Source organism: Martes martes (genome assembly GCF_963455335.1).
Source record: "Martes martes genome assembly, chromosome: X".
NCBI lineage: Eukaryota > Metazoa > Chordata > Mammalia > Carnivora > Mustelidae > Martes > Martes martes.
The window spans coordinates 11,168,869-11,240,957 of NC_137897.1; positions in this window are offsets into that span (position 1 = coordinate 11,168,869).

The following is a 72,089-nucleotide window of genomic DNA, read 5'->3' on the forward strand; positions in this document are numbered from 1 at the left end:
TAACTAGCAGCTGAATGTAGATCCTAACTTGGTTAAGGAGGGAACACTGTGTGATCGTTTGATGATGACTGATAAAAACAAAATTGATAACAAGACCCATCACTGAGATTAGTTTGCTCTGGTCCTGAGCCTTTATGTTTCCATAGTGGCTAAAATCTATTAAAACAAAATGATATCCAGTAAACTCATGTCACCTTTAAAAAAACAACAACACTCTGTGGGTTTGGCAGTGTGCTGTGCTCTGAAGCTTAAGAGACTTAAGAATGAGAGATGAGATAATGCAGTCCCTCTTTGCTAGCTCTAATGTGGTTGAAAATATGAGAAGGTGGGGGTCCCTGGGTGGCTCATCCGTTATGCGTCTCTTAATTTCAGCTCAGGTTGTGGTCTCGGGGTCCTTGGATGGAGCCCCACTTTGGGCTCCATGCTCAGCAGGGAGTCTGCTTCAGGAGTCTCTCCTCCTCTGCCCCTCCCCCTGCTCGCTCTCGCGCTCTCTCTCTCTCTCTCAAGTAAATAAATAAATCTTAAAAAAAGAAAATATGGGACATTGGAGAGAGGCTCTACCCCACACAGTGTTCAGAAAACAAGGCAGACCTATCTCAGCCATCGTCAACATGTGGGAGGAAAGAGGGTAGAGGATTATTTGGGAGGGCTTTGTAGGCTGGGCCTGGAAATGGGGTGATGATGACTTCCCGTCTATATTCCACTGGTCAGGAGGCTGGGAATGCAGTCTACTTGGGAGCCAAGGAGGAAATGCAAATGGTTTGGGGAACAATTAGCCAGTTCCTACCCCAGCCACATAGAAGAGGCAATCTAAGGAGTAATGGGGCCTCGGTTTTCTCAGAAAGGGGAGTTTCTTTTTACAGGGACGGTTCCATATAGTGCTTTTTCTTTACCAGTACTCTGGCTGCATCACTTCATTAGAAAGTATAAATTTTTAAGGGGATATAGAATATAATAAAATATTTTATGGTAGTTGAACTGTCTTAACACCACTTAATTTACTTGGAGATTTGTTATGCAATCAAGTATTCCCAGACTGTTTTGAACAGATTGCGAAAGCTGCCTGATCAAAATTCTCATTTCTTATTTATAGGCAGATTATAGTTCAGATCCAGATGTTGAATGGGGGAGCAGTTAGGAAATTTTATCTTGTGCTTCATAGGCGTGTCAAGCGAAAAGATGGATTGTATTTTCTTTTTAAATGCACAAATAGATGGTTATGAATTGGACCCTGAATGAAAATATATTTAGGATCTAATCGAATTTCTACGAATTTAAGTACAGTAAGGCTATTTTAGAAATTAAAAATAAAACTATTTCAGTATCATACTGTTCTGTATTAAACATCACTCAAAGATGGACATTCTAAAAAAAAAAAGAAAAAAAGATGGAAATTCTCTTTTTAACTGTGCATTAAATCAAATCAACCCTTTGCTCTGAATATTGCTGATTTGGGGGTGGGGTGAGGTGGGGGAAAGGAACATGTGTAAAATGCTCTCAGTAACATTTCATTTAACATTTGCCTAGAATGTCAGCCTATCTTGTAACAGTTGTAGGGTACCATTTTCTCCAGATTGCTAACTACCGCACGAGACCACACAAAGTCAGAATTAGATTAAAAAGAAAAAAAAAATTTGCAAAAGGATAGCAGAGTAACCAAAGCATCACTTTTTAGTTTGGTTTCACGATACCTGCAGTTATATTTGCCAGTAGCACCTTATGGATTCAGTGTTTTAAATTCAGAAAAGATCTTAAAGGTCAACTAGTCCAACCTTTTCATTTCACAGTTGAGAGAACTGAATCTCAAAAAAGCTGAAGGTTGCATACCTAATTAGTTACATGGCCAGGTTTCAAAGTCAAGTTCATCTATCCGTCCAACCAACTAATATTTATTGAGTTCCCACTGTTCAGACGCTTGATGTTGAGGATACAATGGTGAATAAAACCAGACATGGTTTCTGTTCTTGTGGAAGAGACAAACGCTGTGTATCGAGAGCGTATACCAGGGACTGACCTTGTCTGGTAGGTGGGGATGGCAAGGAGGTCTAACTTTAGGTCCTAAGATTTAAGCTAGCTGAGAGCTGAAGTTTGTGCATGAACCAGGCAAAGAGGAGGAAGACTACACCATGGAAATCCATGTGCTCTGATAGAAGTAAGATGGCATATTGGATGAGCTGGAAATAGACCAGTGGAAGTGGATTGCAGAGAGCAAGTGACAACACGATTCAGAACGGGGCTGAAAGATAGGCAGGGGCTAGAGAAAGAGAACAGCTGTCATCCTAGTGAGTTGGTGGGAAGATGTGAGGTTTGGGCTTGAGCTGTCCTTTTGCTTCAGTGAGGGGCTAGCCAGGGGATCAGCATGAAAGCCCTGAATGTGGAGCCAATGCCATGGAAGGCTGAGAAGAAACTAGAAGAAACCAGGTCCTTGGTGGCATTGCATGAGCTGTAGGGTCAAGTCTCACCTGAATGAAGAAATACTGTGGGACCACTTAGTTGTAGTTTTTATGATTTGAGTGAGTTTAAATTGGATTTTTTTTGGTCACTTGTAACCCAAAATATCTCCCTCAAGTGGGGAGTCGGCCAAATTAAAATGACACCATTGTGATGTGATGCTTGTGTTTTTTGTTTTTTTTAGTAATGAATATTTGCTGAATTGCATGCACCTTTCCAACACTGTATGGATGTGTGGAATGCTTTTTTTTTTTTTTGTGAAAATTTTATTTATTTATTTGACAGAGATCACAAGTAGGCAGAGAGGCAGGTGGGGTCGGCGGAGGGGGTGGGAAGCAGGCTCCCCGCTGAGCAGATAGCCCGTTGTGGGGCTCGATCCCAGGACCCTTAGATCATGACCTGAGCCGAAGGCAGAGGCTCTAACCCACTGAGCCCCCCAGGCGCCCATGCTTTCTGTGTCTATTTAAATCCGACTCATGCTCAAAGCCCAGGTTAACCTCCCTACCTTTCAGGAGGCTGAACAATCACTTTCATCCCCTTTTTGACTGCTTCTCCTCTTCCTCCTGGTCCATTAATACTGTGACTCAGTCTATGTGTTCATGTATTTTACTTATGTCTTTAACAACTATCCCCTCCCTCTAACCAATTTTTTTTTTAAGAATGCTCTTGTATTTTAATGTCAGGGCTTCACCTGTATCTTTTTCTCCTTTGTATCTTTTCAGTTATTACTTCTCACACATAACAATCACCTGTGGACTTGTTAACACAGCGGGTTCTCTCCTCTGTCGTAGGTGCACACATGCAGAAGCCCTGTACAGTAGGTATCGTATAATATAGGCGCTCAGTGCATAATTCATGAGTTGAGCTGAATTAGAAGTCCAGGAGGGATTTGCTTTGGGAATGATCAGAAAGCCTTCTTCTGTAAGCCTCTAAAATGGGTCACCTCCTTCAGCTTGTCCCCAGTGATCTCATAACGATGCTGCTACCAAGGTTGAGATACTGCATGCTTAAGAGGCAGCCAACATTTTTGATGACCTTAGCTAAAAGTTGTGAGAGAAACCATATCTCATCCCTCAAATTCTGCATGAATAAGGATCAGTGTCAGGATTTCTTGACAAATAATGGATTTTTCACCAGTTCCTCATTGATCTTTCCTTTCTGCCCAAGTGCCTGTACTTCCTTCACCGTTGAGCACTGGTCTCCTCCCACTGAATTTTAGTTTTTGTTCCAACAGGAAGCACCTTGGTGTAACAAGAAGTCGTGGTGCTTTGACCTGGGCTGCATCTTCGTCTCAGCTTCAAGTTGTTCATTTCTTCCTTTCTCCCTCTGGCCTGAGCCGAGCCCTGCCTCATCCACCCCCACCTCGCAAACGTGCAGAGCCTGCCTCTTCCCTGTGTCTGCTACAGAGACAGTCTCCCAACCTCTCTGACCCTCATCTTCTTTCTCTCTTTCTTACACACACACAGAGACACCGTTTTTCAATTTCATATATGAAAATATAAAATTCTCCGTCTGTCTAACAAAACAATGGCGAAGTTTAAAAAACTGTAAGAATTCTTACAAGCCCCGATAATAAGGGTCTGTTTTAAGTGCCTCCTTTTCACCCCACCGCTGAGGGAGGAATTTCCACTCTAGGGTTCTGCGGACGGCTGAACACGCAACTCCCAGCACTGGGTAGATGAGACGGACAACAGCTTATGGGTCACATATATTCAGTCCCGGGGAGGACAGTACCGCGTGCCGTGTAGGGTTACATGGGGACTGCATTCAGGAGCAGAGTCAGCAACCAGGGGCTGTGAGAGGCAGGCTTTTTGGTGTCAAGAGGGTGAGGTGACCCCTGGTTCCTGTGGGAGGATGTGATTGGCTCATTTGGATAGTTCTAAAGGCTGGCAGGGAAATGCAGCCCACCACTCGGGGATATGCAGGAGGATCGTTAGGCTCGAGGTCATTATCCCCCAGAGCAGACTCGGGAGAGGATCTCGTATGTTGGCCATTTCCTGATTTTACCAGATGTCAAGGCAGCATATAATACTAATTTTAGGCATTACACCACCGGGTCTCTAGTTAAAACAACAACAACAACAACAACAACAAAAACTAAGTGGGGCTAGTCTAGCTCTTTCTGGCTCCTGATTTATGTCCTCAGTGTCACATTGGGAGTAAACTCATTCACGTAATTTTCTTTCTTTTGGGACTTTATATCGCCACTCTGCTACGTAAGCCTTTGGGTTGGATGAGAGCATGTCAGAGGTCCTTGATTTTGTGCTTGCCCTAAATTTGAATGATCAGTTAATAACAGTGAAAAGGATCGACTCTTTATACACTTAACTTTGAAACTCTTTGCCTCCGCTCTTAGCTTGGGTTCCTTAGAAGTAGAGCCTGAGGTAGAAAGTCAGGTGTATGGGACGTACTGTGGGGGTGTCCCTCAGGAATAACCCGTGAGAAGGAGGAAAGCAAGACGGGAAAGGAGTGAGGGGAGCTGAACAAGGAAGTGATCTCCTTTCCTTAAAGAGAGGCTCTGAAATGCAAATCATACCTCTGAGTTATTCCTGCCTTGAGAGGAGAGGGTCCCTTTTGCATCCCATATTGCTTGGTTGTTGGCTGTGGGCCATGGGGTGGACGGTAACTTCAAGGAGGAGATGGCTACTCAACCCGGGCCAGTTCTGCAGAGAAGGGGGCGGCTGGGGTAGCCAACTTTCTTTTCAGCTGGGAATCCAGCTGAAAAGCTGGAGGGAACCCTGCAGGGAACCAAGCAGAAACCCCATCGCAGCTACTACGTATTACTGAACTTTGGTTGATCTCCTCAACATGCCCTGAGAGGCAGATATTACGATGGCTCGCTTTTTCAGGTGAGGAAATTGAAGCCTAGAAAAATCATGGCGAAGTGAATTCAGTTTTCCAACCCAGAGAGTCTGCTGCTCATTTTTAGAGCATTACAGAGGAAACAGGCCTGAGAATTCTGAAGTCTCTTCTTGTTCTTCATTTTAGCCTTTTAATTTGATTTGATTCATGAAATATGCGTTGATCACAATATTGTGTAGAGTTGTCTTACAGGCGTGTTTTGCTGAAGGGCCCGAGTTACACTGCATTCCCTCCACTGGAGGCTTTGATGTTGAAAGACCCTCGGGCCCATTTTGTCCAACACTTCAAATGATATAATTCACTACGTATACCTTGTTAGCTTCAGTCTCAAACCGTCTGATGAGTTTGTTCTAAAGTCATCCATGTGAATTATCTGCTCATAAGAGATGTCTTTAAATGAGAAAGTGTAACAATGGCTCTTCATTTAAGTCAGTAATTAAGGAATGTCATGGAGAGCAACATTATTTCAGCTGCCAGCATTTTACCTTTCTATCCTCAAGCAAATAGCTTGAAAGAGAGCGGCAGATGACTAAAGATATTTCTGGATAAGACTGGACAGCTACGGGCACCTTTGTGGCTCAGTCGGTGCATCGACTCTTAGTTTCGGCTCAGGTCATGAGGTCAGGGTCATGAGATCAAGCCCCATGTCGGGCTCTGCACTCAGCATGGAATCTGCTTGGGGATTTTCTCTCTCCCTCTCCCTTTAGCCCTCCCCCTGCTCATGCTCTCTCTCTCTCTCTCTCTCTCTTTCCTTCTCTCTCAGAAGACTGAACACTTAGCCTTCCTGTGTTTGTGGTACAAAAGGGAAATGGCATGAACCATGGGTTCTCTGTGAAAGAGGGAGATCCATCTTCTTAAGACTTTACCCTATTTTTTTTGAAAGATTTTATTTATCTATCTGACAGAGAGAGAGAGAGAGAGAGAGAGAGCACAAGCAGGGGGAGCAGCAGAGGGGCAGGGAGAAGCAGACCCCGTGCTGAGAAGAGAGCCTGATGCAGGGCTCAATCCCAGGACCCTGGAATCATGACCTGAGCTGAAAGCAGATGCCCAACCAACAGGTGCCCCAAGACTTTACCCTTTTGTTTAAAAAAAAAATGGAATGGGTTTTCATCAGCAGTGATCTATGGGGAGAAGAAGAAGATTGCTAGGTATGTCAAGTTTAAGTCATAAATTTTCCAAATTTTTATTTTGTTCTCTCTCTCTTTTTTAAAAGATTTATTTATTTATTTATTTGACAGAGATCACAAGTAGGCAGAGAGGCAGGCAGAGAGAGAGGAGGAAGCAGGCTCCCCGCTGAGCAGAGAGCCTGATGTGGGGCTCGATCCCAGGACCCTGCGATCATGACCTGAGCCGAAGGCAGAGGCTTTAACCCACCGAGCCACCCAGGCGCCCCTATTTTGTTCTCTTTTTAAAAAGATTTTATTTATTTATTTGAGAGAGAGAGAGAGAGTGGGTGAGAGAGAGAGAGAGAGAGAAAGAAAGAAAGACCAGGCCGCCCTTATTTTGTCCTTATAGTAGATACTATGTCACATGGTTTAAAATTCAGACGGGTTGGGGGGCGCCTGGGTGGCTCAGTCAGTTGAGCGGCTGCCTTCAGCTCGGGTCATGCTCCTGGAGTCCCAGGATCCGGCCCCATGTCGGGCTCCCTGCTCAGTGGGGAGTCTGCTTCTCCCTCTGCTTCTCACCCCACTTCCACCTCCTCTCTCCCTGTCTCTCTCTCTCAAAAAAAAAAAAAAAAAACTTTAAAATTCAGAAGGGTGGGGTGCCTGGATGGCTCAGTCAGTTAAGCATCTGACTCCTGATTTTGGCTCAGGTCATGATCTCAGGGTTGTGAGATCAAGCCCCGTGCGGAGCCCAAGCTCAGTGCATAGTCTGCTTGAGATTGTCTCAATTCCTCTCCCTTTGTCCCTGCCCCCGCTCTCTCTGTCTCAATAAATAAATGAATAAATAAATAAAATCTTTAAAATCCAAATAGTAAAAAGTCTTTCTGCCTTATCCTGCGGGCATCCAGTTCATTTCTCAAAGGCAACCAGTGTTGTCAGTTTCTTGGTTACCTTTTCAGAGATGTTTTATGAATATTCAAGCAGGTACACGTAAATATTTCGTAAGATCTTTGAAAAGTCAGTGCGGAGGGTAGAAGTAGGAAAAGCCATGTATTAATTACCTAGGACTGCCATAAAATATTACCAGAAACTGAGTGGTTTAAGACAATGGAAGCTGATTCTCTCACAGTGCTGGAGACTAGAAGTCCAGCACCAAGGTGTCCGCAGCGCCAGTTTTCCGGAGAGCGGGGCTCCGGGGAAGAATCTTTCTCTGCCACTTCTTAGCTTCTGGTTGTTGCCAGCAATCCTGGGCATTCTCTGCCTTGTAGACACATCACTCTAGTATCTGCTTCTGTCGTCCCCTGATGTTCCCCCTTTGTGTTTCTGTGTTCACGTTTCCCTCTTGTTACGTAAGGACACCAGTCACTGGGTTGAGGTCCACCCTGACCCATTATGACCCCATTTTAACTTGATTACATCTGCAGAGACTGTATCTCCAAATACAGTCACAGTTATAGGTACTGAGAGTTAAAACTAGAGCATATCGTTTTAGGGGACAAAATTCTACCCACTTTTACCCATAATGTTATAATTTCACAGTTTTAAGCAGCCTTTGTAGAGAAGTAGCGATCAGTTCACCTTTAGGACATGGAGTGGAGTTGAGAGTTGTGTCATTTTGGGAAAAATAAATACCCAAGTGGACCTTTCTCTGTCATAGACATGACACAAAAACCCACAAAAATAAATGGAGACTTCTATTATTTATTTATAAACGATTTTATTTATTTATTTGACAGAGAGACAGAGATCACAAGTAGGCAGAGAGGCAGGCAGAGAGAGAGGAGGCAGCAGGCTCCCGGCTGAGCAGAGAGCCCGATGCGGGGCTCGATCCCAGGACCCCGAGATCATGACCTGAACCAACGGCTGAAGCTTAACCCACTGAGCCACCCAGGTGCCCCTAAATGGAAACTTCTAAACCTCCAGTGACATCAGAAAGCCTGGATTAGAATGAGTGTTTAAATTGGTGAGGGTTTTTTTTCCCCTCAACTTTTTTTTTAGACTCATTTATTTTAGAGAGAGAGAGAGAGAGTGTGTGCACACAAGTAGGAGGGGCAGAGGGAGAGGGAGAGAGAATCTCAAACAGACTCCCTGCTGAGCACGGAGCCTGACTTGGGGCTCTGTCTCATGACCCCAAGATCATGACCCGAGCTGAAACCAAGAGTCAGACGTTCAACAGACTGTGCCACCCAGGTGCCCCCCAACTTTTTTTTGATTCCTGTCCATAGTAAGAAATGTGTCATGGCCCTGCACATCCAAATGTTGGAATATACATATATATATATATATATATATGAAGACATAACTGAAACAAAGACTTGCTCCATGAAACAATATGTGCATTTATTGTTTGAAATGAATTTTGCTCTTTTCTGATCTACCCTCTTCATTTGTCTTTTTCTCAGGACTGCTAATGGGTTGCCACCTAAAGTATGAATAACACTTCCTGGTGATTCGTTCTTCCTAAGAAGGGGCTTATAGATCTCAGTGCCTGCATGTTGATTCTTACTCTCATGGTGATGTTTGTGTATGGCTGGAATAAAGTGGAGGACTAATCTTCACCTCCCCAAGGAGGAGTGAAGGGCTGTAAAAGGGAAATGAACCCTGCTAATCACGTTGGCTGAACTTAGACTGGACTGTTGGTGCCCTACACGCATGTTACTCAATTTTATGTAAGTCAGACTTGGCCAAATGTACTAATGTTGAGCTTTTGTGTTCTAATATCCTCTTGGAGTGCTAGGATCAAGATTAGGGAATAGGGCTCTCACTCATCTTGGAAATCCTGGAATTGAAACAGGATTGGGTGATGTCTTTAAAAGAGAAAGAGGGGCGCCTGGGTGGCTCAGTGGGTTAAAGCCTCTGCCTTCGGCTCAGGTCATGATCCCAGGGTCCTGGGATCGAGCCCTGCATCGGGCTCTCTGCTCCACGGGGAGCCTGCTTCCCCCTCTCTTCTGCCTGCCTCTCTGCCTACTTGTGATCTCTGTCTGTCAAATAAAAAAAGAAAAAATAATCTTTAAGAGAGAAAGAAATGTCTCTGGGACCTCTGACTCCAGGGAGAAGAGCCAGATCAAAGACATTTGTGTTGGTGGAATGGAAAGGAGGTGGGAAAATGATGAGTAAGCTTAACTCAGTCTAGCCCTGGTGAGGCCAGTGAAATTGGCAGAGGTGCTTTTTGGACTGGTTGTGAGCTCTGGTTCAGTCATTGTAATGGATGCTCTTGGTGCCCATCCAGATTGGTGTCTGTTTAAGAGCCTGTGGCCATCCCAGAGCTGCTGTGACTGTTGTTTGCTAATGGTTCATAGGTGCCTCTTTCTCTGGAGAATTCTCCTCAATAGAACGGGAGTCTCCTCATCTGGGAAGTTATGTTACCTTATCCCCTGAGTGGCAATGGCCAGTGACTGATTGGCATAAAGGTACAAAAGGCGGGCTCCTTTGCCTTCAAAATACTGCTGTCCTCTAGGGCAGTTGTACTCCATGTTCCCCGTGGGGTCAGGTTGAAGCTAAACTCCCAGGGAGACCTCATGATTACTTCACTCCTTCCTCTGTCCTGTCCTGCTTCCTTCACTCCTCCTCTCTCTTTTCTAAGAAATCACATGCTCAAGAATTCTCATCTTAGGTTCTGCTTCTAGGGAACCCAGCCTAAGACAGTTACCTCGGTTTCATACCTTCCTCCACTCACAGTTTTATTATGACTTATTAGTATCTTCTGACGGCCACAAGCTGCAGCCTTGCATTCACTTTGGAAATTGACGAAGGGGACCAGGACCCTGCTTTGGGCAGAGCAGTGCAAGAGAGTGATGCGGGAGTGCAAAGTGAGTAAGTGAATCCTGGGAGAGGACACTGACCAGCAGCAGGGTCTTCAGTGGCCCCCAGCGTGGAGGGAAGGAGTGACTGAACCAGCAGGGAGCCAAGTCAGCAGGAAACAACCAGGGCAAACTCTGAGAAGGAGTAAGCCTTCCCTTTTCTTTGTGGTGGGAAGTCAAACAAAGCCTAGACTTCTACTGACAAATAAGATGGGACTTACGTTGTTGGACCTTGGGGACCAGGAGCAAATCGATTTCATCTTGTCTGCATAGGCTGTTGCGAATCAGTTTCCTATGGCTGCTGTAACACACTGCCACAAATTTGGTAACTTAAAACAACACGAATTTATTATCTTGTGGTTGTGGAGATCCGAAGTCCGAAGTGGGTTTGCAGGACTGTGTTCCTTCTGGCTCTTCTGGGGGTGAATTTGTTTCCTTGTCTTTTCCAGCTTCTAGAGGCCACCTGCATTCTTCGGCTTCTGGCTCCCTTCCTTATCTTCAAAGCCAGCCGTGCGGCATCTTCCAATTTCTCTCTGTTCCTCTGCTTCTGCTTTCACATCTCTTTCTCTCTGACTCCCTCTTCTTGTGTCCTTTTTACAAGGGATCCTTGGGAACAGGAAGGGCACATCCAGATAATGCAGGATAGTCTTCCCTTCTCAAGATTCTAAATTTCATAACATCTACAAAATCCCTTTTGTTATGCAGGGTAACATATGCACAGGTTGTCTGTATTAAGTCATGGACGTCTTGAGGAAGGGGCATTATTCAGCCCACCATGTGAGGGAGGCCCGGACACAAAAGTTATATTTGCTTTTCAACATTTGCTTCATGTTCAAGGCCTGGAGTCAGTTTTGCTGAGTTCATAATGTCTACTCCTATTCCTCACTTTTTGGTCATAGGAGTTAGTCTCTGTCAGAGCTTGGAGCTGGACCACTGTAGGCCCCGCCTGCAATACTGGGGCCATGGGGTCTGTGTCACGCAGGCCCGGAGGATACAGGACTATGTGGTACCGGTGTGCCTCGACATGGACAAGGCTTTCTCCTGGGACGATTTGACAAGGGCAGAACCATGAGTGGCATCTCCATATGGTCCATCCAAAACCAACTCTTTGACTAGCTCTTTTGGGAACTCACTAAAACCCAAAAGGAAAGAATGGGATGACTCTTCTCTCTCTGCTAAGAGTGTATATGGACGTTGGGGTGATAATTGAGAGCCACTAATGAAGCAAGGGGACTTGAAGAAGAAATCACCATGAGGCTCACCCCAGCCTCACTCTCAATCTTTCTCTTTTCCCTGATTTGTCCTGCAGTATACCTCTTTACGAAAGGCATCAAAATCAGGCTCAGGGCTCCAGACAGAGTCTGTAGTACATGCAAATGAATCCCAGAACTACTGTTTAGTAAAATGCTAACATAAGGTGGCATATGCCTTCTTTCTCCATTAAATAAAAATGCCTTTATGGACAGTAACTCATGATTAATGTCAGTCAAGGGAGGAATGGTGTCAGAAGGTGCTGTCGTTTGATATCCGTAATTTTTCTTCTACATTCTTCCAATTACTGTCAAAGACCGTTGAGAGTGAAGTTAGGCATTATTTTGCCTAGCCAAATGTATCTGACTGAAACGTTTCCTGTTTTCTGTCTTTGCATTACTGTCCTGATATGAAAGAAATGCTTCGATCCCTTAACAAGGAGTGCATGATGTCTTCTACCCCTCATACTTCGAGTTCATGCTTTTGAGTCTTCCTTTCATTAATCTCCCTGGCTTTCTCTCCCTCTCCTTCTATCCTGTTCAGATCTCTTTTCATCCACTGTATTATTTATGTTCTTCATTCTAGCATCTTCTTACCTGAGCAGGAGCCTGGTCAGCATATGGGTAGTCTGGTGAGAGCTAAAGTTGGAAAGCTAGGCCACTCTACTTTTAAGATACTTGCAGTATGCCCAGAAAATCATCTGAAGGTTTTGAGTTGCTTGCCATCGAATTTCTAAAGCCCACCAGCTATTTTCTCAGAATATTGGCTTGAGCCACATGCTCTTTATGACAACTCATTATTCCTAATATAATGCAGAAAAGAGATATTGACTAAAGGTCAAAATCACGCACGTTGCCTACTCACTTTTCACAATCCAAGATGTGGAACCATGAACTTGAATTCTGGGAGTCACTGACATGCTTCAGGAAACCAAGTGGCTGCTTCATGGATATTTCTTCAGTCTTCAATCTTTCTTGCTAGCCGACTGTGACTGTTTTGTATAGGGCAAGAATATCCTTTCTTCATAGGTTTCCTTCAATCCCGAAGAATATAAATGAGCTGATGATTAGAGCTCTGAAGCATACAGGATTCCTTATCACTCTAATATGTTTCTGAGATTTGAGCTATTTATTTTGTCAGCTCAGTGTTTCTCTAGTGCCAGGAAGAAATCTAGCAAGAGTAGAAGCCCTATGATATTCTTCACTTGGGTACAGCTAGAGGGAGGCTAGAATAGCAAACAACTTGTCTTAAATAATAATAACAATAAAAAGGGGGTCCCTGTGTGGCTCCCTCAGTTAAGCATCTGCTTTAACTCGGGTCATGGTCCTGGAGTCCTGGGATTGAGCCCCATGTCAGGCTCCCTGCTCAGTGGGGGGTCTGCTTCTCCCTCTCCCTCTCTCACCCCCTGCTCATGTTCTCTCTTTCTCTAGCTCGCTTGCTCAAATAAGTAAAATACTTAAAAAATTTTTTTAAATAAAAAGAAATAATAATGATAATAAAAAGAAAAATTGTTTTACTTCAACGAAAAGTAATAATGTGATCTTAGGGGAAATAAGCAAATATTTCAGAACTTGACTAAGGTATGTGACTGGCATTTTAAAAAGCATTAGGCAAAAGATTTTATGGGTACATTTGAATTGATTGTATTTTAGTGTGGGACACTAGTATGTATGAGACAAAGAGAAAATCCTTTCTCCACGGAGAGCCATTGACGTAGGGGAAACATTTTTATTGACAACCCACAAGTAAGAATGCAATTTTATTAATTTCTTTTAAAAAACAGGTAAGTATACTGGGCACCTGAGTGACTCAGTTGGTTAAGTGTCTGACTCTTGATTTCCGCTCAAGTCATGATCTCAGGGTTGTAATTTCAAGCTCTGGGCTGGGCTCCACTCTGGGCATGAGACCTACTTAAAAATAAGTAAGTAAGTAGATAAATAAATATTTTACTATGGAATTTCAAATATACACATAATTAGTGAGAACACTATAATACATTGCCACATGTCCATCCATCATCTGGCATCAACAATAATTATAGTTTTCCCAGTCTTTCAACTTCTTTCCAAAGTAAGATATACTTGAGTCGTGTCTTATAGAGGTCCTATTCAGGATTTTGCCTCGTCATTGCTATTCCTTATGGACCTTAAAACAGCTCACCCTAGTTTCAATAGATTTTCTTACCTCTTACTTCTCCTAGAATATAGGCCACTCTGCCATGTTCCCTCCTCTCCACTTCAGAATGTCTTGTCTGTGTCAGAATTCTGCTCTGTTTCTCCCATCTTCTCTTTTTATTTCTCCCTGTTGCAGAAAAATAGAGTTTCTCCTTGTGGAATTAAACCTCCACCTCAGTATTTTCGTCGTACATGTCTCCTCCAGAATCTTGCCCTATTAATTTTCCCTCTTCCATTTTCTATCTTTACTCTTCCTCTTGGCTCCACTATCTCTGCCAATAAACATGCTCAGATCTCCAAATTCAAAGGACAGAGCTACTGGGAACATCTTTTGAAATAATCTTTCCCCCTAAACTAGCTCTGACTCAAACCTTCCTATTTTCCTTTGTTCCACCTAGACTTAAAATCTGGGGAAATTCTTGATTATTTCTCCTCCTCCTCCTCCTCCTCCTCCTTCTCCTCCTCCTCCTTCCTCCTCCTCCTCCTCCTCCTCCTCCTCCTCCTCCTCCTCCTCCTCCTCCTCCTCCTTCTTCTTCCTCTTCCTCCTCCTCCTCCTCCTCCAGCTGGGCTCTAAGTATCCATATTCCTTCATTGACTTTGCATCTGTCCCAGAGGAGGAGGCTGTCCTTTCCAGAGATGGCTGCAACAATGTCTCCCATCCCTCATGCTCTTCTTAGAGTGTGACCTTGACACTTATTGGGTGGTAGGGTCTATGTCCCTTCCCCCTGAACTGGATGAACCTTTGTGACTTCCTTAACCGTTAAAGTATGGCAGAAGTGACATCATATGACTTCTCGGATAGGCCATCCACTTTCCTCTTGCCCTCTTAGAGCCCAGCCACGGTTCACCTGGAGAGACCCCATGACGAGGCCATGTGTAAGTGTTCCGGCTGATAGCCAGCCTCAGCTACCAGACATGGAAGTGAGGAAGCTTTCAAGATAAGTAAATGGAGCTCCTTGCCATAGAGTCACTCCCAGATTTGAAACTTCCCCAGCTAAAGTCCCAGACATCTTAGCGCAGAGACAAACTGGCCACATGATCCCCCTTTTAAACTTCTGGCCTACAAAATCCATGAATATAGTAAATGGCTGTTTTTTGCAAGACTTCAGCTGGTTTTTCTCTCAGCCATAGCCATGGGAGACTTAGCCTCTCCTTCCATGTGCATCCTCTTGGCCTGATTGCTGGACTAGGCTTTTGCCCTGAAGGGTCTTTTCAGATTCAGTGCTGCCTCCATGTCCTGCCTGAACAGAAGGCTCTCCTATTTTTGAAATACTTGTCTGTCACATTTTTCATTTGCTCTCCAACACAGGGGAATGGACAGGGCATATTCTAAGAATTATTTTGCAGATAAGGAACTGAGATTTAAGCAAAGAGAGGTTTAATAGTCTTGCAAAGTAGCTTATAGATCTAGGACTCCAGCTGTACCAGGGGATTTACTCTAGAATGCAGAGTGTCTCAAGCTTGTTTTCCCACAGAATCCTTTCTGGAACACCCATCAGCATTTGAAGGACACCAGTTTCCCACCAGGCGCAGTTTGGGAAATTCCCTTCTAGTCCAGTTTCTTCTGGATCAGTCTTGGGAGATTCCCTTTCCAAGAGATAATTAAATAAAAAATACAAAAGGGACAGCTGGAGTACAGGGTTATTCTGCCAAGTCTTTGTAGCTTACTGGATGTGGTGAGGATTTTTGTATGCTTGTACCTTGGTGCTCCAGAGGAGAGGGGAAAAGATGTATTTGGAGGTGTCCGTGCCCCTTAGCCAAAGACCACTGGAAGCACACTTAATTAAATAAGTTGGGTTTATTATTCATTGTAGGGAACCATGGGGTACCCTCAGTAAGAGAGTGGTAGAAAGAATATATTCTAGGATTTGGGCTTCAGTTGCTGAGATGGGGGAGGTCTGGGAAAGCAGCAGTTTAGACTGAATGCTGTCAGCAAGCAAGGGTGCCTGTGTGATTGGGTGGTTTGTGGATGGCATAGTGACCTTGTGTTTGTTAGTGCTAAATCGAAATTATGAAGCGATCTTGTTTTGTTTCATTTTTTTATCATGATCTCAGACTAACCTTGTTTGAGACTGGTGTTCTGTCAGTTTGTTTATATCCAACAGGAGGAAAAAAATGGTCTGGCTGTATTAGATGAGTGTGTAAAAATATTGAGGTCTAATCGGGAATATCAGATTAGTTTTGGCTATCAGAGGTTTTTTTTTCTTTTTCAGAGGTCATTATTTTTTTTTAAAGATTTTATTTCTTTATTTGACAGACAGAGATCACAAGTAGGCAGAGAAGCAGGCAGAGAGAGAGAGAGGAGGAAGCAGTCTCCCTGCTGAGCAGAGAGTCCGATGTGGGGCTCGATCCCAGGATCCTGGGATCATGACCTGAGCCAAAGGCAGAGGCTTTAACCCACTGAGTCACCCAGGCGCCCCTCAGAGGTCATTATTCTTAATCACCTTAGGTATTAAAGAACAAAGGAGATCTTTTTGTCTGAGGCCAAGACTCATCCAAGGAAGCATGACTTGGTTTAGGGGAGGGGGTCTTTACTGCCGGGTAATAGGAGACAATTAGAGCAAAGAAGCAACCAGATGGATCACAGACTTTGTGAGTACTATACAATTCTTTTCTTTCTTTTCTTTTTAAGTAGGCTCCACACCCAGCGTGGAGCCTACTGTGGGGCTTGAACTCACAACCATGAGACTGAGTCCTGCACTGAGATCAAGAGTTGGACGCTTAACTGAGCCATCCCGGAGCCCTTATATCTGATTCTTATTGCATGTAATCTTCAATAGAATAAAAGACTGTTAAGGGGCCCCTGGGTGGGGCTCAGTCATTAAGTGTCTGCCATCGGCTCAGATCATGATCCCAGGGTCCTATGTACATGAGTGCCAATCTGATGCAAGACTATGTAAGAATTAGGAACTACTCATACTTATGCTTTCTTTTTGAAGACTGAGAGTCCTAGATAGAAGGGCTAAGCTGAGAATGGCAGGGGCCGGGCAAGGCATGCTGGGAGGCCACACTGAGCCAGTCGATGGTGATCCATTTCAGTGTCACCTTTGACCAGTCCACTTCTAAACCAAGTATCTATGAAGAATTCATTTATCTGCTCATTAACCATTCCCTGGATATGTACTGTATGCCTAATTCTTATATAGTCTTGGATCTGTGTCTGAGGCAAACCAAAGTTCATTGTATTGGTTCCCCAGCAATAGGTCTCACAATAATCAGTAATCAAAGAAAACCCTTTGATGTGTCCTATAATAGCTGAGTTTTCTAAACATAAAAATGTTACAACATTTGTTTTTCAACATCAATCAAATTGGCACTCGTGTACATAGGCATTGACATTGTTCATAATGTTATGTTTGCATCTAGCACCATTTGCTTTTGTCCTTTCGTGGTCCTTTTTTTTTTTTTTTTTTTTAAAGATTTTCTTTATTTATTTGACAGAGAGAGAGAAAGAGAGAGAGAGCACAAGCAGGGGAGAGGCAAGCAAAAGGAGAGGGAGAAGCAGGCTCCAGGCTGAGCAGGGAGCCCGATGTGGGGCTTGGTCCCAGGACCCTGAGATCATGACCTGACCCGAAGGCAGATGCTTAACCAACTGAGCCATTCAGGCACCCCTTCCTTCATGGTCCTTTATAGGTATGTTTTCCATAGAAATGATTAATCAATCACATTTTAAACTGTTACTTCAGAACTCATAAGATGTGATAATCATTTGTGTATTTGACGATTGATCCGCAGTGTTTTTGAAGGATAATGAGACTGCGGAAGGGAAGTGCATGTTTTCTCCTTACAGCAGTGTAGCTCATAATTAATTGATCATCATTTCCTATTAGTGAGGTATCTTTGATCCTGCTGATTGAAAATGAGACTTTTTCCCTAAGTACGGAATAAAAGCAATATTAAACTGTTTAGTCTTTGTCCACTTAAGGACCAGACGTTAGTCAAGTGAGTTTATAGGAATGATTAATCAAAAAGTTTAAACTGATTTTTTAATAATTTACTGGCCACTACTGGTTGGGAAAACCTCTTACTTAGCAGAATTGCTTTCCTAATAGCAAAGAAGTAATTGCAGAGAGGTTGAGGGGCATAAGGGAAGGAGACCACAAGATCTGATGAACCTTATCACCATCATCATCATCGCACAAACATGATGCTTCTACATAATTATTACCACCTTCCCAGAAGTCCTGTGAGGGGTAATTCTTATTCCCATTTTATAGATAGGGACATCAAGGCTATAGGGTGTTCAGAAATTCATCCAACATAAGTGGCATAACCAAAATATAAATGCACATTTTGGACTCTAAATCCTATGTTAGGTCCAGCACTCTTTTTCCTATATCATTTGGCCTTGTAATCTGGTTAATGTCAAAAGAAAATATGAGCAGTGCTAGGATATGAGCAGGTATAGACAAATGCCCAGAATCAGTGAGACTTGCCATCGTAATGCTCAATGTGAGTGTTACACGTATACTTACACTGGAAAGACAACAAGGTAACTTGTAGAGTTGATAGACCTGTAAAATGTTCTTTGAGTTGAGTGACTGGATATTGTGAAGTGATAGTGACGACTTATTGTTTTGGACTTACAAATTTCCTGTAAGCCTAGAATGCTCTTTTTTTTTTTTTTTAAAGATTTTATTTATTTGTTGGAGATAGAATGAGAGGGAGACCATGAGTCAGGGGAGGGGCAAAGGGAGAGGGACAGGTTCTCCACCGAGCGGGGAGCTCAACAAGGTGCTCGATCCCAGGACCCTGAGATCATGACCCGAGCCAAAGTCCAACCCTTAACCTACTGAGCCCCCCAGGTACCCCAAGACTGGAATACTCTTAACAATGGAATACTTAAGTAGATAGTTTTAGAAACAAGAAATCCATCATTTCCCTCAGATTATTTCTTTTCCTACTGCAATGTTACATGTCTTTATTCTGCTTAGCACCAGCAAAAAGTATTATGCAAGAGTACAATTTGTTACAATGTCGGAGTAAAAGATGCTGCCGAGCCTTGCCTTTTTACAAACTTAGAATGTAGACATCAATAGAACAGGCAAGAGAATGAAAATGTCTAAATTAGGGGTTGGCAAACTTTTTCTGTAGTAGGCCAGACAGTAAATATTTTAGGCTTTGTGAGTCACATGGTTTATTTATTTATTTATTTTATTTTTGGCCACTTCTCAACTCTGCTGTTGGAGAGCTAAAGTAGTCATAGATAATACAGAAACAAATGGGCATGGCTGTGTTCCAATAACACATTGTTTATGGACATTGAAATGCACATTTGATATAATTTTCCTGTTCCATGAAATATTTTCCTCCTTTTGATTTTTTTTTTTTTAACCATTAAAAAATGCAAAAAAAAAAAACCCTTCCTTCACTCCCAGGTTGTACAAAAACATGCAGCGGGCTGGATTTGGCCCGTGGGCCACAGTTTGCAAACTGCTGGCCTAATTAGTAGGGAATGGCTGTAAGGGATGACGAAGGAGATGCGGGTTTAATTGGGAGAGGGGGTTGAAAAGACATTAGGATGAAAACATGCCTGACTTCGGGTTTGGAGAGGGACAGACGGGAGAAAGCTCTTCAGAGCGGGCCGACACCTCCTCTCCACCACGGTAATGAGCAGTGCCTGTTGCTTTGAGGAATCGTTGTGAATAGATTCGCTCCGAATGACTCACCGGCTTGAACAAAGCCGGGGAAGATTTTCTGCCTTTTATGCAAAGGGAGTAGTTGGCCCACCTGCGTGTCTTAAACTAAGATTGCCAGAGCTTGGGTCTTTAAGCCTCTTAACACGGTTTACTTCTTAGACCTTTTATCAGTGTCGAAGAATAGCTGCTTTTCTCATCTTTTCTTGTCAAACCCTGTTCCAAACGTACAAGGCACTTCACCCACATGATGTTTCATGGCTATTTCCAGGCCTCTGATCAGAGAAACACAAAAAGGTATAGAAAATTTAAATGGCGCCCTGTTACGTGTTGTGGGTAGCCTTTGACAAGACATAGTTAATCTGGGGTTTCAGAAATGTGATTTGAATTTCTTGTCTGCCTTCCTTCCTGCCCCCCCCCCTTTTTTTTTCCTTAACTGAGGAATAAGTCCATTCTTTTTGGTGTATATGTCTATGAAATTTGACAAATGCTTGTAACCACCGTGACCTGTTACATTTAAATGTTACGTTATTACCATGACAAGCAAGATATGGAACATTTCCATTGGCCTAAAAAATTCCCTGGTGCCCTTTTGTAATTATTCTGTACCCTAGCCCCAGTCCCTGGTCAGCATTCATCTGTTTTCTGTCCCCGTAGTTTTGTCTTTTCCAGAATGGCATGTAAATGCAATCATACAGGATATAGCCTTTGGCATCTGGCTTCTTTCGTTTGGCATAATGCATTTGACATTCATCCATGTTGCTATATGTTTTATCAGTAGTTTATTCCATTTTATTGCTAAGTAGATTTCATTATATGAGTGTATCAGTTTGATTCTGTATTCTCCAATGGGGAATATTTGTGTTGTTTCCACTTTTTGGTGATTACAAATAAGACCAATATAAACATTTATGTAAGGTTTTTTTTGTGAACCTAAGTGTGTATTGCTCTTGGGTAAATTCCTAGTAGTGGGATTGCCGAGTTGTGTGTTAAGTGTGTGTTTAACTTTATAAGAAATTGCCACACTGTCTTCTGTGCCGTTTTGCATCTGCTCCAGCAGAGTATGAGGGTTCTAGGTGCTCTGCATCCTTGCCAGTGCTTAGTACTATCAGTTTCTGTTTTTCAGTTTTGGTCATTCAACAGGTGTATAGTGGCAGCTCCTTGTGGTGTAATTTGCATATTCAAATGACTAACAATGTTGAGTATTTTTTCATATGCTTATTTGCCACCCGTGTATCTTTAGTGAAGTCTGTTCAAATTCTTGGCGCCCCCCCCCTTTTAAAGATTATTTAATCTTTAAAAGAGAGAGAGAGAGAGAGAGAGAGAGACAACACAAGTTGGGGGAGGGGCTTAGGGAGAGAATCTTCAAGCAGACTCCTTGCTGAGCAGGTGCCCCTCTCTGCCCATTTTTTAATTGGGTTGTTTGTTTTCTTCCTATTGAAGTTTTCTTTGTTGGTGGCGGTGTTTTCCTTTGTTTTATTTTGTTTTGTTTTAAGTAAGCTCTACACCAATGTGGGGCTTGAACTCACGACCCTGAGATCAAGAGTTTCATGCTGTACCAACTAAGCCAGGCATATGCCCCCTTACTGTTGAGTTTTGAGAAGTTTTAATACTCTAAGAACAAGTTCTTTATCAGATATGTGTCTTAGAAATCTTTTTTCTCCATCTATGGCTTGTCTTTTTATTTTCTTAATAGTACTTTTGCAGAGCAAAAAATAGTAATAATTTTGATGAAATTCAGTGACACCCCAGTAACCAGGAGCACATATAGTGTCTAAATCTTGGATTTAAAAAATCATTCTCCAGTAAAAGGAGCCAGGACTCCTTAGAAAAATGACTGATTCTAGGGCTGGGGCAGGAAAAATACAGGAAACACCTTGTGGTGTCAGAAAGTAAAAGTGCTAAGAAATCATGGCGGTGGGTTGAAAGGACATGTGAGTCAACTTGAAGGAGTTCTTAGTGGCCAAATCTGAGAAAATATGAGCAACAAAATAAATAATGATAGTAATGGATTATAACCTATAGAATAAAATAAATATCCGTGAATCCATACCGATATAAGTAATTAATTGAGCAAAATGATACATGAAAGAGAAGAAAAAGTTCTTCTTTTGATGAAATTTTAATAATAAATATGGAAAGAATGATGGAAGTAGAAACCATTTGGCAAAAGCTACAATAATAATTGTTTTAAGCAAGAATTAATAATGTATATCAAAATTAGTGGAGAAAAGTTTAAGCAGATATAGTATGTGAATTATACTTCAGTAAAACTGTTTAAGACACGTGGACCAGTGGAACAGAGTAGAGAGCCCAGATATGGACCCTCAACTCTGTGGTCAGATAATCTTCGACAAAGCAGGAAGAAAAATAAGTGGGAAAAAAAAAAAAACAGTCTCTTCAATAAATGGTGCTGGGAAAATTGGACAGCTATATACAGAAGAATGAAAGTCGACCATTCTCTTTCACCATACACAAAGATAAACTCAAAATGGATGGAAGACCTCAATGTGAGACAGGAATCCATCAAAATCCTAGAGGAGATTATAGGCAGCAACTTCTTCGACATCTGCCACAGCAACTTCTTTCAAGACACGTCTCCAAAGGCAAAGGAAACAAAAGTGAAAATGAACTTTTGGGACTTTGTCAAGATAAAAAAGCGTCTGCACAGCAAAGGAAACAGTCAACAAAGCAAAGAGGCAACCCACGGGAATGGGAGAAGATATTTGCAAATGACACTACAGACAAAGGGCTGATTTTCAAGATCTATAAAGAACTTCTCAAACTTAACACCCAAAAAACAAATAATCGAGTCAAAAAAAGGGCAGAAGACATGAACAGACACTTATCCAAAGAAGACATGCAAATGGCTAACAGACACATGAAAAAATTTTCATCATTGTTAGCCATCAGGGAAATTCAAATCAAAATCCCATTGAGATACTACCTTATACCAGTTAGGATGGCAAACATTGACAAGGCAAGAAATAACAAATGTTTGAGAAGCTGTGGAGAAAGGGGAACCCTCTTAAACTGTTGGTAGGAATGCAAGTTGGTGCAGCCACTTTGGAAAACAGTGTGGAGATTCCTTAAGAAATTCAAAACAGAGATACCCCATGACCCGGCAATTTCACTACTGGGTATTTACCCCAAAGATACAGATGTAGTGAGAAGAAAGGTCATATGCACCCCAGTGTTCATAGCAGCAATGTCCACAATAGCTAAACTGTGGAAAGAACTGAGATATCCTTCAACAGATGAATGGTTAAAGAAGATGTGGTCCATATGTACACTGGAATATTACTCAGCCATCAGAAAGGATGAATACCCAACTTTTGAATCAACATGGATGGGACTGGAGGAGATTATGTTGAGTGAAATAAGTCAAGCAGAGAGAGTCAATTATCATATGGTTTCACTTACTTGTGGAACATAAGGAATAACACGGAGGACATTAGGAGAAAGAAGGGAAAACTGAAGGAGGGGAATCAGAGGAGGAGACGAACCATGAGAGACAATGGACTCTGGGAAACAAACTGAGGGTTTTAGAGGGGAGAGGAGTGGGGGGATGGGGCAGCCCGGTGATGGGTATTAAGGAGGGCACGGACTGTGTGGAACACTGGGTGTTATATGCAAACAGTGAATCATGGAACACAACATCAAAAACTAATGATGTACTATATAGTGACTAACATAACATAACGGAAATAAAGCTGTTTAAAAAAACTTTCTGTTATGGAAATTTTGGAACACACACAAATCCAATCATCTGCAAGTACTCATAACCCAGCTTCAAAAAAAAAAAGCGAGTTTTACCAGAAATAAGATAGTTGTGTAGTTTAAATGTATCTCCCCCCAAATATTTAGCTATTACAAAGGGAAAAGTAATAACTTTACAGTGGAGAAACCTAGGCAGACATCACCTTAACCGAATTAAACTCATTGGTAATAGGGTTAATTGACATGTGTCTCCTGACAGGATGCACTGAGAAGGGCACAGCATCACTTCTATGGTTTTCTTGCCCAAAATGCATGACCTGAAGTTAACCACGAAGAACCATCGTTTAGACTCAAATTGAGGAACTTTATATAATCTAACTGATCAGTCCTTTTTAAAGGTGTCGGAATCATGAAAGGCAAAGAAAGATTGATAAACCATCTCAGATTGGAGACGATTTGGGAGTTATGACAGATAAATCTAGTGCAGGATCCTGGATGGGGTCCTGGCCCAGGAAAAGGACATCAGTGGGACAATAACAATATAATGAAATCTGAAAGAGGTTTGTAGTTTAGTTAATAATATTATACCAATGTTAATTTCTACGTTTTGAGAAATTGCCATGGTTAAGTAAGATGTAACTTTCGGGAAAACTGGATGAAAGCTATATGAGAACTCTCTGTATTATCTTTGCAACTTTCTGTAAATGTAAAATTATTTAAAAAGAAAAGGGAAAAAAACAACGGAAAAATAAGCCAAAAACTTTAAAACTGGCTACATGTTGGAAGAAGGAGGAAACCAGGTCGAGGAGATAGGGATAGAAATGGGATTTTCTGATATATTATGTTTTGTAGACTTGACTCTGGAATCATATCAGTATTTTACATAACTCTAACCAGAATTAAACTTAAAAAGAATTCCCTAAAAGTAAAAAGGCAAAATAAAGCAAACAAGTCCAAAGGTATATTAAGTCAGTGGCAAAGCAGAGACAAGAAATATTTCAAATGACTTTAAAACCACAGTGATTTGACCGTATATTCCTTTTTTTTCCCTCAGAGAGAGAGAGCGAGAGAGAGAGAAAGAGCGCACATGCCCTAGAGGGGGTGGGTAGGGGCAGAGGGGGAGAGAGAGAATCCCAGCCTGGAGCCCGACGTGGGTTCAATTCCACAACCCTGAGATCACAACCTGAGCTGAAATCAAGAGTCAGATGCTTAACCAACCAAGCCACCTAGGCACCCCTTGACTGTGTAATAAGATATACCATATGGACAGAAAAAGGGTAAAAATGCAGTTGTATGTTATGAGACAAAGCTGGGTCATATGGCAACCCAAAGCTGCAAAGCGAGTATGTGAAAGCACTTGACATTTCACTCTCTGTGGTGTGAGGCAGCAGGAAGAATGGGGCTGGGAGTGGCTTTGGGACAGCCACACAACAGTGCCAGTTTAGTGCCTGTCGGGGCCACATCCCCCCTATTTCCACTCTCCTTGGATTAGGGTAGGCAGTGGCTTTCCCACCAACAGATAAAATGGTGGTAGTAGTGGGCGCCTGGGTGGCTCAGTGGGTTAAAACCTCTGCCTTCGACTCAGGTCATAATCCCAGGGTCCTGGGATCAAGCCCCGCAGGGAGCCTGCTTCCTCCTCTCTCTCTGCCTGCCTCTCTGCCTACTTGTGATCTCTCTGTCTGTCAAATAAATAAATAAAATCTTTAAAAAAAATGGTGGTAGTAGCAGTGCTTCTGCCTCAGGTGTTCTGCCATCTTAATGAGGCTAGGGTTGCTGCCATGACCATCTGTTCTTTGACCAATGCAGGAAAAATTCCAAGTTTGTTATCAATGGCTACTAATCTCTCATCTCTGGGCTAACAGTTGGAACCCTGCTGCCATCACCTATATTTATGCTGAAGAAAATGGTAACCATGCTTAGAGACTGTTGCATTTTGTAACAAGACTTGTGGTTTTAAAAGAAAGAGTAATGGAAGCCTAAATTCTGGAAAGATGCATGATGTGTAAATTCAGTCATCATTATGCAAATGTATATTTCACATAATAAATCCAGAGATGGCTGACTATATTTTAGAAATATTATAGGCCAATTATTTTGACATCCTGCAGGAGGTAGATAAATTGCGAAATATATGTTATAGTACACACAGTAGCTTATTAACAAGATGTCTTTTGCTGGAAAATATTTTAGCAGAGAAACCATCCATCAGCACATTTCCAACTCTGTCCTCCTCCTTTGACTTCACAGGCACATTTAGTAGCATGAAAAAAAGGGAGAAAGCCTTGGGTATTTGGGTAGAGGCTTTAGGTAGTTTTGTAGGCCTTATCTCGTGTGATATTTATAATAATCAGTGAAATATTTGAACCCTACCTCATTTTCCCATTTTATAGGTTAACAAACTGATTAATGATTCAGGATCACCTGGCAAGCAAATTTGGATTACAGCCCTGCATCTGATTAGTGTCTTTTGCACTGTAACATTTCTACCCTTCTTTCACTCTTCGCTTTTCAGATTGAGATAGTTTGGGGTAATCCGGGACCCTCAGATGAATGACCAGGCACACACAAGGGCCCTAGCATTATTGGTGCCATGTCACCGGAGTGTAACGCTAAAGATAAAAGGAGTGTTTTTAGCTCATGCCTGGGTGGAAAAATGCTCATTAGACAAAAATCAAACCTCCCAAGACCTCTTCTATCACTTCCAGTATTCACGAGGTGGCTCTGGGGACAGTTTCTATATTCAGAAATGCACACTAATGGCAAAGTGTCAGGTTGTCGAGGTAGTGCGAATGTCAGGAGATTACTAGATCATTGATTTTTTTGGATGACATAAGATAAATCACTTCACTTGCCAATATTTCATAATTCCTTGTTTGGACTTGCAGTGAAGACAGGATAAGTTCTAAACCAGGAGAATGTTAAGAGCTGTTTATGCCATAGATTTCTTCCTGGACATATGGGCCCCACCTGCAGAGTTTAAAGACTGACAAGAGAATTCTCAACCCCCATTGGCAATGGCAGAATGCAGGAAAGCTGAATTAGTGAAGATAATAGCCTTGCTAGGAATTTTAAATGATGCACTTAGTGCTTTCTCTGTTGGCCTCTCAGAAGCTTCATGGGCGGTTTTATAAGAGCAGGGAATGACGTGGTGAAATTTGCTACCTAAGGACAAAGCTGGGGGTGGGTAGCAGAACAGTTCTCTGGCCATCATGGTAGCCTGGTGGTAGCAGTTCTCAATTCTGGCCCAATATTAAGAATCACTTATAACTTTAAGATTTTAAATGTTAATTGTAATTGAGATTTAAAATAAACAAACAAATAAATATACACACAGCAAAAATCTTATGGATACAACATAGTGACTTTTTACATATGGATCCGCTTCTGCTACCATTACCCAGGTTGAGAGACAGATCATTCCCAGCACCTTGGAGAAACACCTCCCACTGATCACCTTTCCCCAAGGGTTACCACTCTTCTGTCCTCTCTCACCATAGATGAATCCTGCCCGTTATAGTCTGAACTTCATAAAAATAGAATCATAGAGTAAATACTCTCGTACCTGGCTTGTTTCACGCAGTGTCACGAGTGAGATTGGCCCATGCTGCTCCATCAGAGGTGTGCTCTTTGCCCATCGCTAGGTAGTGTTCTGTGCCATGCATCTGCTACGCTGTCCGTTCTACTATACATGTACACTTAGCTTGTTTCCAGTTTCTGTGTTACTATAAATGTAGCTGCCTTGAACATTCTTGTGCGTCTTTTGGTGGACATGAGCACTCCCTTCAGTTCAGTGTATACCTAGGAGTGAATTTTCTGGATCATAGGGCAGATGGATGTTTATAAGAAACTGACTAACAGTGTTCCAAAGTGGTTGTACCCCCAGCAGTTGCCTCAGAACCTCTGAGAGTGGGGCCCTATCTGAATGATAGGTATCATTCAGAATCTTACTTGGTGGTTCTGACACACAGTGGAATTGAGAGCCTCTGAGGTCCAGCCTTAATGCCCAGGACTGTATCTTTGTTATCATCAAAGCAACAAAGAGACATTCCCTATGTTGTCCAAAAGCAAAGGAATTATTCCTTGGCCGTAGATCTGAGAAGGGGCTGAGATTTTTCTTCAGGGGTTTGCCTTGTTTGCTTTTGTTATACTTGGTAAGGATCACATTGACTATCTTACTTCTTCCCAAATCCTTGAACACGGGAACGGAAGGCTTTGTCCTATGCAAATGGGATTTTATGCATCAGGAAATTCGAAGTATGAGGATGAGGCAAAGAGCTCTTTTAGGGCTCTTGACAGCATCTGACCACATGGGTAACCACAGTCTTCTCACGCTACAGAAACTCGCCTCCTTCTAGCCTTTCTCCGCCTAATTAGGTGGAGGAACTATCGCTGTCTTTTCCATCTGTCAGCGCTTTGAATTGACTTCACTGAAAAGAAATTTTACAAGCGACATGGCCCATTTAGTTATGGTTCATCTGAATTAATAAGAACAATTAATGTTTATTTAGTAGTTCCTATGGGCAAGGTACCCTGCCATGTGCATCCATTATTTCTCAAAACAAGCCAACGAGCTTCAGGAGCTATTATCAAGCCCATTTGACAGATGAGGAAACTTAGATTTGGACAGCTTAGGTAAGTTGCCCTCATTCATGCGCTGATTTATTGTGGAGCTGGTTTTCAAACTCTTGCATTCTGACTTCTGAGACGGAACCCTTAGTCACTAATTTTACCACCTGTACTTACCAGTCTGAGGGTTTGAGACCTATTTATGGCCGTGAGTATGAAAAACAGACTATAGACCTCTCTGAGTTACAGTTCTTCTGGAAAGAAAATGCCAAGTAATGATGGTCTCTTGAATAGTAAAATAGGATGAATGACTGAAGGGCCAAACTTGGCCTTTATGATCTCCTTAAAGAGTTGCCAGTCAGCCAGATGGTTATTCAAGAGAGGAGGAGAAAGCAGAAGGGAGCAGTTAAAGCAATAGGAGGGTTGCACAACTTTCCTTCTCATCTCTACCCCACGGAGATGATCTTACCCACAACTGGAACTAAAACTCTAAATGGGAAGGAATCCAGAATTCTTCTTCAGAATAATTCTAAGCCACTCCCAACTGCTTATCTGATTCCTTCACTTGGATGTCTTACGGGAACCTCAGATGCAACTTTGTCCAAAAGTGGAATTTTTTACTTCCTCTCTTTTCCCCACGATCTGTTCCTCTTACAGCATTCTTGGCTTGGTAGATGTCCCCGCTACCCACCAGGACCCCTAACCGGAGTGAACTTGTCATTCCCCTTTGCCTTCCCCCACCTTATGCCGTCAGTAAATCCTGTTGATTCTGGCTCCAGAATGCCCGTGCTCGAGTCCTGGCTCTCCCACTGGGGACAAGTCTCTTAAACTCTCTGTTCCTCCGTTGTCTCGTCCGTCACGGGGCACTCATAGTACCTACCAGATGGGTTGTTGTGAAGCAAGCTAGCAACTATGATTATTATTCTCTGTCTCTCAAAACCACACACCAGTTTCAGTCACGATTCTTTTTTCCCTGGATTTCTGTGAATCTTCTAACAGGTCTCCCTGCAACCACTGGTGTCCTTGGGCCTCCCCGTCTAGTCTAAAGCCGTAGTCTAAAGCCACTTCAGTACTTCTGCCCCCTAGGGGACACTTAGACCTGTTTGGAGATGTTTTTGTTTGTCACAGTAGGGGAGGAGGTTGTTCCTGGCATCTAGCGGGTACAGGCCAGGGTTGCTGCTGGACGTCCTGCAGTTCGGAGGACAGCCCCCGCAACAAAGAATGAGCTGACCCCAGATGACAATACTACCCATGTGGAGAAACCCTGCTCTGAAGTGATCTCTGTGAAACAAATCAGGTCAGGCCATGCCCCTGCTTCTGTCTAGCCAGTAAGTCCCCGCAGCTCTTGGACGAAGCCCGCGCTCCCCCTGGTCCTGTGATCCGGCTTTAGCCCACTCCTCCAGCCTCATCTCAAGCCACTCGGACCCATTTGCCCTGGTCCAGCCACCTGGGTGTTCCGGTAGTTCCCAAGTACACCGCGTGCTCTGCTGCATTAAAACCCTCAGATCGGCTCCTCCTGCGGCGGGGACCTCTGTTCGCCCTCTGTCTGGATCCCCCTCCTGCCCTTTTTTGACTTTCCTGAGAATCGGGGGAGACAGCCCTTGAGGTTTTGTGATCAGTTGTGCTTGCCACCAGGCAGTGAGCAGCAGGTAGAATGTCCTCTGTTAGCTCCTCTGCCCCGTGCCTCAAGGGGCATTTGGAGTATGCATTTGGAGGCACTTGTCTTCTGGGGCCTTTGATCTGAAGTGATTACGGAAGGTTCCCCTAAGGAGAAGAGGGCGAGGCAGAGGGCTAAGCCTTCCCTGAAAGATGGCGAGCAGGAAGCCTGATGGATAAATCGGTTCTTCAGACTAGTCTCAGACGCTTATTAAAAAAATAATAAAGTAGCTGCCAGTGTGTAAAGACCCAGAAAATCACCGTGGACATCCGAATTCCATTTATCTCTTTTACTGGAAAATCTGGGAGTGCATGGTTACTTCTTCGAGAGGCACTACTCGGCGAGTCCTGATTCTGGACTCCCTTAAGATGGGGCTTCCAGAGTCCCCACCTGGCTTCTTTTATGCAAGTACCTTACCTGCCCACCCTGAGCTCGGCATCCTCTGTCTAAACCCGTGTCAGTCTAGAGCCTTCTAGCGCTGGCGGATTTTGTCTCTGTGGGGCTGTCAGCCCATGCCGCTGAGCCCTTGCCACTTGCACTTAGGAGGAATATAAACAGACCAGAGCCAGAGCCCACATCTTCTGCTTTTTGGAGTGTGCTGTGTCTCCTTCCTGGCTGGGGTTAATCTCCTGGGCCCCATGAGGAAGACATTCTGTGCTGCTGTTTCTACTTGAAGTCACTGTGAGATTAATTTGAGACTGGCTGGACAGTACAGTCATTCTGCCGCCTCAGCCTGGGTGTGCATACCTGCCCAGGATAGCTTGGCCAGTCATTTTCTGAACTGGCCGAGTCTCATGAAGACCCGTCTGTTGGGGTCGCAAATTACAGTGTCATAGTTCCGACAGCTATAACAGAACACCCTAGACTCAGCGGCTTAGACAAAAACATGTATTTCTCACATTTCTGGATTGGAAGTCCAAGATCAGCATGCCAGTCTGGTCTGGTTCTTGGTGAGGGCCCTGTCCCTGGTTTATAGGTGACTGCCTTCTTGCTGTGTGCTCTCATGGTTGGGGGGGGGGGTGGGCGGAGAGCGAGTGGCCCGCTCACGCACTCTGATCTCTTCATCTCCTTATCGAGGCATCAATCTCATCATGGAGGCTCTACCCTCATGACATCATTTAAACCTAATTTCTGCTCAAAGGCCCCACCTCCAGCTACTATCACTTTGCAAATGAAGGTTTCAACATGTGAATTTGGGGGACACACGTGCAGTCTGTAGCACACAGCATCAATATTTCTAGCAAATATTACTGTTCACCAGCTGTGTCTCCCTTGCAATCACCAAGGGTCGAATTCCTTTAGCTTCTCTGGCTTCTAGGTTCTTGACCTTCAGAACAATTCTAATACCGCACTCTGCAGCTCCCCTGCCGTCGAAGCAGGTAGAAGATGAACCCGTGTGTCCTGGATTACCTCAAATCCATCTCCAGCTCTGGGAGGTTAATGTGGCTGGGACCCCACAGTTGCACAGCTTGACCAAATGTGGGGCTCCTCCCACTCTCTTCTCAGTTCCAGGCTGGACTTCCGTCTCCCCTCCATCTCCATGGCTGAATTCATGTCAGTCATCCTGATTCTGCCCTGAGCTTAGCAGAGTTCAAGGTTCCTCTGCCTGTGTGTATGTTTTGTTTTGTTTTCATCCATATATGGGATGGTTAGCATGGAGATTTAATCCAGCTTTGGGGTTCTCATAGAGGAAGGCTTTCAACTGCCTCCTGAACTTTCTATTATCTCAGCAGCTCTTAGCTGACTTTCTCTCCTCCACCCCCACTAACTCTCCCCTCATGTTTCTCCCTTCACCTTCCAAACTCTCCAACAAGGGGCAGGCTTCCTGAGCCTTCCCGCTGTTTGCAGCTTCCCTAAGAATTCTTGTGAGTAGGGGCGCCTGGGTGGCTCAGTGGGTCAAGCCTCTGCCTTCGGCTCAGGTCATGATCTCAGGTCCTGGGATCGATCCCCGCATCAGGCTCCCTGCTCAGCATGGGGCCTGCTTCCCTGCCTCTTTGCCTACTTGTGATCTCTCTCTCTCTCTGTGTCTAATAAATAAACAAAATCTTTAAAAAAAAAAAAGAATTCTTATGAGTAAAATTTTCTTCATCTCATCCATTGTTCGGAAAGACAAATAGCACGGAAAGTGACATTACCTTTCAGCACGTGTATCAAGTCTTTCTAAAAATCACTGACTTGTATCAAACTACAGATTTCATCACTTCCAAAGCATACATTTTCCTCCCACATTTTAACATCTGTGAAATTGAGATGTGTATTATGCCTGCTAGTGGGTCATGATTTAATTGTCAGCATGGTTTTCTTTCTTAGTGGTATAATAGTTGTGTGTCTTAGAGTTAACAACATCTTAAATGTGCTGAACTATAACTAACGTGAGCATCTTGCTTAGAAAATATTTTCTTGAGACAGAAACAAGAGGGTGGTTGCCTGAAGGCTGTGTAGGGATGAACTGCGGGAAAGGCCTTGGGGTCCAGAGAGGGACAATAATACTCACAGGGCACCTGGGTGGGAAGAGAATGGCCTGTCCAACAACTCAGAAGTGGTTTAGGGAGGCAGGAATGCAGAGAGCAGAGAGAATAATGAGCCACTTTAAATGGATGTGAGGATTGCACAGAAATATTTATGGAAACTGCTTGGGACTTACAGGTACTCTATAAATGGTACTTTGGTTTGTTTTCTGGACAAATGAATGAGGAAATTTATGATATTTTATCAGTTCTCTGCCATTCTTTTTCCCCCCACATTTTGACACCTCCAAAATTGGGATGCATTTTACAGCTCAGGTACTTCATTATTTAATTGGCGCATTTCCCCCCTTATATGGTATCTTAGAGTTGATGAAACATGGTATATAAAATCAAGTGCTAAAATTGACACACTGCCCCTCTGTTTCTGAATTCCTTTTTTTTTTTTTTTTTGAGATTTTATTTATCTGAGAGGGAGAGAGAGAGAATGGAAGCTTATGAGATTGGGTGGGGAGGGGGAGGGGGAGAGGGAGAAGTAGACTCCCCGCTGAGCAGGGAGCCCAATGCAGGGCTCCTTCCCAGGACCTTGAGATCATGACCTGAACCGAAGGCAGATGCTTAACTGACTGAGCCACCCAGGTGTCCCTGTGCCTGAGTTCTTTTTTTTTTTTTCTTACTTTTTTTTTTTTTTAAAGATGCTGTCTATTCATTTGACAGACGGAGAGCACAAGTAGGCAGAGAGGCAGGCAGAGAGAGAGGAGGAAACAGGCTCCCCGCCGAGCAGAGAGCCCGACGCGGGGCCCGATCCCAGGATCCTGACCCTGAGATCACAACCCGAGCCAAAGGCAGAGGCCCCAACCCACTGAGCCACCCAGGCGGCCCCTGTGCCTGAGTTCTTAACCTGAATTCCTGATCTCTCACAAATTCTGATGTGTATACTTGGAATTTTTTTTAAAAAATTAATATATAATGTATTATTTGTCTCATGGGCACAGGTCTGTGATTCATCTGTCTTACACAATTCACAGCACTCACCATAGCATATAACCTCCCCAGTGTCCATCACCCAGTCCCCCCATCCCTTCCACCCCCTCTACTCCAGCAACCCTCAGTTTGTTTCCTGAGATTAAGAGTCTCTTATGGTTTGTCTCCCTCTCTGGTTTCATCTTGTTTAATTTTTCCCCTCCCTTCCCTTATGATCCTCTCTCTTGTTTCTCAAATTCCTCATATCAGGGAGATCATCTGATAATTGTCTTTCTCTGATTGACTTATTTTGTTTAGCATAATACCCTCCAGTTCCATCCACGTCATTGCAAATGGCAAGATTTTGGGTTTTTTGATGGCCGCATGGTATTCCATTGTATATATAAACCACATCTTCTTTATCCATTCATCTGTTGATGGACATCTAGGCTCTTTCCATAGTTTGGCTATTGTGGACATTGCTGCTATAAACATTCAGGTGAACGTGCCCCTTCAGGTCACTACATTTGTTATGTTTAGGGTAAATACCCAGTAGTGCAATCGCTGGGTCATAGGGTAGCTCTACTTTCAACTTTTTGAGGAACTTCCATCCTGTTTTCCAGAGCGGCTGCACCAGCTTGCATTCCCACCAACAGTGAAGGAGGGTTTCCCTTTCTCCATATCCTTGCCAACACCTGTTGTTTCCTGACTGGTTAATTTTAGCCATTCTGACTGGTGTGAGGTGGTATCTCACTGTGGTTTTGATTTGTATTTCCCTGATGCAGAGTGATGTTGAGCACTTTTTCTTGTGTCTGTTGTCCATTTTGATTTCTTCTTTGTAGAAATGTCTGTTCATGTCTTCTGCCCATTTCTTTTTCTTTTTTTTTTTTTAAAGATTTTATTTATTTATTGGACAGACAGAGATCACAAGTAGACAGAGAGGCAGGCAGAGAGAGAGAGAGAGGAGGAAGCAGGCTCCCTGCTGAGCAGAGAGCCCGATGTGGGACTCTATCCCAGGACCCTGGGATCATGACCTGAGCCGAAAGCAGAGGCTTTAACCCACTGAGCCACCCAGGTTCCCTTTCTGCCCATTTCTTGATTGGATTATTTGTTCTTTGGGTATGGAGTTTGATAAGTTCTTTATAGATTTTGGATACTAGCTCTTTATCTGATATGCCATTTGAGAATATCTTCTCCCATTCTGTCAGTTGTCTTTTGGTTTTGTTGGCTGTTTCCTTTGCTGTGCAAAAGCTTTTCATCTTGGTAAAGTCCCTTCCTTCCCTTGCCTTTGGAGATGTTTCTAGGAAGAAGTTGTTGTGGCTGAGGTCAAAGAGGTTGCTGCCTGTGTTCTCCTCAAGGATTTTGATAGATTCCTGTCTCACATTGAGGTCTTTCATCCATTTTGAGTCTACTTTTGTGTGTGGTGTAAGGAAATAGTCCAGTTTCATTCTTCCACATGTGGCTGTTCAATTTTCCCAACACCATTTGTTGAAGAGACTGTCTTGTTTTCATTGGACATTCTTTCCTGCTTTGTCGAAGATGAGTTGACCATAGAGATGAGGGTCCATTTCTGGGGTCTCTCTTCTGTTCCATGGATCTGTGGATCTGCTTTTGTGCCAGTACCATACTGTCTTGATGATTACAGCTTTGTCATAGAGACTGAAGTCTGGAATTGTGATGCCATCAGGTTTGGTTTTCTTTTTCAACATTCCTCTGGCTATTCAGGGTCTTTTCTGGTTCCATATAAATTTTAGGATTACTTGTTCCATTTTTTTGAAAAAAGGTGATGGTATTTTGATAGGGATTGCATTAAATGTGTAGATTATTCTAGGTAGCATAACATTTTCACAGAATTTGTTCTTCCAATCCATGAGCATGGAACGTTTTTCCATTTCTTTGTGTCTTCTTCAATTTCTTTCATGAGTATTCTATTGTTTTTTGAGTACAGATTCTTTGCCTCTTTGGTTAGATTTGTTCCTAGGTATCTAATGGTTTTGGGTGCAATTGTCAACGGGACCAACTCCTTATTTATCTTTCTTTTGTCTTGTTGGTGGTGTATAGAAATGCAACTGATTTCTCTGCATTGATTTTATATCCTGACACTTTACTGAATTCCTGTATGAGTCCTAGGAGTTTGGGAGCAGAGTCTTTTGGGTTTTCCACGTAAAGTATCATATCATCTGCAAAGAGTGAGAATTTGACCTCCTCTTTGCCAATTCGGATGCCTTTTATTTCTTTTTGTTGTCTGATTGCTGAGGCTAAGACTTCTAGTACTATGTTGAATATCGGTGGTGGTAGTGGACATCCCTGCCGTGTTCCTCACCTTGGGGGAAAAGCTCTCAGTTTTTCCCCGTTGAGAATGATATTCACTGTGGGTTTTTTATAGATGGCTTGTATGATATTGAGGTACGTACCCTCTAATCCTACACTGTGAAGAGTTTTGATCAAGAAAGGATGCTGTACTTTGTCAAATTACTTGGAATTTTTTTAAACTGCTTTTCCTAATCCAGGCTTAGCTTATGGGTACCATAGCCTGATCTCTTTGTACCTCAACCCTTGATGTCCATGTGATCCTGTGGGGCTGACCTGATTGTCAGTTTGAACTTCTCTAAACCTGTGTGGAAAGGAACAGCTGAGCATTTGAGAGAATGAAGTTTCATGCATGTATCCATTTATAGTTTCTTCTTCAAATTCCAGGCTTTAAAAATTCATCCATCTGGGATGCCTGGGAGGCTCAGTCAGTTGGGTGTCTGACTCTTGATTTTGGCTCAGGTCATGATCTTAGGGTCGTGGGATTGAGCCCCTCATTGGGCTCTGCACTCATCGGGGTGTCTTGAGATTCTCTCCCTCCCTCTCCCTCTGCCCCTCCCCCTGCTTGTGCTCTAGCCCTCTCTCTCTAAAATGAATAAATGAATCTTTAAAAAAAGATTTTATTAAATTAAAAAAAAGATTTATTCATACCGTTCAACCAGTATTTATTTGAGCATGTATTATCTGCTAGGTCAGAGGTTGGCAACCTGTGGTCTAGAAGCCAAATCAGGACCAATGCCTGCTTTTGTAAATAAAATGTTATAGGAACACAGTCATGCCCATTTATTTATGAATGGTCTAGAGCTACTTTTGGGTTACAAACAGCAGAGTTGAGTAGTTGCAACAGATGGTATGGTTTGCAAAATTGAAAATATTTACTGTCTCGCTGTTTATAGCTCCAGTTTATCCTCCTGGGGGATCAAGAAGGGCCCTGTCGTAAATGAACAGCCAAAGAAAAGGCAGTCTCATAAGAAAAATGTTCCATTTGGTGTTGGAAAGCACATATCCAACCCAGGAAAACAGGGGCCTTCTGTGTCTTTGTCTGTATAGGGTTCCCACCAGCCAGAACAGTGCACATGGCACAAGGTAGGTGTTTGCAGTAGACCGAACATGGCTTCTTTGTGACTCCTCCCATTGAGAGGTGGAATCTATTTCTCCTCCCCTTGGTTGGGACTAGACTTAGTGACTTGCTTACGGCAATAGCTTACGGCAAAAGTGATATTTGGGAACACTGAGGCTGGGATATAATACACCTTGCAGCTTACCAAGCCTCTTAGAATGCTCACCTGAGGGAAACCAGCCACCTGCTAAGAATTTCGACTCCACCGGGGCACCTGGGTGGCTCAGTGGGTTAAGCCTCTGCCTTCAGCTCAGGTCATGATCTCAGGGTCCTGGGATTGAGCCCCGGATCAGGCTCTCTGCTCGGCAGGGAGCCTGCTTCCCTTCCCCTCTCTCTGCCTGTCTCTGCCTATTTGTGATCTCTCTCTCTGTCAAATAAATAAATAAAATCTTAAAAAAAAAAAAAAAAGAATTTCGACTCCACCATGCTAGAGGAGCCAACTACAGGCACTCTACTTAAAAGTCTTAACTGAGGCTAGGCTCGCAGCCGCCCCGACAGACACGTGAAAGAAGCCATCTTGGACCCTCCCCATCTGCCCATCCATCAGCTGAACACCACTGAGGAATCCCAGTTGATAACATGGGGATCAGAAGAATCACTCAGGGGAGTCCTGACTAAATTCCTGACTCACAGGACCATGAGATATAACAAAATGATTGTTGTTCTCTTAAGCCACTAATTTTGGGGTACTTCGTCATTAAGAAGTAGATAGCCAGAACGATGCTCAATAAATATTGGCGGCTTTGTTTGTTTTACCTAGCCGGACAAGCGCATAGTCAGCACTAGAACCCAAGTCTGTTGATTCACAGTGCCTGTGATATTTTTATTTCTATTGGTAGTTGCCCAAGGTTAGCAGGGTAATCTGATTCAGTTTCTCCCGAAGCCTGATTCAGTTAGAGGCCGGATAGCCCTGTGAGGGGCTTTGTGAAAGGTGATACCTAAAGGCTGGGAAGTGTTTCTGGCCAGAGGCTGGGGAGCACGATGGCACCACAGTGAGCTTCCCAACACACCGGGCCTAGCGTGCACCTTCAAGTTTTTTTTTTTTTTTAAAGATTTTATTTATTTATTTGTCAGAGAGAGTGAGCACAGGCAGACAGAGAGGCAGGCAGAGGCAGAGGGAGAAGCAGGCTCCCCGCTGAGCAAGGAGCCCGATATGGGACTCGATCCCAGGACCCTGGGATCATGACCCGAGCCGAAGGCAGCCGCTTAACCAACTGAGCCACCCAGGCGTCCCAGAGAGAGCACAGGCAGACAGAGTGGCAGAGGGAGAAGCAGGCTCCCCGCGGAGCAAGGATCCTGATGTGGGACTCGATCCCAGGACGCTGGGATCATGACCTGAGCCGAAGGCAGCCGCTTAACCAACTGAGCCACCCAGGTGTCCACCTTCAAGTTTTGAGGGGCTCCTCAGAAGGTTTTTAGTAGCTGCAGAATCTCAGATATAGTACATTTACTTAGGAGGCCAAAAACAATGACGAAGTTCAGTTTCTCCAGAAAGACTGCTTGGGTTTGAATCGCAGATCCTGCACTTACTAGGTAGAAGGCCTTGGACGATTTATTAAATTGTTCTGCTTCACTTACCTCATTTGTAAAATGGAGATAATATTGACACGCAGGTTGTTGTGAAAATGGAAGGAATTAATCCATGCAAAGCAAGTGGAAGATTTGTAGCCCTTTGCAAACACTCCTACAGAGCGAGTCCTTTTTTTTTTTTTTGAAAGATTTTGGGTTTTTTTGACTGGGAGTGGGTGGGGTGGGGTGAGGGAGAGCGCAAGCAGAGGAAGTGGCAGAGGCAGCATGAAAGGCAGGCTCCCAGCTGAGCAGGGAGCCCGATGCAGGGCTCAATCCTGGAATCATGACCTGAACGGAAGGCAGCCGCTTAACCGACTGAGCCAGCTGGGCACCCCGAAGGGAGTCATTCTTGTTAGTGGTTCTAAAGATCCAACTTTCACTAAGACTCAGACTTTTACCTAGAATTTTTTTAACACATGGCATACCTGGTTGGCCTGTGGGACTAATGTATTGGTGTATTTTTTTTTTAATATTTTATTTATTTGACAGAGAGAAATCACAACTAGGCAGAGAGGCAGGCAGAGAGAGAAGGGGGAGCAGGCTCCCCGCGGAGCAGAGAGCCCGATGCGGGGCTTGATCCCAGGACCCTGAGATCATGACCTGAGCCGAAGGCAGAGGCTTTAACCCACTGAGCCTCCCAGGCGCCCCTTGGAGTATATTTTTATTTATGGATTAGCTGGAATGATTCATGTTTAGTCACCTACCTTTCGGGTGTTGTTCCATCGTGCGTTTTTCATTTCTTTGTGTTCTTGACACACTGAATATGTGTACTCTGTCACCTCGTCAAAGGCATTGGAATCTTACCCATGAATTTGTTTTCAAAACTACACCTTTGGCTTTCCAGTTCACTCAGCTGGTAGGCATACTTTGCAAGCGCTGAAGAGCAGACACATCTGAAATATATTCTCCATCCATCCCCACGTTTTCCAGAGCTGCTGGTTTTGTACCCTAAGTAGCTCATCGGAAAGGTGGGATATTCTGTCTTCACGGAACCACACTGGGGAATGGAGCTAGATGTAGTGGCGGGGCTTGGCTCAGAGGGAATCTTAGGAGCTTTGGCTGAAGTTGAAAAGCTGTGTTAGAACAAGAAGGTGCACAGTGAGATGGCTCTACACGCTGTTCCTTATTCTCAGGCCTCTCACGGGAAATGGCAAGGAATCAAACCTTGTTGAAAGGCTAAAGTAGGTACTGGGAAGGGTTTAAAACCAGTAGTATCGGGGCTAGACTCTGCAAATGTTTGAAGGAATATAGGCAGTCATGAGAGTCTGTTCCAGGAATCTATGAATTGTTAGCTCAGTAGACTGCGCAGGGGTAAAAGAAGGCCAGGGTCTTCGATGTCATTCCTGGGAAGATTAATGAGCTTTGCTCGGTCCCTAATTCTGTATTTCTATGAAGCCTAGCCGGACTTGGTTACTTAACATAGGCTAGTTATTTTGTGCCACTCACTGGGATCCTGAACACAAAGGGGAGTGAATGAGCGACGCGTGGATGAGATGGGCCCATCTCCCTGTTGGTTAACAAAGCATGGCTTAAGAAAAATGTAGCAGTGAGGGCAGAAGGATTACTTTGACCAGTTCCTGGGAGGGGAGCCAAAGCAGACCAAATATTCGACCTGGAAAATGGCTGAACTACTTTTCTCAAAGAATGGCTCTTTGCAATGGGTTTTGAAACATGCCATTATGGGGAGGGGGGGCAGGCTGTGGGCATAGGGCGATGTGTTGGCATGGAAGGAGCTTTTCTTTCTGCCGTAAGCATAAAATTCAACTGGGTGTTATTCTAGCTGGCAGCAGAAGGCTTCCAAGCATGAGACTTGGTCTAAGTCTTTCTGGTGAAATTTGGATTGTTGAGTGGATCACATGCTTTGAGACTCTAAGTGGTAGGAGTGGAGGTGGGGAAGAGGGAGGGGCAGGAAATTCCATTTCTTTCACAGCGCTCTAACTTAAGGAAGCTTCTCAGAGCCAGCTTATCAGCAACCACTCTAAATTGACCGTGATTTTTATCCTTGCCTCTCCTTGTAAAGATTCCTTTTTCAGAATTTTCAGCCAGCAGCTTCCAAACTGTCATTTACAATTTACGGAAGGACAGAAAGTAGAATAGTTGTCAGCAAGCGGCATAATTCTGTGCCAGGAAATGACATGGCAAATAGTGTAGCCTGGCAAGTGCTAGACGGCTCTTTCCCTATCTTCCAGCTTCAGGCAAAAGCAGAACTATAATATCTGCTGATCTTTTTGTAACTTATTTTACACTTGGAGTGCAGATTACTAAGGAGCATTTGGTCTGGAGATCAGGCAGAAATTTATTTTTTAAAAAGCAAAGCAGTGGGGAAACAGGAACTCAGAAAGTAGGAACCGATGTTCAGTTACGTTGTGTTACGTTACACAATGCTGTTGTGTAATCCAGTGTTGCTCCCAGTGCAGCAGCTGCATCACGTGGGCACCTGTTAGAAATGGAATTTCTTGTGCCATCCAAGACCTACTGAATTAGAAACCCCAGAGCTGGAGCCCAGCAATCTGAAGTTGACTTTATTTTATTTAATGTATTTGGTTATTGTTTAGGTAGGCTCCAGCGCGGGGCTCCAACTCACAACCCTGAGATCAAGACCTGACCTGAAACCAAGAGTCGGACTCTTAACTGACCGAGCCACCCGGGCATCCCAGATCTGAATTTTAATAAATCTTCCAGGTGATTCTGATCTATGCTCTAGTTCGAGAATCACTAGTGTGTAATAGACGACAAGTAAATCCTGCCTTGTTTTACTTGTTTACCAGTTACAAATATAATTAGCTGCCCCAAAATGCCCCCCAAACGTAGAAAACCCAGCAAATAGTGGCTGCGTAAAGTAACAAGAACAACATTCAACGTTAAGTCAACTTTAGAATAGAGAAAGTCAAGGGAGAAGGGATAAGAGGTGAGAATAGTTTGCCGGAGGCCAATCCATACTGACTCTTTTCGCTTGCAACTTGTAGCTAATTCTGTTGCTTTTTTTGTTGTTATTGAAATTCTTGGCATAGGTCATTATGGGGAAAAAATTACCTTAATGTTTAATAGGGAAATAGGATCAACAAATTATCTTTCTATTTGCACTTTAATTCTGAAATCTAATGCATTAAGGAAAATTCAGGTTTTATGTCTGAGCAGTTATTTTACATTAGGTTAAGGGTTTGGCTGAACTTGCCTTCTTGAGATTTAATGGAAGATCTGTAAAATAAGGCAAAATAAGAAATAATGTGAACTACTGTACAACTACACATATTTGGACTAATTATAGTTGAGAGTCTGAAAATTTGAATACTTCAAAACGTTCATCTATTAGTTCTTTAAAATATGAATAACAATTAGAATTAGGCTTCAGGGTTGTCACATAGTTTCTTTTTATTATAATGCGTAAACAATAATGATTATTGACTTAGTTATAGTAAGAATTGTTTCCAAATTGGTATAGCAGCGTCAAACCTATGTATTAGTCTCTGCAGTGCTAGATATTTCTCAACAGCCATTTCTTTTGTATTTTAAATGGTAAATTTGTGAAGACTCTGTTCAGAATATTACCAATTTTGCTTTAACACCGTGTGAGTACGTGAGCTACTTATTGTTGGACTCGTTGAGGTTGCCATGGTAATTATTTAGCGGGCAGGAAGAAGCTGAGGACCAGAGACGATCAGTGATCTGACCAGGGCACGAGAACTTATCCATGTCAGAATTAGGGTCAAAACAGGGATGGCTGGATACTAAGTCCTACGTTCTTTTTACATTATTTTTCTCTAGCTTCCAAAGTTCTAATTTTTCATTTTCAACAAATGTGTGTAAGTAAAACAGCCTCCTAGCACCCCCTTCCTTCAAGCCCATCTATAGGTCAGAGATTGGCAATCTATAGCCAGTGGGCCAAATCTGGCCTACCACCTGGTTTGATAGGGCTCCTGAGCTAAGAATGGTTTTTCTGTTTTGAACTGTTTGGAAAAAAATCTTGTGACATGTGAGAATTCCATGAAATCCAAATTTTAGTGCCTGTAAATAAAGTGTTATTAGATTAGAACCGTACCCACTTGCTGAACGTGTCGATGGCTGCCTTCAGGCTGTAGAGTTGAGTAATTGCAACAGACTGTATGGCCAGCAGTGCCTAAAATATTTGCTCTCTGGTCCTTTGCAGAAAAAGTTTGCTGACTGTGCTCTAGCTCAATCCTGACCAAGGGGCCTTTTGGACAGAGAGAGAAAGGGGAGCCCTCTTGTCTGAAATGCTAACTTGGGCACGTCTGATCAGTCTTTCCTGCTTTTCTGTCATTTTTCATAGTAAATTTTCTTTCTGCAATCTTCTGTCTTGCTGGGACATAAAAGGTGATGGTTTGGACCTGGGCTATCAGATGTGGTAGATACCAGGCACATGTGTAGCTACTGAGCACTTAAAATGTGGCCAGTGCAAATTGAGATGTGTGCTTAGTGTAAAATATATACCAGATTTTGGAAGAATCAGTACCAAAAAAAGAATGTAAAATCTCTCATTAATATTTTTATATTGATGATCCATTGAAATGATAATATTTAGGATATATTAGCTTAAATTAAATATATTTTTAAGTGAATTTCACCTGCTTTTTCTGACTTTTCAATGTAGCTGTTAGAAAAATTAAAATTACACATATAGCTCATGTTTTATTCCTTTTGGACAGGACTGGTTTGAATCCTTTGGCTTCTTGCCACCCTCTCCACTGCCCCCTGAAAATAGAATGTTCTTTCTTTTGGTCAAATTTGCATTTTATTTTTTCCTATTTTGTTGAGATATAATTGACAAATAACATCTTGGAAGTTTAAAGTATACAATGTGATGATTTGATATGTATGTGTTGTGAGAAGAGGTTAGTTAACACATGACTTCATATAGTAACCATTTTTGTGTGTGAGAACACTTAAGATCTACTCTCTTAGCAAATTTCAAGTATACAGTGTGGTATTGTTAATTATAGGCACCATTGCTGTGCCTTAGATCTCCAGAACTTACTCATCTCATAACTGAACCAGTTTTCCATTAACAAACAAAACCCTATCAAGTCACTAGAAAAACCGTAACAGGTGCTTTCTCAGAGTTTACCACCTTCTTGTTTTTCCATAAGCCATTTCTGACACTTTGGGCAGAACCAGGTGGGTAGAAAGAACTATTTAATGGTGGACTGGTATTTCCAGATTTGTTGAGTTACTGGTAAATTTGTTATTTACTGCTGTAGCTTGAAAAATGTTATTTTTCTAAAGAGTGAAAAATGTCAAAGCCGTTTTCCAAATTGCGTCAATTAAAGACATCAAACCCTTTTATCAACTTGAGTTTTCCCACTGGTATTTGTGTATTTTGTGAACCTCATAAATTATAGCATGGGATATAGAAACAAACGTCGGTTAGGAGTTTCTTTTTACAAACTTCAACATGGCAAATTAATGGTAAAAGATTTGTAGTTAGCAAAAATTTAGAATTTACTGCAAGTACCCAGAGAATGTCATTTTACCTTGTTATTGTACTTTCAAATCACAATTGGTGTAACATGCTAATTCTTACTTGATTTTTAAAAAATAAACTTTATTTTTTTGAAAGATTTTATTTATTGATTGATTTGAGAAAGAGAGAGAGAGAGTGCATGAGCAGGGGGAGGAGCAGAGGGAGAGAGAAGGGAAAGCATCTCAAACAGACCACACTGAGCGTGGAGCCCAGCGTGGGGGCCTTGATCCCATGACCCTGAGATCATGACCTGAGACGAAACCCAGAGTCAGACACTTAATCAACTGAGCCACCCAGGCGCCCCCCCCCCTTTTTTTAAGATTTTTTTAAATTTATGTATTGGACAGAGAGAGAGAGAGATCACAAGTAGGCAGAGAGGCAGGCAGAGAGAGAGGAAGGGTAGCAGGCTCCCTGCTGAGCAGACAGCCCAATGCGGGGCTCGATCCCAGGACCCTGAGATCATGACCTGAGCTGAAGGCAGAGGCTTAACCCACTGAGCCACCCAGGCGCCCCTAGACTTTATTTTATAGAGCAGTTTAGGTTCATAGTGAAATTGAGTAGAAGATACAGAGATTTCCTGTATACTCCCCAGTTTCTCTTCCCTCTGACAGGCACAGCCTCCCCTATTGTCAACATCCCTTACCAGAGTGGTGTTTTATAGTTGACAACCTACACTGACATGTCATCCTTACCCAGAGTCCATAGTTCACATTATGGTTCACTCTTAGAGTTCCACATTCTGTGGGTTTGGGCAAAGCTATAATGACATGTATCCACCATTATAGTATCATACAGAATAGTTTGACTGCCCTCAAAGTCCTCTGTGCTCGGTCTGTTCATTTCTCTTACTTGATTTTTAAATCTGCACAACTCTTCTCAATAATTTCATTTCTACTCAGCCACCTTCTTTTAAGTTTAATTTTTCTTTTTTATCAGTTGTTTTTTTGTGTCTGTAATTTATTTTATTTTTTTAAAAAGATTTGTTTATTTATTTGACACACAGAGAGAGATCACAACTAGGCAGAGAGGCAGGCAGAGAGAGAGGGGGAAGCAGGCTCCCCGTTGAGCAGAGAGCCCGATGCGGGACTTGATCCCAGGACCCTGAGATCATGACCTGAGCCGAAGGCAAAGGCTTAACCCACTGAGCCACCCAGGCACCTGGTTTGTGTGTGTAATTTAAAAGAGTCAAATACTTTCCAAGATTTAGTATGACCAGTATACCAGTTCCCTCTCCCCAGCCTTCACTTCACCCCTTTTCCTGCGGATGTGTCCATATGGAGTAAAAGGGTTCTAAGTACTTTGAGTTGTCAGGAGGAGTCTAAACGTTAGATTATAGTCAAAATTTTAAGGTCAAGTAAGTATATTAAATCTTTTTGCTAAAATAATAGGAATAAGATGTATATCTCCTAAGTAAATGGAAAACAGAGGGAAAAAAGAAGCAAAGAAGAATCTAGATAGATAGTAACAATAGACATAAATGATTCAACATTCCTCATTAAAGACAGAGCTTAGATTAAATAAACCCCGAATCTAACCATGTTCTGTTTATAAGAGACACATGTAAAGCCTAAAGACACAGAAAGGTGGAATGCAAAAGGATAGAAAAAGAAAAACTAAGTGGCTATTTGTTGAACAAATAATTAAGTCTTCTGGATGCAGAAACTGCTTTTTTCCTCTTATTAAAAGACTTAATTTTTTTTTTTAAGATTTATTTATTTGACAGACAGAGATCACAAGCAGGCAGAGAGGCAGGCAGAGAGAGGGGGGGGAAGCAGGCTCCCCGCTGAGCAGAGAGCCTGATGCGGGGCTCGATCCCAGGACCGTGAGATCATGACCTGAGCCGAAGGCAGAGGCCCAACCCAGTGAGCCACCCAGGCGCCCCAAAAGACTTAATTTTTTAGAGCAATTATAGATTCATAGCAAAAGTGAGCATAAAGTACAGAGAATTCCCACATACCCCCTCCCTCCCTTCCCACAATCTACCCCATCATCAGCACCGCCCACCATGGGGCCCCTGGGTGGCTCAGTCGTTAAGCATTAAGTGTCTGCCTTCAGCTCAGGTCCTGATCCCAGGGTCCCAGCTCAGCGGGAAGCCTGCTTCCCCCTCTCCCATTCCCCCTGCTTGTGTTCCCTCTCTCTCTGTCTCTCTCTCTCTGTCAAATATGTAACTAAAAAATCTTCAGAAAAACCCACAAAACCCTCCCACCAGAGTAGCACATTTGTTACAATCAATGAACCAACACTGACACATAATTATCATTCAAAGTCCATAGTTTACCTTAGGGGTCACTTGGTGTTGTACATTCTATAGGTTTTAACAAAAGTATCCATCATTATAGTATCATACAGAAGAATAGTTTCACTTCCCTAAATATCCCCCTTGCTCTATCTACCTATTCATTGCAACTGTGTTTTATATTTATCTTTTTTTATTTGCTATAGAACCATGCTTATATTAGGGGTTTGGAAGTCTGTGCTTGGATTTAACTGTTTTACCAGGTCTCTTCTGATCCAATTCATGGTCATTAGAGAAAATGAAAACTCTTTGGCAGTTCCAAATACTAGATCTTTAAGGACAATACCACTAGTACCAAGTATCTGAAGTCTTTTCCAGACAATTCAAAAAATGGTATTTCTTCCATAAACGAAAAATACACCTCTTTAATTTTATCATCTAGGACTAGGAATGCTTAGCCCAGCTGTATGGAAAACCACCCACTGACATGTTATTTGTAGTAATAAAATGATCTGAATCGTGTATGAAAGATTATCAAACGATCTTAAATTTTGTGAGTTTGTGATCATTATTAAAAGGTGTTTCACAGGGGCGACTGGGTGGCTCAGTGGGTTAAAGCCTCTGCTTTCGGCTCAGGTCATGATCCCAGGGTCCTGGGATCGAGCCCCGCATCGGGCTCTCTGCTCGGCAGGGAGCCTGCTTCCCTTCCTCTCTCTCTCTGCCTGCTTGTGATCTCTGTCTGTCAAATAAATAAATAAATAAAAATCTTTTAAAAACAAAAAAAAAGGTGTTTCACAAGCCATGATTGTATGTGACAATCATCAAAAATCTTTGGACCGAAAGAACATTATCTCTCAGGTTAATGATTCATCAGCTGATTTTAATAAGAGAGTTCTAAGATATTTATAGACTTAAACTATGCTAACATCCTCCGTACCAGTTTTCTGTTTTGCATGATGAGTTACTCCAAAACTTAATGGCTTAAAACAACATTTATTATCTCATAGCTTCTGCAGGTTGAGACTTTGAGAGGATCTTGGCTGTGCAGTTCTGGCTGAGGACTTCTCTTAAGATTTCAGTCAAGCTGTCACCTGGGGCTGCGGTCACCCAAGAGCTTAACTGTGACTGGAGGATTCACTTCCAAGATGGCACAAGCATATGGCTGTTGGCAGGAGGCCCCAGTTCCTTGCCACATGGGCCTCTCCAGTTGCTTCTTGAGTGTCAGATGCATGGCAGCTGGCTTCCCTCAGAGCGTGTGATCTAAGAGAGGGCAAGACAGAAGCTACAATGTCTTTCTGACCCGACTTTTAATGTCATACTCTATTATTTTCATATCTTGTTGATTATATAGGTCAGCTCTGTATAGGTCAGAGGGGAAGGGGACTATACAAGGACATGAACTAGGAGACGGGGTTACTAAGGGATCATTCTGGACACTGGTGATCAAATTCTCAGAGGGAGATATCAAGCTAGTGTTTGGAAAGGGTAGAAGCACATTTTTAGGCAATAATTTAGAGTTTTATCCTTACTTCCATTTTTTCTACCTGACATAATGGCATTTTTAAAATTTAAATCACCATTTGACTTTTCCTTAATTCCTACCTTTTCTAGATTTATTAGGCCTGGAGCTCTTAAAGGTTATGGAAACTGTGAAATTTAGAGGTTTGTCCACTCTTATCGTGTAGAAATATTGAGGTTACTCTGAGGTTATCTGGTTACTCCGGCATGACTATCTCAATATATGTGTGTCTCATTTGAAGTGAAAACTGCCTTCCACCCCTACAACAATTATCTTCATTTCATATGTAGCTTTTCCTGAAGTTAGAGGTTATCTCTTTTGTCAATATTTTAGCTATTTTCATGCAACCGAAGCCACATTAAGTATAAGGACAATGTTTTCTTTTTTTAACTTTCTTATCATCTTCTAATCTAAAATTTTCTGAAAAATTTCCTCTAATTTCCATTCAATTAATGCCTAACATTTTCCATCCAGGGGTTCCTGGGTGGCGCAGTCAGTTAAGCATCCCACTCTTGGTTTTGGCTCAGGTCCTGATCTCAGGGTCCTGCTTTTAGGGTCAAGAGACTGAGCCCCGGCTCTGCGCTCAGTGCAGGTTCTGCTTAAGACTATCTCCCTCGGCCCTTCCCCTGCTCTCTCCCTCTCTCCCTGTCGAATAAATCTGTTTTAAAAAACCCATTTTCCATCTATACTAGAACCATATGTAGAAAGTGCTTTTGTAATATATTTTAAAGGAACAATATATGAAAACCTACCTGCAACTGGCTAAATGGGGACATTAGAGAATCAAATAACCTCATCCCTTTCTAAAGGGCTTCTTCCATGGGGCGATATGAGCTTTGCAAAGTAGATGCAATTTTATGAAATTGGTGGCTTATGATGCATTAAAATCTAGAAGGTCTGCATTTCATTTCAAATTGAGATCTTGAAAGTAATACTCTTTACTTGCATCTGCATTATTTTAATAAAACTTCAGGGATAATTATGTTAAAACCACCATTATCCTATGTTTAAATGAAAATCGCAAAAACTTGATTTAAAACTTTAGAGCTTAAAGTATGAAGGTTGCTAGAGTCTATGTCATATAATTTTAAAAGAGATTTGAAATAAATGAGTAGCTGCCACCACCATCAAACCTCACTCCAGATAATCTTGTGTGGGTCCCTGGTCTCTTAACCTTGCAGAACTCCAAGTCCCTCGAGGTCTGTGCATGACCGTTTTTACTTTGTCTGGGATCTTCGTGGCTATACACTCTTCTGGGTTAGAGAACAAAGGAGAGGGCATTGTTTCAGAAGTTTTTAGTTGTTTGCACATTTTGTCTCTCACCAGTGGTGAGTTCATCCCTGGACTCCTGATTTGGAACCCGCTTGCCAGATAGACAGGATCTTCTTGTACTTTTCTAAAAGCAGGCTGGGTAAGGATAAAGTATGTCTCGCAGGAAATCAGAGCTGATGTCCTCGAAATTCCTGTCTTTATAGCTGCTGTGTTCTCCTCTTTCTGACCCGAAGCTCCGCTGTTCTGCCAGGATCCGGTGAGGGAAACCCCTGCCTGCTGATCTCCATTACTTTCCTTGGGATTTTGGCTGGGCTATGGGGAATGCATCTCACTCTCTCTCTCTCTCTCTCTCTCTGACGGTGGGGTTAAGGACATAGGATTTGGTCTCAGAGCTCTGGGTGGTCATCTTTGTCACCACTTGGGGAGAACCGTTAGAAAATAAAACCAACACAGAAAAAGAAAGTGTCAAGAAATGGGAAGAGACTCCTCTGGGCTCCTGCAGATGACTCTTGGATTTGTGATGAAACAAGCCCCCAGATTCCGTCTTCTTGTGCTTAAGTAAATTTGAACTGAGTTTTGATCACTTGAGACCAAAAAGATCCTTATTACAGTGGCAATTATGAGATGAAAGTATTGTTTATAAAAACAAATGTTACCTCTTGAGGAAAGAATTTGATTGTGTTCTTCACTGAACAGTGGCCAAGAAAAACCAAACTAAGTCCTTAGTATGGCTTTCTGAGTTGCTACAAAAATAATACAAATAATATTATACCTAAAAATTGGGAAAACACAGTGGAGTAAACAAAGACTACTGGTAATGTGAAGAGGTTTGATTGGCTCAATGGCTGAATTAAGAGCGAGGGGAAAGCTAGTGACTGTAGTCCACAGATTCTTTGAGGCAAGACCAAATAGGAGAGATACTTTCTTCCTGTTAAGGGAATTTTAAGACAGCCATTTGGAGAAAGGAGAGCAGTGGATAAGATAAGGACCTGTTGCCTGGTCAGTTTTAGGATGTGAATTGTAGGGTGGGGATTGGTAGGGATAAAGGGCATTTGCCCTATGACTTTGTCCTATGTCTTATTGTCCTATGACTTGAGACACCAGATAGAGATATAAGAATCAGACTAATATAAAAGGAAATATTGAAATCTGAGCCTGATTTTTCCTTTTGTCTCATGGAGCAGCATCTCCTTATTTTCGGTCTCTGCTCATATGCTAGAGCCCATGATGTAGAGAAAGCCTCTGGGCAAACATAGGAAAAGCATCTGTATGTGGTGTGTGTATGGTGTGTGTGTGTTTTGTATTTTGTCAGGGAATAAGAACTGTCTGTAGTGTGCTTGAATTATTTTTCTCTTTTTCTCTTTGTCTGTTGGAGGACACGTTGGTGAATTGAGGGAGAGAGGGAGAAGCTGGTTTCTGGGCTCATACTGTGGACCCTGGGCAGTGTTTCACAGAAGCAGCAGAGAAAGAAGGAGGTGACCATACTCAAAATTTGAATTTAGAGAATCTACAAATGTTTCTTGCCCCATGCTTCAGCTCTGAAGCAAACATTGACAAGTATCTCTCCCCAGTTCCATTTCTATCTATAAAATAAGCCTTTTCGTGACATTTTCCCCCTTTGATTTTTTTTAAATCCCTTTTTAAAAAAAAGATTTTATTTATTTATTTGACGGAGAGAGAGAGAGAGAGAGAGATCACAAGTGGGCAGAGAAAGAGGGGAAGCAGGCTTCCCGCTGAGCAGAGAGCCCGATGTGGGGTTGGATCCCAGGACCCTGAGATCATGACCTGAGCCAAAGGCAGAGGCTTAACCTACTGAGCCACCCAGGCGCCCCATATTTTCCCCCTTTCAAAGCTACCCTGATCCTTAGGGAAGAGAGAAGAAATCAAAGGAAAGACAATCAAGATAAAAGTCAAGGCACTCCTCCTCCAGGCCCTCCAAGGAAAAGGAAGTGTTTTAGTCAGGTTTTGGAATAATAAAATCTTTGGCTAATTTGGACAAAACAGGGGAGTAAGACCATCCCCAAGGAAAAAGAAGGGGAAAATGAGTCGCGAGGCCTAAATACACCCCAGAACACCCAGTGTTGCTTGAGAACAAGCGTCAAGCAAGGGCTTCAAATTCTCTGGTTGGCAAATTCTGACTTCTGTCTCTCCGGGCATGTTCCCTAGCATCTGAATCGCTCGGAGTCCCGCCTGGTGGTGTGCTGTGAATTACAGCAGTAGATAACTGGCATTATTGCCGACTCCTGGCTTAAAACTTTGCTTCTGCATCTGCAAGAAGCAGTGGCTTCAGAGACCAGAATGTATTTTGCTACAAAAACATTCATCAGTGTCTAAACTCCTTCTCAAGATGTAACTTGAACTACAGTGGAAAACCATGTATTTTAAAATATGTACGTAATAAATCCAGCATCATTCAGGGAAACAAACCCTGTTATTAGGCTGAGGCACTGGCTGACTATTCATTTTCCTGGTCTAGACCTCTAGGCATGGCAATTTCAAGTTTAGCTCGGAAAAAAACAACAACAGTGCTCTCTCCTTGGAAACCTCTTTCTCCCCCCTGTTGCTAGGTCCTCCAGGCCTGTGCAAGCACTATGCGTAATAGCTTCTGGTGAGGAAATGACATTTAGAGCTCTGTCGATCTGTCAGCATAATGCCCGCATTTTAAAAACTGTACGTGAGGCCCTCTCTTTCTTTAAGTCTCAATTTTTCTGCTTCCAGTTTGAAAATATGTTCAAGGAACAGTTTGAAATTGACACCGGCATTTGTGCTATTATTTTCTATTTAACAGTATTGATATTCCGTGTCAAAAATAGCTTCTCTGATGGGGAAAATGTAACAAAAGAAAATTGCTGTGAATGAAGGATTTTCTTGTCCCAGCTCCTTTCCCCAAAGCATTCCTTTATAAGCAGGTTCCTGTGGATAAAAGTAGATAATTATTTCTTGAGTGGACTGTTCTGCATTTTCACTTTCTTTGCCTGGCACATAGTAGATGCTCAATAAATAACTGTTTAATATTTGACTGAGTTTCTGATAACTCAGACCTGCCTAATTATTTTATATCAAACTCTAGATCAATATACAAGTATTGTACCTTTTGGGGAAAAAAAAACCCTTAATTATCTTGAAGGAATATTAGCATTGCTGTGTATATCCTTTAATTTTTTAAATGATTTTATTGTGAAAATTTTCAAACATACTGCGAATTTGAAAGAATTTTATGGCGATGATTTGTATACTGTCACCTAGATTGTACCACTTACATTTTACGGTATTTGTTTTGTCACCTGTATCAGTCCTCTTACGTTGATGCATTTTCAAAGTAAATTGAAAACATCTGTACGCTCCCTCCATCTTTTGCAGCATTCATACTAACAATTAGAGTTCGGTATTTATCTAAAGTTTTCCTTTTTTAAAAAAAACATTTTATTTATTTATTTGACAGAGAGAAACAGTGAGAGAGGGAACACAAGCAGGGGGAGTGGGAGAAGGAAAAGCAGGCTTCCTGCTGAGCAGGGAGCCTGATGTGGGCTCGATCCCAGGACCCTGGGATCATGACCTGAGCCAAAGGCAGACACTTAACGACTGAGCCACCCAGGCACCCCTTAAGTTCTCCTTTTGGTGTAAAGTTTACATGCAATGAAATGCACAAATCTTAAGCATACATCCACTGAGCTTTTGATGCATACAGACTCCCATCAAGGTATAGAACACTGTCATTACTCCAAAAAGTTCCTTCGTGCCTTTTCCCAGGCAAACACCATCCCCACCTTACACCTACTTCTCTGCCAGGAAACCACTGTCCTACTTACTTTCCCTATAGATAAGATTTGCCTGTTCTAGAACTTTATATAAATGGTATCATACAACATATATTCCTTTGTGTAAGGCTTCTTTCAGTCAGCTTAATGTCTTTGAGATTCATGCATATTGTAGTGTGTGTTGGTAACTCAGTCTTTCTATTGCCGAGTTGTATTCCATTATATGAATATATCATAGTTTGCTTATCCATTCTCTTATTGATGGACACCTGGGCTATTTGTAGTTTCAACTACTTTTTTTTTTTAAGATTTTATTTATTACTTTGACAGAAGGAGAGAGCCAGAAAGCACAAGCCAGTGGGGGGGGGGGGCGGTAGGGAGGACAGCAAAGGGAGAAGGAGAAGCAGGCAGCCTGATGCGGGGCTCGATTCCAGAACCCTAGGATCATGACCTGAGCCAAAGACAGAGGCTTAACTGACTGAGCCACCCAGGCGCCCCTAGTTGTAACTATTAAAAATAAAGCCACCATGAACATTTGCGTATAAATCTTTCTGTGGACATTATTTTCGTTTCTCTTTGGTAGTACCTAGGAGGACCTGCTGGATCATACAGTCCATATGTTTGGTTCTATAAGAAGCTGCCAGCCACACCTTTTGCCAAATGGATGAATACTTCTACAGTCATATCAACAATGTATGAGAGTTCTGATCGTCCCAAATCCTTGCAACATTTGGTATTGTCAGTCTTTTTAATTTTAGCCTTACTGATAGATGTGCAGTATTTCATTGGGGGGGGGGTTGGGGGGACAGGGGTAGGGGCAGAGGGAGAGATGAAGAGAGAATCTCAAGCAGGCTCCCCACTGGGTATGGAGCCCAGGATCATGACCTGAGCTAAACTGGAGAGTCGGATGCTTAACTGACTGAGCCATCCAGGCACCCGTCATTGTGTTTTAAATTTCATTTCCATAATGACTGATGATGTTAAGCACTTTTTCGTGTGCTTTTTAGCCACTAGTATATGTTCTTTTGTAAAGTGTCTATTCAAATATCTTGCCCATTTTTAATGGTTTTTTAAAAATTATTAAATTTTAAGAGTTCTTTATATATCCTGAATACCATTCCTTTGTCAGAAAAATGTTTTCTGAAGCTTTAGGGCTTTCACTTTTATGTTTAGGTCTGGGATATATCTCAATTTAATTTTTGTGTAAGGTGGACACTGATGTTATATATTTTTTTTCCTTTCCATATGGATATCCCATTATTCCAGCAGCATCTGTTGAAAAGACTCTACTTTTCCCTTTGGATAACTTTAATAACATTATAAAATATAAGATGACCATGTAATTGGGGCTCTATTCGGTTCTTTTGACTTATTTTTCAATCATTATGCCAACCACACTGTCTCAACTTCAGCCTTGTAGTAAGTCATGAAGTCAAGTAGTATAAGTTCTTAACTTTGGTCTTCATTTTCAAAGTTGTTTTGGCTATTTCACGTTCCTCAATTTTTCTTGTATTTCTCTACTTAGCTTTTCAGTTTCTAAAACTCTGTTGAGACTTTGGTTAGAATTGTGTTATATCTCTATGGATTCATTTTGGGTGGACTGACATCTTACTAATATGGAATGTTCTTATCTGTAGTCTGATATATCTCAACATTTATTTAGATCTTCTTTAATTTCTCTAAGTGATGTTTTATATATATTTTTTAAAGATTTTATTTCTTTATTTGACAGACAGATCACAAGTAGGCAGAGAGGCAGGCAGAGAGAGAAGGGAGGAAGCAGGCTCCCTGCTGAGCAGAGAGCCCGACGTGGGGCTCGATCCCAGGACGCTGGGATCATGACCTGAGCCGAAGGCAGCGGCTTTAACCCCCTGAGCCACCCAGGCGCCCCGATGTTTTATATTTTTTAATGTACAGATCCTAGAAATCTTTTATTAGATTATGTTATGTTTTATGTTATAATTATGTTATATATATTATATAACATGTTATGCTAGAATTACTTCATAATTTTTGATGCTATAGATGGAATCAATTTTTATTTATTTTTTAAAAAGATTCTATTTATTTTTGAGAGAGAGAGAAGGAGAGCGCGTTTGCACAAATGCAGAGAGGGGCAGAGGGAGAAACAGACTCCCCACTGAGCAGGGAGCCCAATGGGGGACTCAATCCCAGGACCCTGGGATCATGACCTGAGCCAAAGGCACACGCTTAACCAACTGAGCCACCCAGACACCCTGGAATCAATTTTTAAATTTCATTTCCCCACTGCTTGTGACACTAATAGGCTTTTAAAATTAACATTATATCCTTTGATTTCACTAAATTCATTTATTTGTTCTAGAATTTATTTTGTGATTCTTTAGGTTTTTGTATATAGTTTTGTCATCAGCCAATATATTCCTTTCCAATCTTTCTACCTCTTATTTCTTTTAATTTTTAAATTTTGCCACAGTCAGTTGACTGAGACCTCCTGTACAATATGGAATGAAAGTGATGACAATGGGCAGCTTTCCTTTTCCTAGTCTTGTGGGAAAAAAATTCAGACTTTCACCATTAAATATGAAGTTAGCTGCAGGTTTTTGAAAGTTATGTTTTATCGGGTTGAATAAATTCCCTTTTATTCCTAGTTTGCTATGAGTTTGTATGATGAGTGAATGAATTTTTTTTTCTTCATCTATTAAAATTATGATATAGTTTTTCTCCTTCATTCTGTTAATATGGTGGATTGCCCTGACATTAATGTTAAACAACCTTGTATTCTTGGGATAAACCCTACTTGGTCATCATGGATTATCCTTTTGATATACTGTTAGATTTCATTTGCTAATATTTTGTTAAGGATATTTTTGCATCTATGTTCATGAAGGTTATTAGTCTGTAAATTTCTTTTGTGGACTACCGCTATCAGGTTTTAGAATTAAGGTGATGCTGACCACCCAAAATGAATTGGGCAGTGTTCTTTCATCCTTTGTTTACTGAAAGAGTTTTGGTAAGAGTAGTGTGATTTCTTCCATAAATGTGGTAGAATTTATAAGTGAAACCATCTGAGTTTGAAGTTTCCTTTTCAGAAATCTGTTTAACTATGAAGGTAATTTCTCTAATAAATACAGAGCTATTCTCTTTTACACTCTACATCCAGTCCATCAACAAATCCTATTGGCTTGACGTTCAGAATACATCCAGTGTCTCACTTCTTACCATGTCCTTGGCTACCATCTTCAACCAAGCATCTATGGTCCCTTTCTGGATTACTATCGTGACTGCTTTGCTGGATTTTTTACTTCTGCCCTTGCTCCCTGTGGTCTGTTTTCAATATAGCAGCTAATGTGCTGCTTAATATTAAGTCAGATTATGTCACTCCACAAAACCCATACCCAGAGTAAAAGTCAAAATCCTTACAGTAGCCCATTAGGTTTCACCTGGCCTGACATTATATTACCCCTATTGCCTCTCATTTTTCTACTCTCCCCCTGGGTTACTCCTCTCCACACTGGCCTCACATTCCACCTAAATATCCACAAGTCTTGTTTCCTCATCTCCTTTCAGTCTTCATGCAAATGTCATCTTCTAAATGGAGCTGTCCCTGACCACCTAATTTAAAATCCTCAGGGGCACCTGAATGACTGGGTCAGTTAAGCATCCGAATCTTGATCTCACTCAGGTCTTGATCTCAAGGTAGTGAGTTCAAGCCCAGCACTGGGCTCCGTGCTGGGCATGGAGCCTACTTTTTAAAAAAAATCCCCAATGTCCCCTGGCACTCTCTGATCTTCTTTCCTTTTTTCTTGTTCCCTATACACTTACGACTTTCTAATGTGCTATGCCATTTACTTATTTTGTTTATTGTTTGTCTCTCCTTTCTATAAGCTCTAAGAGAGAATAGATTTTTGCTTATGTTTTACAGCATTGCATCTGGGAATCTAAAACAGTGCCTGGTAAATGGAAAGTACTCAATAAATAATTTGTGTCAAGAATGAACTATGGGGGCACCTGGGTGGCTCAGTGGGTTAAAGCCTCTGCCTTCGGCTCAGGTCATGATCCCAGGGTCCTGGGATCGAGCCCCGCATCGGGCTCTCTGCTCACCAGGGAGCCTGCTTCCTCCTATCTCTCTGCCTGCCTCTCCGCCTACTTGTGATATCTCTCTCTCTCTGTGTCAAATAAATAAATAAAATCTTAAAAAAAAAAAAAAAGAATGAACTATGCTCCTGTTTCACAACCTTGTCTAAATCATTTAGTATTTTCAAGAGAGGAAAACCAATATGTAAAAGGATTCCAAAACCAGCTCTAATGACAGTATCTTTTCCCTGATACTCTGAATTTTTGTCATTTAAAAAAGCCAGATTTTTTTTCAGTCTGAATCTTTTGTCTATAAATGATAATCCTGAAAGAGCGATTTCGTATCTTTGTTCGGCAACATTCTCCACAGAACTTATCCTCAGGAGCAATGCATTACTCTACAACAGTGGATGGCGTTGAAAGGCAAGGTTGCTAAATGAAATTGATATGATATGAAAATTGATATGAATTTCACAATCCCTTACCATACTATACTATACCATACTATAATACTATAATATTTTTTAATAAAGAACATCCCAACGTGATTCTTACTGTCCTTCTAACTCAATAACAGTATGTCTAAGAAAGAGACAAGTCCTACTGTGAGTTTATGGTGATTTATATAAATGAAGTTTGCAAACACCAGTATTTAAACTATTCCTTTGTTTGTGTGCCCCTGAAGTTTTCACACTCTTAATAATCAGATTTGGGAATTCACAGAACTATGCCTTTGTCTGAAACATGGTAAAAGGATGCTTATGAAAGGAGAGGTAGGAAAGAAGCCCACATATCATGTGTATCTCAGGCAGATCACTTTAGGAAGGACTGCATATACATAGAAGTTGAATTGAAATTGATTTCCTCAAAACTATTTATGCCCATGTACCTCTTGAAAGGTCTTTGTATAACCCCAGTTTGAAGGCCGCTGCTATAGTTTTAACTCCATTCTTCTGCAGCTTTGGTTCTCTTAAATCATTTTGATAAACATAGATTTTTTTGTGGAGAGGACAGGATATTTATAATATAGATTTTTACTAACTGGAGGCTTGCCTAAGATTCTTCTTTCAGTCTGAAATGATGAATATAGAGTCCAAGTTTAAGGATGTTTGTGACATTCTCCCATGTGTAGAATTACTCTCCACTGAGAGAGACGTTTTTTCATTCCTCCCAGGGTCTTCTCATGGCTGCAGAGCCTTCGTTGTGACTGGCAGAAAATTACAGCTTCTCACTGCATTCTAACTCAGAATACGTGGAAGCTTTAAAAGAATGTTATTGTTTGTTTCTAAGTCAAATCTCTCATTTCTTTCTAAATTCCTTTGGAAAGTTCCCATGTATACTTAAAAGAGAATCATATTGTACTTGTCTTTGTAGCTGTATTTTTCCTGTTAGACCAGAGTATTATCTGTCTATTTCTGTGTAACAATTACCCCAAAACGCACTGGCCTAAAACAACAAAAGTTTATCACTCCATAGTATCTGTGGGTCAGAAGTCCAAAAATGGTTTAGCTGGATGTGTTTGGCTCAGACTGTCTCATGAAGTTACAGGTAAAGACATGCGCTACAGTCATCTGAAGGCTTGACTAGGGTGGGAGAATCCATTGCCAAGGTCATGCAATGACTGCAGGAAGAGGCCTCAGTTCCTTGCTGGTTTCTGGTAGGAGGTCCCAGCCTGGGTAGCTCAGTCAGTTAAGCGTCGAACTCTTGATTTTGGCCCAGGTCATGATCTCAGGGTCATGAGATTGAGCCCCGCATCGGGCTCTGCTGTGTGCTCAGTGCAGAGTCTGCTTGGAATTCTCTCTCCCTCTCCCTCTAACACTCCCACTCATGCTCTCTCTAAAAATAAATAAATCTTAAAAAAAAGAAAAGAAAAGAAATACTGTCTGTTTATCAGAGGAAGCTCAGATACAATGAATGACAGACCCACCTACACAGTTAGAAAATGATGGTCTGAGATTAGCTCAGGTCTTCTGACTACAATAACTCCTACTGTTTGATAGTGGTTTTCACCCAATTATTTCAATAACACTTGATAATACCTTTCTGTTAATAACTCAATAGTGCATGGCTAAACACTGACCATGCAATAATATATTGTATATTTCTTGTACTTATTTGAGTCCCATTAAAATATTTCCTTCGGATAATATTCCCATTAACTAAAGAAGAAACAGATAATCTTTGAAAGCAACCATTTCCTTGGAAATTATTTTCACTGGTTCAGAGTATCTTTCAAAATATTTGGTGTGTTTATTGAAAATGGCACACTAGAAAATAAAAGTTTGTTTTGTTTACTTTTAGCGGCTTGAATTTTTTTGGTATTAGTCTACAGAGATTTTTCCATTAACAAGTTTGTAGCTATGAGTTGGCAGAATGACGATATGTATAGTCTTTACTGTCTTTAGAACATCATTACGCTAGCCTGAAAGGTCAGAGCTTGTCAGAGATGTTGATAATTTGGGTCCTTACTAACAGCAAAGACAGGAAAATAACTGAAGTCATTATTTCTCAACTGTTTGCAAAATAATTGAAATTTGATATCAGAGACTCAGTATTTTAGTAGATTTTTCTGTTTGTTTAGAAACAATAGTTGAACTTGGCTCTAGAAAAGCTCATACAACTTTTGAGTAGATAATACTCCTTGTATATCACTAGCAGTTTTTCTGTATCAGTCCCTTGAAAAATAACGGCCCAATGGGAATGTCATAAAGACACAGTGCATGCTCCCGCAGAAGACTCCCCATATTTGTCATTGGTTTTGTTATAATGGCTCAACAAGAAAGATGCTCTCTTTTGTCAAGACATTGCTTCTTCATCCTAGACATATGACTACAAGCATTATACTTTTGTGGCAAGTCCCCCAAATTATAACATTCTCAGCCAGTCTTCTAAAATGAAAAAATCCCTCTGTGAATGGGGGAAGCACTTAGGGGAGGCACTTGGGTGAGAGACTTCATTGAACTTTTAGGCAACAAAGTACAAGTATCTTTATATCTTTTGGTTTCTCCCCTAAGTTATCTATACTATTAGTTACCTCATGGTATATTATAAAAGGAGCATACCTGCTCCCCACCTATATTTCTCCTCTCTTTTTTTTTCCTCAGCTACATTTCTATTGAAATATTATAGGATGTTCATCTTTAGCAGGGGGAGGATCAACCATAACACATCATTTGCTGAGACTGATAGTTGTATGGTCTTTGGAGAAGGCTGAGTTACGGGAAGAAGAGATACAAGATCTTAATGTTGAGGTTTATTGTTGGAACCGTGCTCTCTAGTCTCAGTGCAACATCTAGGCACCCTGTGAGATGATGGGCTCACTCTCTCACTGGTCTCACTCCGAATTTGCTACCCTTTGTTAGGGGTGGAACTGGTGGGACAAGGATTGGACATGGAGCGAAAGACCCAAGAGAAGCAGGAAGTAGTAGCATTAGAAGGGAAGAGTGGGGGTGGGGGGGGTCGGATTGGTTGGCCAGGTTCATTTCTGAGCTCCAAGTTTAGACTGTAGCAACAGTCGGACTGTTGACTTTTTGGGAGGCAGAGAGTGTCTATTTATTGTTATTTTTAAAATAACACTAATTCTTGAGAAAACACAGATAAATAAAATGGAGAAAAAAAACACAAACAAAAAAGGTCATATTCTCACTACTCAGAGAATCCATGTTAACACTTAAAATGAACCAAAATTCACATACATACACATTTAGAAAATGTAACTAAAAAGGAAAGATACAGACAAATAGCACAGGCATCTTTTACTGCTTACTTTCCCAACCCACTTTATTTTTCCAAAGGTGACTACTGTTAACAGTTTCTTACTATTCCTTAAGGAAGAGTAGAAACCTATCTGGGATTGAAAGAGTGAAAAATCAGCTCAGAATTGGCAGGGGGGAAAAAAAAAGGAAGTCCTTCTATCATTAAAGCTAGGGGGATAGCCACATAAAATGAGATGCAAAGTTAATAGAAAACATTCTTTCTCCAGTGACTGTGCAACAGCTATAAAATGCCATAATGGTGCCCCCTGTGAGTGGCTCCTGCTTTCTTACTGACGACAGCCCTGAGCTCCACTTCTCTACATTCATCTCTTATCAAGAGACCCAATCCTGCTAAAGTCCCCTAACTTCAAGACAGCACTCAATCCGTAGTTGAGCTTCCCTTCTAACACTACCTCGGTAAAGCAACCAACCCAGAACTGATCTCCACCCTCTCAAGCCCTCCTCACAGTCCTTCAGGTTTCCTTAGTAGAACTAAACTCTAGTTGTCCACAGGGGAAATTAGCTTGATGCCGTGCCCTGTGTTGGCTTCCTTCTCTCTCACCTGTCTCATTTCGCTACTCTTTTATTGGTGTTTCCTTCACCCCCCAAAAAACAACCCAAGCTGTGAACCATGTTGCACTTGAATTTTCCAAGCCTGTGAGCCAACAAACCCTCTTTATTGTTTAAGATGGATTGTGTTGATTTTGTGTTATTTGCTAGAAAAATGTTCTAACAATACATATCTTTCTTGGGCATATCTGAGGAGTCATTTTTGGAGACATATCTGAGCAGTGAGTATGTGGAGGCTAAAAGGTACACACGTTTTACATTTGGGTAAATACTGTCCTCCAGAATGATTGTACCAATTTGTAAAAGATTAATCTCTTAAAAAAAATAACCTGTGCTCTAGTTACCCAGATCTTATTCTTTTCTTTGCAAAATTGCCCAAAGTTACTGAGCACTAATGTGAATTTGAATAACCTGAAGCTTTTTAGGATTGTTGTAACCTGTTCTAGAAACTTCCAGAAATTGATTATGCTTTGTACATACCTGAGGATTTTCTATAGCAACCCAGAAGAGAAATATCATGTGAGGTGACCTGATCGGGTGGAGGCCAGTGGCAGGGGCGGTGAAAGAATTCACCAGAGGCAGAACAAAGGAGATAGAGGTTTATTGGATACACGGCAAGGGGGCAGCAGGCAGGAGAGCGGAGGAGAGACTCTCTGCCAGGAGGCAGTGGTGAGGGGCTGTAGTTAAGGGGGGGGAAGGTGGGGAGTTATGGGAACATAGGGAATTTTCCTTTTTTGGTACCTGTGCTTTCTTGTAAATAGCCCATTGGTCAGAGAGGGTCTATGGTTATTTCCGGGTGGGTTGCCTAATGAGCCTGTTTGCATTCAGCCCGGCGGTCACCGTGGGCCCTTCTACCTTACTCAGGTCTCCATTGTGCAAGCTTGTTGCCCAAAAGCGGCCTCTATACATTGTTTTTCCTTTTTATGGAGTTTCCCATTTGTTCACTCTCATTGTGACTTTGTGTGAATTATCTTCCCATTAATAGCTTTGATTTTATAGCTAGTCATCAATTCTACATTGTAGCAGTGTTGAATTGGACTGTTGATTAATTTCACAGGGGGTGAGCAAGTAAAGTTATATAGCATCATCTTAAATTCTCTTGCAGGCAAAATTATTTCCCCACCCCTGGACACAGTAATGTCACTGTGAAAGATACTGATAGAAATATCTCTCTCAGTGAGATACTGGGTTTCTTGGAGGTTTTTGTTTATTACTTTTATGGTATTACTGATGATCTAAATGCCATCTTACATGAACAAACTTTTGGAATATACATAATGTCTTTGAGCCAAAAGTATCTAGGCTTTAACCTTTTTGGTAACAGAAGACTTAATCTGTTATGAGCATAGATTAGTCTAGACCACTTGGAGTTCCATTCAGAACACACCATGTTTAAAGCTTCTAACTCAGCTGACTCTTAGAACTCTGAGGAAGGTGATCTAGTGTCCCTCCAACCTCCATCTTATCTGCTTCTTGAAAGTCTTCCTTTCCCAAAGCAAGCATTTGGCACACTTTATATTAGAGATTTGCCCTGCTCATCATCCTGCCCATGAAATCCCATCGACAATTTTAGTGATTAAGGTTAAGGATAGAGATAGAAATTTTAGCACCTATAATTTAAGAATACCACAGAGAAAGAGACAAAAGATTTGTTTGATGGGCCAGAATATGCTCTATTTTCGTAAATGTTCTCTGTGCACTTGAAAAAAAATGTATATTTTGCAATATTTTGAAGTGCTGTACAAATTTTAATTAGACATTTGGTTGGTAGTGGTGTTCAACTCTTCTCTTTCCTTATTTGTTTCCTATTTGTTCTTTCAATTATTGAGAAAAGGTAAATCTCTGAGTATAATTATGAATTTGTCTATTTCTCCTTATACTTCTACCAGTTTTTAATTCATGTAATAATTCTGTTATTAAGTGCATACAAATTTAAGATTGTTATGTCCTCTTTCTGAATTGGGCTCTTTATGAAATGACCCTCTATTCCTGTTAATATTTACTCTGAAATCTACTTTGCCTTATATTAACAAAGCAACTCCTACTTTTTTTTTTAGATCAAAATAGCATGGTATATCTTTTTCTGTCTTTTAATTTTTAACCTACTTGTGTCTGTATTTAAAGTACATTTCTTAAAAATAGCATATAGTTGGTTACATTTAATGTTTTAATATTTATTGCTGCAGAATAATATTGTCACAAACTTAGCAGGTTGAAAAAAAACATCTATTATCTCACTGTTTCTTTGGGTCAGAAATTCAGGCATAGCCTGACTGAGTCCTCTGCTTCAGGATCTCTCACATGGTTGCAATGGAAGTGTTGGGCAGGCTGGGGTCTCATGGGAGGATCAACTGAAGAAGAGTCTACTTCCAAACGAATAAGATTATTGGTGGGATTCAGTTCCTTTCATGCTGTCACTTTCAGTTCCTTGCCACATGGACCTCTTCATATGATGGTTTACTTCATCAAAGCCAGCGAAGGGAATAGTCGATAGAGTCTGCTTGCAAGATGGACATTCTAGTCTTACATAACAGTCATGATGGTGACATCCCATATTCCCTTGGTTAGAAGCAAGTTACAGGTTCCATCTACACACAAGAGGAGGGTATTACACAAGGGCATAAATACAAAGAGACAGGGATAATTGGGGGCCATCGTAGAGTCTTACCACCCCATATGTGATTATAGATATGGCTGCACTCATATCTACCATCTTCCTATTTATTTTCTATTTTTACCATCTTTTATATGCTCCTTTTTTTTCTTCTCTCCTCTTTTGGATTAATTGATGAATTTTTATGATTCCATTTATCTCTTTTGTGGCTTTTTGTCTTTTAACTTTTTATGTTACTTGTAATAATACAAACTTTGTAATAATTTATAATAAAACAAAAAGTTACCCACAGGGGTAACACAAAATATTACCCCAGTCTGCTTTCAAGTGATATTATACTACTTCCTATATAGTTAAAGATCTTACTACAATGTACTATTTGTCCCCTCCTGACTCTCATGCTATTGTTTTCTTGTATTTTACTTCTACATATTATATGAACCTCAAATACATTTTTATTATCTTTTTTTTAAAGATTTTATTTATTTATTTGGCAGACAGAGATCACAAGTAGGCAGAGAGGTAGACAGAGAGAGAGGAAGGGAAGCAGGCTCCCTGCTGAGCAGAGAGCCCGATGCGGGGCTCGATCCTAGGACCCTGGGACCATGACCTGAGCTGAAGGCAGAGGCTTTAACCTACTGAGCCACCCAGGCACCTCATTTTTATTATTTTTTTTAAGATTTTATTTATTTATTTGACAGACAGAGAGCACAAGTAGGCAGAGAGGCAGGCAGAGAGAGAGGGGGAAGCAGGCTCCTCACTGAGCAAAGAGCCCAACGTGGGGCTCGATCCCAGGACCCTGGGATCATGACCTGAGCTGAAGGCAGAGGCTTTAACCCACTGAGCCACCCAGGTGCCCCATTTTTATTATCTTTTAAACAGACTTACATAATGACAAAATTTCTTTTAATTTACCCATATGATTACCATTTCCAGTACCCTTTTTTTGTATGTGTAGGTCAAGATTTTCATCTATTATCATTTTTCTTATTTACTATTATTTACAAGGACTACTTGTAATTATTTCTTTAATCTTCTATATGCCTGAAAAAATCTTTATTTTTGCCTCCATTTTTTAAAAAAAGATTTTATTTATTTACTTGACAGACAGAGATCACAAGTAGGCAGAGAGGCAGGCAGAGAGAGAGGAGGAAGCAGGCTCCCTGCTGAGCAGAGGGGCGATGCGGGGCTCGATCCCAGAACCTTGGGATCATGACCTGAGCCGAAGGCAGAGGCCTTAACCCACTGAGCCACCCAGGTGCCCCTGCCTCCATTTTTTAAAAAGATAATTCGCTGGGTATAGAATTCTAGGTTGGCAGCTTTTTCTTTCAGAACTCTAGAGATATCACTTCACTGTCCTCTGGCTTACATTATTTATGATGAGAAAACTGTTGTCATTGTTATTTTTGTTCTCCTGTACTTAATACATACTTTTTCCTCTAGCTGCTTTCAATATTTTCTTTTTATCACTGGTTTTTAGTATTTTGATTATAATGTGTCTTATGTAGTTTTATTCATTTTTATACTTGGGAGTTTGTTTAGCCTCTTGAATCTGTGGGCTTAAAGACCATCAAATTTGAAAATCTTTTTCCATTATTTCTTCAAATATGTTTTCTGTCTTGTCCATTCCCCTTGTCTTTTGGAGATGGCAATTACATATACATATATTTGTCCACCGAAGTTCTTTCACAGACCACTGATTCTCTGTTCCTCCCTGCCAAATCCCCAACTCTGGGTTTTTCATTTTGGATTGTTCCTATTACTAAGTATTCAAGTTTGCTAATATATTCTTCTGTAGTAGCTAACCTGCCATTAATTCCATCAAGTGTATTTTTATCTCGGACTGTGTAATTTTAATCATTAGGGATTTGAACTGGGTCTTTTTCAAATTTCCATGTCTCTATTTAACATGTTCAGTCTTTCCTCTATATTTTGAACATGTGGAATATGGTTATAAATTTTTTAAATCCTTGTTTTTGTGTTATTTCTGAGTTGGTTTTAATTGATTTTTTTTTCTATTATTGGGTCATTTTCCTGTTTCTTTTCATGCCTGGTAATTTTTTTTTTTTAACTGATGAGAAAAATTTTATTGTGGTTGTTTGGAATATCACTGATGTTGTTTTAATGCACTATTTTCCACATATATAAGGAAGCCCTTGTTATTTTTTTTTATGCTCTAAGTGACCCATGGCAATTTGGTAGACTCTGCTTTTTTTTATATATAATTTTTTTATTTCCATATAAACATATAAACCCCCCTCCCCCCAGCAACCCTCAGTTTGTTTTGTGAGATTAAGAGTCTCTTATGGTTTGTCTCCCTCCCGATCCCATCTTGTTTCATTTATTCTTTTCCTACCCGCCAAACCCCCCACGTTGCATCTCCACTTCCTCATATCAGGGAGATCACATGATAGTTGTCTTTCTCCGATTGACTTATTTCGCTAAGCATAATACCCTCTAGTTCCATCCATGTCGTCACAAATGGCAAGATTTCATTTCTTTTGATGGCTGCATAGTATTCCATTGTGTATATATACCACATCTTCTTTATCCATTCATCTTTTGATGGACATCTAGGTTCTTTCCATAGTTTGGCTATTGTGGACATTGCTGCTATAAACATTCGGGTGCACGTGCCCCTTCGGATCACTACGTTTGTATCTTTAGGGTAAATACCCAGTAGTGCGATTGCTGGGTCATAGGGTAGCTCTATTTTCAACTTTTTGAGGAACCTCCATGCTGTTTTCCAGAGCGGTTGCACCAGCTTGCATTCCCACCAACAGTGTAGGAGGGTTCCCCTTTCTCCGCATCCTCGCCAGCATCTGTCATTTCCTGACTTGTTAATTTTAGCCATTCTGACTGGTGTGAGGTGGTATCTCATTGTGGTTTTGATTTGTATTTCCCTGGTGCCGAGTGATGTGGAGCACTTTTTCATGCGTCTGTTGCATGACTGGTAATTTTTTTACTAGATGTCAAACATTGTGACTTTTACCTTGAAGAGTGCTGTATATTTTCAGATTCTGGTAAATATTCTTGAGCTGTGTTCTGGGGTATAGTTAAGTTACTTAGAAACAGTTTGATACTTTTGAGTATTGATTTTAAGAGTTGTTAGGTGAGATCAGAGCATTATTGAGTAGTCTTTCGCTATATTTCTGTTACTACTAAGGCAAAACCTCTTTTAGTATTCTACCCAGTGCCCTGTGAATTATGCTTTCCACCCAACCAGCTAGGAATGAGCACTATTCCTGGTCCTGTATGATCTTCAGGGATTTCTCCCTTTAAACTTCTCTGGTGTTCCCTTCCTCATGTGTATGTACTGACCTATACTCAGTTGAATAGTCAGGGGGGGCCCTCTGCTGATCTCCAGAGTTCTCTTTCTATGTAGCCTTTTCTTCTTTAGTAATTCTTACCTTGACTTCCGTGGCCTCCCAGCTCTATATTCTCAACTTGGGAGTCTGCCAGGACTCTCCTGGGTTTTTTCTTCACGCAATAAGCTTGAGCAACCTTAGGGTACATCTCGTTTGTTTGTTTGTTTTGTCTTTTAAAGAAAACTGTCTTTTGTTACCTGGTGTTAATGTCATAAAACCATTTTCCATGTATATATATTTTTTTTTTTTTGGTGTATCTGTCAGGAAATTACATCTGCCGCCTATTATTCTCTCTTAGCTGGGAATAGACATAGGAGGGCCCCAAATCCTAACCACTAGACCACCAGGGAGCGTCGGGAATGGACATATCATCTAAATCCCCTCCTTTTTTTAATCCTCTAAATGCAATCAGTGGCCAATTAATAGCTGAGCTAACTTTTATATATGGCTGATATTCTTGGAAAAAAATGGTGTAAGTCTGTTTTAGGTTGGATACTTCAGAAGTAGAACCTGAGATGTGGACATTTTTGCAAATACATTATTGAGGACATTTTCTCAGAAGGAAATCAAGGGGAGCAGTGCCAGACAAGGGAAGAAGTCAAGCAAGGTTGTAATCTCAGCCGGAGACTATCTCAGTCTGATCCTTTAGGGAATTCTAGAGCACAAATTGCACCACAAAATTGGTTCTGCCTTTAGCCAGGTGTGGGCATGGGAGGACTTTTGTACACCTTGTCACTAAGTTAAGGGAATTCTAGAGCACAAATTGCACCACAAAATTGGTTCTGCCTTTAGCCAGGTGTGGGCATGGGAGGACTTTTGTACACCTTGTCACTAAGTTGCAGGGAATGACCACCCCAGTGACAGGGCTGCCAGTCAGACAATGACCGTTTTTTTTAGAGAAGGAGGCAACTGCAAGCTACTAACAGCCAACACTCACGGTGTGGGGGGTTGGATATATGGACTGAGTAAAGGGATTGGGGAAGAACAACAACAATATTCCATATATTGTTTTATGAGCCTTTATCTCCAAAATGCCTGTACTCAGTAGGCGTTCTGTATGTTAGTACCTGAACATCACATTTCCAAGGAATAAATTATTTCATATGAGTAATTTTAATCTCATTTTTATTTTTTATTTATTTCTTAAAAGATTTTATGTATTTATTTGAGAGAGAGAGAGCACGAACAGGGGGAGGGACAGAGGTGGAGGGAGGGGGAGAAGCAGACTCCTCGCTGAACATGGAGCCTGACACGGGGCAGATCCCAGGCCCCCGAGATCATGATGTGAGACGAAGTCAGACACTTCACTGACTGAGCCACCCAGGCACCTCTAAATTTTTTAGATATTAAAGACTGTGCTTTTAAAAACTTTTAAAAATTTATTTATTTATTTATTTATTTGATAGAGTGGGGTTGGGGAGAGAGAGAGCACAAGCAGGGGGAGCAGCAGGGAGAGGGAGAAGCAAACTCCCCGCTGAGCAGAGAGCCCGACACAGGGCTGTGTCCCAGGACTCTGGGATCATGAGCTGAGCCAAAGGCAGATGCTTAACCTACTGAGCCACCCAGGCGCCCCTAACACTTCTTGATGAAAATGTTTCTAAAATACATATTTTCCTTACATTGCACCAAAGATAATGAGATCGAAATGGTCTTTCCATGATGACTCAGGGTGACAATTTAGGAACCTTAAATGCTTTGCTGGGGTGCAAGTCAGAAGGCGCTTCCTTTCTAAATGTTTACGTGAATTTTGGAAGGCAGTGTACAGGGCTGTCAGATATCAGCGGTCACTACTCCTAATAGTACACTGGGTTTTGGAAAGGTTTTTTAACTTCAAATCTCTGAGGTCGGAGAAGTCTGATGATCAAAGATGTCAGGCTTGTGAGAAAGTAAGGTGTGAATTGTGTCCTAGTGTTTTTCTTAGAATGGATTTCAGGACTTTAGCGCTGTGGCAATTGACAGATGCTGTATCAGGTGTTAAAGTGTGCCCGTGCTTGGTTCTCATTTGTAGCCCTGCTCTGAGTCCTGGGGCACTCTGAACTTCAGCATCCAGGGAAAGCCTGTATTCAGAGTCTGTCCATGATTAAATTGATGATTGACTTTTCGGATGAGAAAGGTGATTTGACAAATTTCATTCTTTTTTTTATTTTTTAAGATTTTATTTATTTATTTGACAGACAGAGATCACAGGTAGGCAGAGAGGCAGGCAGAGAGGAAGAAGCAGGCTCCCTGCTCAGCAGGGAGCCCAATGTGGGGGTCTATCCCAGGACCCTGAGATCATGACCTGAGCCGAAGGCAGAGGCTTTAACCCACTGAGCCATCCAGGCACCCTTGACGAATTTCATTCTTATGGGCATTAAGGAATTGAAAAGACAGAATTTGCTTTTGCTAATTTTCTGACTTTGAACCTTCAGAAGTCATATGTGGCTCTTCTAGTCCAAGATTTAGGAATGTTTTCAAGTAGGTAAAGATTGAGTTTGCAGTGCAGTATTGCATGGTCTCCAAAACCCTTTTTTTTCCAAACTGGCAGTGAATTCAGTAGTACATTTTGTGTGGTAGACCTGGGTTTATTTATGTCTCTGTCCTGAATTGAGGCTAAGAATATAAAGTATCCTGAGACCTGGAGCTGTTTTCCCTTGTGATGTTCTTACCGCTCAGGAACTGAACGTGAAGCACCGGCTGAGCAGGGCCATCCCGCACCACAAAAGCCAGTTCCGTGTATCTCTTTCCTATTCTACCTTCAGTGATGTCTTGCCAATAGCCGGAAATTGACCACAATAGGAGTGTTTACACCATGGAAACTGACAAAACTCGAAATCAGGGTTTGTTTGGTTTGGTTTGGTTTTTCTTCTTCCAGAGAGCCAACATTAGTAAACATTTATCAGCATACCACTAGTCTCTAGACCATTGGCCTCAGCATAAGCTGCTAATAAATGCTTTATTAAAGCAACTTTAAGAAAAAATTAAGGTATAATGACAAATAACATTATATTAGTTTCAGGTGTACAATGTAATGAATTGTTATTTGTATATATTGCAAAATAATCAACATGATAAATCTAATTAACATGTGTCACCATACATAGTTACAAATTTTTTTTCTTGTGATGAGAACTCTTAAGATTTACTCTTTTAGCAACTTTCAAATATGCAAAACAGTATTATTATTTTTATTTATTTTTTAAAAGATTTTATTTATTTATTTGACAGAGAGAGAAACAAACAAGGGAAGCAGAAAAGGGAGAAGCAGGCTCCCAAATGAGCAGGGAGCCCAATGCAGGGCTCAATCCCAGGACCTCAGGCTCATGACCTGAGCCAAAGGCAGATGCTTAACCAACTGAGCCACCCAGGCACCCTGCAAAAGAGTATTATTAATTATAGTCACCATGCTGTACATTACATCCCTATGGCCTATTTATTTTATAAGTGGAAGTTTGTACCTTTAGACCCCCTTCACCCATTTTGCCCACCCCAACCTCCATGTCTCTGACAATCACCATCTTCTCTGTTTCTATGAGCTCAGCATTTTTTTTGATTCCACATATAAGTAAGATCATACAGTATTTATTTTTTTCTGGCCTACTTCACTTAGTATAGCACCCTCAAGGCCTATCTGTGTTGTCACAAATGGCAAGAGTTTCTTTTTTTGGCTGTATAATATTCGTGTGTGTGTACGTGTATGTGTGTGTCTGTGTACCATGATGTCTTTATCCACTCATGCGTTGATGGATACTTAGGTTGGTTCCATATGTGACTGTTGTAAATAATGCTTCAGTGAACACGGGGATGCATATATATAATTTTTTTAACTGTTTTTCTTTTCTTTAGTTAAATACCCAGAAAGGAAATTGCTGGATCAAAAGGAAGTTCTATTTTTAATTTTTTGAGGAGTCTTCATGCTGTTTTTCATGGTGTAAGCACCAAATTGCATTCCCACCAATAGCGCACAAGGGTTCTCTTATCTCCACATCCTCACCAACACATATTATTTCCTGTCTTTCTGTTGATAGCCATTCTAGCAGGTGTGAGGTGATATCCCATTGTGGTTTTGACTCGCATTTCCCTGATCACTAGTTACGTTGAGCATCTTCTCATGTACTTGTTGGCCACCTGTATGTCCTCTTTAGAAAAATGTCTATTCAGATACTCTGCCCATTTCACAGTGTTTGTGTTTTTTGCTATTGAGTTATGTAAGTTCTTTATGTATTTTGGATCTTAACCCCTTAGGAGATAGATGATTTGCAAACAGTTTCTCTCATTCAGTAGCTTGTTTTTTCATTTTGTTGGTTTCCTTGCTGTGCAGAAACTTTTTAGTTTAACGTAGTCCCCCTTGTTAATTTTTGCTTTCATTGCTCAAGTCAACCTTCTTGGACAAAGGAAACAAGTTAGACTCAGTTGAACTTAGGGTCATCAATTGCTAAAATGTCTGTGTCAGAGAGATAATATCAGCAAATCCAAACCATTTATTTATTTATTTATTTATTTATTTATTTATCTATCTACCTATCTATCTATTTACTATTTATTTATTTTTAACCAAAAGTAAACTGGAACTCATAAATAAAAGCAACTTGGCCAGATCATATATGTACCAAGAACAGGGTTGGGAAAAGAAGCAGGTCCCTTGACTCTTTGACTAGAGAGTTTTTAAAAAGTATTTTAAACAGTGCATATTATTAATAGTATAATGTTCCAAAATGGAAAAAAAGAAGAAGAAAATTTAATAAGAAATATTAGCAATTGTATTAGTGTTTGATGTATATAATTACGAATCTAATACCTCATGTGTTCTAGGTTTCAAACTGCCCATTTGCAGTATTCGTTTTTTTCCCTAAGTTTTTAATTTTTATTCCAGTATAGGTAACAGACAGTGTTATGTTAGGCTCAGGTGACCCATACAGTGATTCAACTATTCTATACATTTCTCAGGGCTCATCATGGTAAGTTCACTCTTCATTCCCATCACCTGTTTCACCCATACCTCCCACTCACGTCCCCTCTGATGTGCTTTCTTTTAAACAAGGGCCCTCAGGACACACAGTACACAGAGAAGAATCTCCTAGTTACAGTATTCCCTCCTTTAGCCCCTACCACAATCCTGTGCCTTATAACCCCCATTTTACTGAAAAAGAATCAAAGATCAGAGAGGTTATATCACTGATGCAAGTGTACACAGCATGCGGGTGGCAGGAGCAGGAAAGCAGGAGGCCCCGTTCTTCTCCGTGGGCCAGGTCGCCTTTACGAATGTGGCATTCGTAGGCTGAGATTGCACCCCAATGCAGGACACATTTACTTCCCTCAAAAACACTTTAGAAAATAAAGAAGAGCCGCGCCCAGAACTGAGAATTTCCTCTTAAACTGTGTTGCTTCTTTCTGTAGCTCTCTCGTTCGTCTCCTCCTGGAGGCCTGTGCGGGAAAACATTCACAGCAGTGCCTCCTCGGGGCTCCCTTGAGTTTGGGAGATTTCTGCTGAGGCACATTGGATTGGTCCTGCTGGGAAAGTTGGTTGAGTAAGCCTGGATTGCTCCAGTGATAACCCACCATCTATCAAGTCGTTAATGTGTGTCTTATTCACGTCTGTAGTCTACCGGAGGGCAGTTGGGCACAGCTTCTGTCTGCCCTTCAGGAAAGCCAATTTTTGTGGTTGTTAAGTTCTGTATGTTCTTGTGCGCTTCTGTGTGTGTCTGGGTGTCTAATACCCTACCTTGTAACAGAAGTTCTTCTTTGAAGCTGAAATAAGTCTTCGTGGTTCCAAGGTAACCTTAAACTCTCCTAGCATAGACGAACACTATCTTGAAGCTCAGAAATCCATGTTCTT